At 38.1% G+C, this 63,028-nt stretch overlaps 2 protein-coding genes across 2 annotated transcripts; one reads left to right on the forward strand and one right to left on the reverse strand.

Annotated features, from left to right (window-relative positions):
- Positions 1 to 26,365: 26,365 nt before the first annotated feature.
- Positions 26,366 to 27,907, forward strand: LOC131688063 (uncharacterized). Its single transcript, XM_058972214.1, has one exon. It carries the CDS (start codon positions 26,366 to 26,368, stop codon positions 27,905 to 27,907), a length of 1,542 nt encoding a protein of 513 aa, XP_058828197.1.
- Positions 27,908 to 42,251: 14,344 nt separating this feature from the next.
- Positions 42,252 to 43,106, reverse strand: LOC131690979 (uncharacterized). Its single transcript, XM_058977093.1, has 4 exons — positions 42,945 to 43,106; positions 42,766 to 42,868; positions 42,573 to 42,699; positions 42,252 to 42,509 (listed from the first exon to the last, which is right to left on the reverse strand). The coding sequence occupies exons 1-4, from the start codon at positions 42,997 to 42,999 to the stop codon at positions 42,423 to 42,425; spliced, it is 372 nt and encodes a 123-aa protein (XP_058833076.1). The 5' UTR covers positions 43,000 to 43,106; the 3' UTR covers positions 42,252 to 42,422.
- Between the last annotated feature and the right edge of the window lie 19,922 nt (positions 43,107 to 63,028).

The raw sequence follows: 63,028 nt of genomic DNA on the forward strand, positions 1-63,028 counted from the left end.
TTTTCGATCAAATTTTTGATTTTAGCTTTGTATGTTTACATTCGTATTGATTTACATGTCGTTTAAATTTCATTATTTTTTGGGATCCTAATCCCACCAGGAGTGTCTGCTTCCAATATGAACCAAATCGAACAAGTCTAGTTACCGGACCATCAGGCTTGCAGCTTGTATGCGATTTTTCAATAATTTACACGGAGAAAACACACTACACTGAAAGAATTTATTCGCAAATCGCTAAAAATTAGTTTTGTACAGACAGCTTTCATAAAACATACGAATTTTTCGTACATATGATGAATTTTGTAGTTCTATTGAATCGCTTTTATTTTTATTACGAGTTTTTCGTAAAAGCAACGAAACCACTTTCGTTGGCTTATTACGAATCGGATTCATTAGGCAAACCAATTGTTCGGTAATATATAACGGGAAGTGGGCCAATTCGAACCGCTGGCCAATTCGGACCCCCGATGTTTCTCACCTATGGCAATATTATGAAAAGCGTATACATAAGCTGACCAACCGTACGGAATTTGGGAGGACAGTACGGATTTTCGGTCGCGTGTCCGGAAAAAATACTTGTACGGATTTGTCCGGAATTCGCACGGAATTTTCAACCTCAGTGGAAGTGGAAGTACCCCCGGGACAATCTTCCAAGTCATCGACAAATGGAATCAGACTAAATAACGTTGCAAACTAGGTTGCCCAGGTTTCAAAAATGCAATTTTGTTAGCAAAAGGAAACCAGTCAACAAGAGTAATAAAAAATCAATTTTTGTAAATTATTTTATGAGCTTTGAGACTACGTAAACTTTAAGATTTTTTTAAATATAAATTAAAAAATTGAACTGTTATGTGTCCCTCTGCCCGTCTCGACTAGTCGTTTAAACTGTTCTCTCGTGTTGAGTGGTATTTTTAAATTCAGTTTCTAGCAGCCGCCAAGTTAATATATCTAAGTCGAAACACAATTCTCAATTTGTCTCCTATGAAGCTATCTCAAAATGATCCGTATTGTATATTTTCTATCTTTAATTTTTAATGTAGAATACATTTAAGGTTTCAATATAGGGGTCCCGTTTCAAAATATCGGCTGCGGCGCCGCGTCAGATTTTGAACGTTAATAACTTTTATCATACTTAACAGAATGATTTGATTTTTAGGCCAATTTGTTGCAAATATGTTCCTCTATGCTGTATTAAAATTTGAAGTATGTATAACATGTACTAATAACAAAAAAAATGTGTTTTGAAAAATCTTTCGAAAACGACTCGGAAAAGTGAAAATTTTCAGCCCATCCCGCACAGAGCCGTCGTTATGGTAGACCAACCGAACAATAAAATAATGAAAAGTTTATATATAGGTCCACTACATGTTTGTTCGTATGGTTATTCGCATTGGGTTGCTTGACGAGAGCACTTGGTGGGGGAAAGACGGCATATTCCTTTGGTTAGGCCATTAGAAGCCGGACGGAAAGGAAAGGCTCATGCACGGCACGAGAACGAGGGAGAAAGCGATAGTAGTGCATATTAGCGCGATTATATAAATATCTGTCGGTCGGTTTTTCTCATCATTCGTATTCGTTCAAGCACTAGCAAGCAGCCAGTCCACCGAAGAAAAGCAGTCGGCGATGACGACGACGGAAAAAGTGCCCCAGCTACTGGTGACTCATCGCAACCCGATCAGAAACTGTCGCCCTGCAAGAATTTCGCCCCAACTAAAGGGCAACAGAGTAGGCTATCGTTCCAGCGTCTGGGTCGTGAGACTGTGCAGGACTGCAAAGTCGAGCTACGCTTACAAAGCTCAGTCGTAATGATGCCCCGAGAAGCCAACGATGCCTACTTGGTCGGTTTGTTCGAGAATGCAAAATAGTGCTTTCTAGCTCACCGTGTCCGCGGGGAGTGCGTCTGAATTATGCTCCCGCAATAAAACAATAAACGGTTCTTTACAGGACCAATTAATTGTGTTCTAATAAGAGTTAAACTGAAATTTACATTTTATGGTGTATAACAAATAATTTTCAGAAAGCAATATAAGAAATACGATGTGTGGAAAGAAAGAAAGAGAATTTAAATTATCCTCTCGCTCGTTTTCGTGCACTGCTTTTCCATTCCTTTCTGCTGCTACTACCATCATAACTAAAACGAATGTGCGTGTTCCCCCACCATCTCATGGCCAGTGTTGCCACAATTGCATGTCGCTATAACAATTTGAATTATTTTATTGATCCTCTCTAGTATTGATAAAATATAGAACATGCAAAGTACACTAGTCGCATGCTTTTATTCGAACTTTTTGGCAGCCTCCGTTGATTAACTGCATAAATCGATTTGTTTGTGCAGCTCCTTGCTAGTAGCAAACTAAATAGCCTTTATCAGCGCTAACAAATAAAACAAAAGAATTTAAATTTGTGAAAATCTTCTCCTTCCTTCTTTTCAAATCTGCAACATTCTTTGAAAATATTGTTGGAATGTTGTTATTGAAAAACTGAACATGCAAGTTTGCTAGCACTGGCCACTAGATTGAAGGCGATGGAAAGACAGAATATTCGTTTTGGTTATGCTAGTATTGGTAGCCGAACGGAAAGGAAAGGCACAGGAATGGCACGAAAACGAGCGGGAGAGCGATAGTAGTGCTTTCTCGTGTTTTCATATATGAATATTGGTCGGTCGGTTTTTCTCATCATTCGTATTCGTTCAAGCACTAGCAAGCAGCCAGTCCACCGAAGGAAAGCAGTTGGCGATGATGACGGTCCGCAAAAGTGCCCCAGCTACTGGTGGCCCATCGCAACCAACTACCGATCAGGAACTGTCGCCATGCTAGTATTTCGCCCCAACTAAAGGGCAACGGAGCAACTAATCCGCTGGCTAACATTCCAGCGTCTGGTTCGTAAGGTTGTGTATTACTTCAAAGTCGAGCTACGCTTACAAAACTCAGCCGTAATGAAGCCACTGATGCCTACTTGGTCGGTTTGTGGGAGTGGGCGTAAATTACAATAAAAGCAACGGTTCTTTTCAGGACCAATCAATTGTGTTCTAGTGAGAGTTAAACTGAAACTTTTATTTTAAGGTGTGTAGCAAATTTTCAACAAGCAACATAATACGTTGGGTGGAAAGAAGTAGCTTGCACACGGAACAAAAATTTAAATTATCCTCTCGCTCGTTTCGTGCACTGCTTTTCCATTCCTTTCTACTGTTATTATCAGTATTACCAAAACGAATGTGTTGTTGCATGTGTTTAAGAGAAACGTTGAAGTCGCATGCTTCTATTCAAGTTTTTTGGCAGCCCCCGTGAACTAACTGCATTAAATGATTTTTTGTGCAGCTCCGTGCTAGTAGCAAACAAAATGGCCCTACCAGTGTCTGATTCGTGAGATTGTGCAGGATTTCAAAGTCGAGCTAAGCTTATAAAGTTCAGCCGTAATGGTACCCGAAGAAGCCAGTCTTGTCGTTTTGTTCGAGGCTACAAAACAGTTCGCCAGGCACGTAACTATCATGCCAAAAATATCCAACGATCCAGCGCATCACCATCAACACCAACGCCGATACCAAAGGTTCTTTTCAGAACCACCATTATTACCATAGAGAATTATTTGAAAATTTCCCATTCAAACGTGATTCTGTTGAATATTATTAGATTTAAATTAACGTCTCGAATTGAAATCACGACGCTCCGGTTATGTGACAGACATTACCCACCCATCTTTTTTTATTGTGACCACGACACCCCATTTCAATATTTCTGAATGAACAGAAGGTCGAGTTTGGAAAGTTTGTAACTTTCATTGTACTTAATCAAATTACACAATGTTCGCACTAATGATTCAGAAATATGATCAGGAATCTTCTGTTAGATTTGTAAGTATGTATAATTTAGCTCAGTCGTAATGATGCCCCGAGAAGCCAACGATGCCTACTTGGTCGGTTTGTTCGAGAATGCAAAATAGTGCTTTCTAGCTCACCGTGTCCGCGGGGAGTGCGTCTGAATTATGCTCCCGCAATAAAACAATAAACGGTTCTTTACAGGACCAATTAATTGTGTTCTAATAAGAGTTAAACTGAAATTTACATTTTATGGTGTATAACAAATAATTTTCAGAAAGCAATATAAGAAATACGATGTGTGGAAAGAAAGAAAGAGAATTTAAATTATCCTCTCGCTCGTTTTCGTGCACTGCTTTTCCATTCCTTTCTGCTGCTACTACCATCATAACTAAAACGAATGTGCGTGTTCCCCCACCATCTCATGACCAGTGTTGCCACAATTGCATGTCGCTATTACAATTTGAATTATTTTATTGATCCTCTCTAGTATTGATAAAATATAGAACATGCAAAGTACACTAGTCGCATGCTTTTATTCGAACTTTTTGGCAGCCTCCGTTGATTAACTGCATAAATCGATTTGTTTGTGCAGCTCCTTGCTAGTAGCAAACTAAATAGCCTTTATCAGCGCTAACAAATAACACGAAAGAATTTAAATTTGTGAAAATCTTTTCCTTCCTTCTTTTCAAATCTGCAACATTCTTTGAAAATATTGTTTGAATGTTGTTATTGAAAAACTGAACATGCAAGTTTGCTAGCATTGGCCACTAGATTGAAGGCGATGGAAAGACAGAATATTCGTTTTGGTTATGCTAGTATTGGTAGCCGAACTTTGCAGTCCTGCACAATCTCACGACCCAGACGCTGGAACGATAGCCTACTCTGTTGCCCTTTAGTTGGGGCGAAATTCTTGCAGGGCGACAGTTCCTGATCGGGTTGCGATGAGTCACCAGTAGCTGGGGCACTTTTTCCGCCGTCGTCATCGCCGACTGCTTTTCTTCGGTGGACTGGCTGCTTGCTAGTGCTTGAACGAATACGAATGATGAGAAAAACCGACCGACAGATATTTATATAATCGCGCTAATATGCACTACTATCGCTTTCTCGCTCGTTCTCGTGCCGTGCATGAGCCTTTCCCTTCCGTCCGGCTTCTAATGGCCTAACCAAAGGAATATGCCGTCTTTCCCCCACCAAGTGCTCTCGTCAAGCAACCCAATGCGAATAACCATACGAACAAACATGTAATGGACCTATATATAAACTTTTCATTATTTTATTGTTCGGTTGGTCTACCATAACGACGGCTCTGTGCGGGATGGGCTGAAAATTTTCACTTTTCCGAGTCGTTTTCGAAAGATTTTTCAAAACACATTTTTTTTGTTATTAGTACATGTTATACATACTTCAAATTTTAATACAGCATAGAGGAACATATTTGCAACAAATTGGTCTAAAAATCAAATCATTCTGTTAAGTATGATAAAAGTTATTAACGTTCAAAATCTGACGCGGCGCCGCAGCCGATATTTTGAAACGGGACCCCTATATTGAAACCTTAAATGTATTCTACATTAAAATTGATTTTCAGGAATCAATTATTATCTGTTCTTCCATTGGCCAGTACTACGCGACTTCCTCATGCTAACAATTAATTTCATCGTTAGCCAAGCCATCTCCCTCACCAAGGCCAACAACGCCAACAAAACCGGTCCTTTTCAGGACCACCATCATTTTTGTAAAGAATAATTTGAAATATTCCTCGCCCAAATCAGCTTTTGTCCGAAAATCCTAATGAGTATCAACATATTTGAAGAACGTGTTCCTTATGTATTCTACATCGCTCCGGTTATGTCGCAGACATTACCCACCCATCTTTTTTTTTTCAGGACCAATGTAATACCGCTGCACTTTGAATGTATTCTGTAGTTCTGAGATATAATACAATTAAAATTTGCAGTGGCTTCTGGAACTCCTTCAAATTTTCCATTTACATAACTTAATAGGTTTACTCGAAGAACATTAGATACAGAAAGGAGGCTGTTAAGTACAATAGAGTATTTAATATTGTGTTAAATTTTCAGCTAGATAAACTGATCGGGCAGCTTTATACAGACAAAGAACCTGACAAACATAAGTGCAAAATGCGTGGACACGTGGCAACATAACCAGGAAGGAACTCTGGTGATATGGGAGAACTCACTCTCTGCTAGCATCTGAGCTAGACACTGCAAATAAAGTATCAGATACAGGGTACGCGCCATCATTCAAGAATACTTGCAAATATGCGAGTGAACACATGGTTATAATAAGCGAATTTATACGCGCGACGTTACATAAATGCGACACACACGTTAACATACAAACGCTCGAGCCCTTCGCTGTCATCCACGAACACCTACGCCATTGATCTTACAAACAGGATAACATCCCGGGGACTAAGTGAACGTTTTAGCACTTATAAATTTACAAACGCTATTTCTCATCAATGAATCTACAAACGCCCGCGCGATCATGAATTGGTTACGACCGGAAGTTCCTCTTCTCGGCCCTAGCAGCCTAGGCCCAAGCCTTCAGTTGATAAAAAATGATGCTCATATCCACTAGACAACACTTTCCATGGTGACATGACTTGGAACTCTAGTGATAGAGTTGATAGTGATAGAGAACTCACTCTCTTCAAGCATCTGAACTATACACTGAAAATGAAGTATCAAATTCACAGTCCGCGCGATCTTCCAAGAATACACGCGAATATGCGAATAGACACACGATTATAAAGTCGAATTCATACACGCGAAGTTACACACCAGCACACGCGACATGCAAATGTCCACGCGACAAGCTAACGACCACGTGACCGAACTCGTTAACATACAAACGCCCCAGCCCTTCGCGCTGATACACTTCTAATCCGATTAACGCGGTCTCAAGCGCACACAAATGAACGTTCATTCCCACGCGATCGTAAAGTCCATACGCCCGCACAACTGAACCGTGCACTCAATATCACAATCAGAATCACGGTCCGCTACAATTGACCTTAAGCAGTGTTTTAGTGTGTGACATTTCCCGTCGTCTGTCAGTAATTGTAATAAGCGATCTGACGGGAAGCCCTTCCGCGTACATAGCTCTACAGCTCCAGTAGGACAACTTTATAAAAAAGAAGCAAAATTAAATTTAAAATATCTTGATATCTTCGAGATTTTGGAAATTTTTGGTTACGAGCATTTTGTTTGTAAATGAGAATCGAATTATGTAATAATATTATGCCAAATTCCCAAATGGGAAAATTTTGGACAACGCCAATTTTTTGTGCATAAGGACACAATACCTTATATGAAGTATGGTTTTTCTGACGAGAAGAATCCAAAAAAAAAGATGGGTGGGTAATGTCTGCGACATAACCGGAGCGATGTAGAATACATAAGGAACACGTTCTTCAAATATGTTGATACTCATTAGGATTTTCGGACAAAAGCTGATTTGGGCGAGGAATATTTCAAATTATTCTTTACAAAAATGATGGTGGTCCTGAAAAGGACCGGTTTTGTTGGCGTTGTTGGCCTTGGTGAGGGAGATGGCTTGGCTAACGATGAAATTAATTGTTAGCATGAGGAAGTCGCGTAGTACTGGCCAATGGAAGAACAGATAATAATTGATTCCTGAAAATCAATTTTAATGTAGAATACATTTAAGGTTTCAATATAGGGGTCCCGTTTCAAAATATCGGCTGCGGCGCCGCGTCAGATTTTGAACGTTAATAACTTTTATCATACTTAACAGAATGATTTGATTTTTAGACCAATTTGTTGCAAATATGTTCCTCTATGCTGTATTAAAATTTGAAGTATGTATAACATGTACTAATAACAAAAAAAATGTGTTTTGAAAAATCTTTCGAAAACGACTCGGAAAAGTGAAAATTTTCAGCCCATCCCGCACAGAGCCGTCGTTATGGTAGACCAACCGAACAATAAAATAATGAAAAGTTTATATATAGGTCCATTACATGTTTGTTCGTATGGTTATTCGCATTGGGTTGCTTGACGAGAGCACTTGGTGGGGGAAAGACGGCATATTCCTTTGGTTAGGCCATTAGAAGCCGGACGGAAGGGAAAGGCTCATGCACGGCACGAGAACGAGCGAGAAAGCGATAGTAGTGCATATTAGCGCGATTATATAAATATCTGTCGGTCGGTTTTTCTCATCATTCGTATTCGTTCAAGCACTAGCAAGCAGCCAGTCCACCGAAGAAAAGCAGTCGGCGATGACGACGGCGGAAAAAGTGCCCCAGCTACTGGTGACTCATCGCAACCCGATCAGGAACTGTCGCCCTGCAAGAATTTCGCCCCAACTAAAGGGCAACAGAGTAGGCTATCGTTCCAGCGTCTGGGTCGTGAGATTGTGCAGGACTGCAAAGTTCGGCTACCAATACTAGCATAACCAAAACGAATATTCTGTCTTTCCATCGCCTTCAATCTAGTGGCCAATGCTAGCAAACTTGCATGTTCAGTTTTTCAATAACAACATTCAAACAATATTTTCAAAGAATGTTGCAGATTTGAAAAGAAGGAAGGAAAAGATTTTCACAAATTTAAATTCTTTCGTGTTATTTGTTAGCGCTGATAAAGGCTATTTAGTTTGCTACTAGCAAGGAGCTGCACAAACAAATCGATTTATGCAGTTAATCAACGGAGGCTGCCAAAAAGTTCGAATAAAAGCATGCGACTAGTGTACTTTGCATGTTCTATATTTTATCAATACTAGAGAGGATCAATAAAATAATTCAAATTGTAATAGCGACATGCAATTGTGGCAACACTGGTCATGAGATGGTGGGGGAACACGCACATTCGTTTTAGTTATGATGGTAGTAGCAGCAGAAAGGAATGGAAAAGCAGTGCACGAAAACGAGCGAGAGGATAATTTAAATTCTCTTTCTTTCTTTCCACACATCGTATTTCTTATATTGCTTTCTGAAAATTATTTGTTATACACCATAAAATGTAAATTTCAGTTTAACTCTTATTAGAACACAATTAATTGGTCCTGTAAAGAACCGTTTATTGTTTTATTGCGGGAGCATAATTCAGACGCACTCCCCGCGGACACGGTGAGCTAGAAAGCACTATTTTGCATTCTCGAACAAACCGACCAAGTAGGCATCGTTGGCTTCTCGGGGCATCATTACGACTGAGCTAAATTATACATACTTACAAATCTAACAGAAGATTCCTGATCATATTTCTGAATCATTAGTGCGAACATTGTGTAATTTGATTAAGTACAATGAAAGTTACAAACTTTCCAAACTCGACCTTCTGTTCATTCAGAAATATTGAAATGGGGTGTCGTGGTCACAATAAAAAAAGATGGGTGGGTAATGTCTGTCACATAACCGGAGCGTCGTGATTTCAATTCGAGACGTTAATTTAAATCTAATAATATTCAACAGAATCACGTTTGAATGGGAAATTTTCAAATAATTCTCTATGGTAATAATGGTGGTTCTGAAAAGAACCTTTGGTATCGGCGTTGGTGTTGATGGTGATGCGCTGGATCGTTGGATATTTTTGGCATGATAGTTACGTGCCTGGCGAACTGTTTTGTAGCCTCGAACAAAACGACAAGACTGGCTTCTTCGGGTACCATTACGGCTGAACTTTATAAGCTTAGCTCGACTTTGAAATCCTGCACAATCTCACGAATCAGACACTGGTAGGGCCATTTTGTTTGCTACTAGCACGGAGCTGCACAAAAAATCATTTAATGCAGTTAGTTCACGGGGGCTGCCAAAAAACTTGAATAGAAGCATGCGACTTCAACGTTTCTCTTAAACACATGCAACAACACATTCGTTTTGGTAATACTGATAATAACAGTAGAAAGGAATGGAAAAGCAGTGCACGAAACGAGCGAGAGGATAATTTAAATTTTTGTTCCGTGTGCAAGCTACTTCTTTCCACCCAACGTATTATGTTGCTTGTTGAAAATTTGCTACACACCTTAAAATAAAAGTTTCAGTTTAACTCTCACTAGAACACAATTGATTGGTCCTGAAAAGAACCGTTGCTTTTATTGTAATTTACGCCCACTCCCACAAACCGACCAAGTAGGCATCAGTGGCTTCATTACGGCTGAGTTTTGTAAGCGTAGCTCGACTTTGAAGTAATACACAACCTTACGAACCAGACGCTGGAATGTTAGCCAGCGGATTAGTTGCTCCGTTGCCCTTTAGTTGGGGCGAAATACTAGCATGGCGACAGTTCCTGATCGGTAGTTGGTTGCGATGGGCCACCAGTAGCTGGGGCACTTTTGCGGACCGTCATCATCGCCAACTGCTTTCCTTCGGTGGACTGGCTGCTTGCTAGTGCTTGAACGAATACGAATGATGAGAAAAACCGACCGACCAATATTCATATATGAAAACACGAGAAAGCACTACTATCGCTCTCCCGCTCGTTTTCGTGCCATTCCTGTGCCTTTCCTTTCCGTTCGGCTACCAATACTAGCATAACCAAAACGAATATTCTGTCTTTCCATCGCCTTCAATCTAGTGGCCAGTGCTAGCAAACTTGCATGTTCAGTTTTTCAATAACAACATTCCAACAATATTTTCAAAGAATGTTGCAGATTTGAAAAGAAGGAAGGAGAAGATTTTCACAAATTTAAATTCTTTTGTTTTATTTGTTAGCGCTGATAAAGGCTATTTAGTTTGCTACTAGCAAGGAGCTGCACAAACAAATCGATTTATGCAGTTAATCAACGGAGGCTGCCAAAAAGTTCGAATAAAAGCATGCGACTAGTGTACTTTGCATGTTCTATATTTTATCAATACTAGAGAGGATCAATAAAATAATTCAAATTGTTATAGCGACATGCAATTGTGGCAACACTGGCCATGAGATGGTGGGGGAACACGCACATTCGTTTTAGTTATGATGGTAGTAGCAGCAGAAAGGAATGGAAAAGCAGTGCACGAAAACGAGCGAGAGAAGATAATTTAAATTCTCTTTCTTTCCACACATCGTATTTCTTATATTGCTTTCTGAAAATTATTTGTTATACACCATAAAATATAAATTTCAGTTTAACTCTTATTAGAACACAATTAATTGGTCCTGTAAAGAACCGTTTATTGTTTTATTGCGGGAGCATAATTCAGACGCACTCCCCGCGGACACGGTGAGCTAGAAAGCACTATTTTGCATTCTCGAACAAACCGACCAAGTAGGCATCGTTGGCTTCTCGGGGCATCATTACGACTGAGCTTTGTAAGCGTAGCTCGACTTTGCAGTCCTGCACAATCTCACGACCCAGACGCTGGAACGATAGCCTACTCTGTTGCCCTTTAGTTGGGGCGAAATTCTTGCAGGGCGACAGTTCCGATGAGTCACCAGTAGCTGGGGCACTTTTTCCGTCCGTCGCTATTGCCAACTGCTTTCCTTCGGTGGACTGGCTGCTTGCTAGTGCTTGAACGAATACGAATGATGAGAAAAACCGAACGACCAATATTCATATACGAGAAAGCACTACTATCGCTCTCTCGCTCGTTTTCGTGCCATTCCTGCGCCTTTCCTTTCCGTTCGGCTACCAATACTAGCATAACCAAAACGAATATTCTGTCTTTCCATCGCCTTCAATCTAGTGGCCAGTGCTAGCAAACTTGCATGTTCAGTTTTTCAATAAAAACATTCAAACAATATTTTCAAAGAATGTTGCAGATTTGAAAAGAAGGAAGGAAAAGATTTTCACAAATTTAAATTCTTTCGTGTTATTTGTTAGCGCTGATAAAGGCTATTTAGTTTGCTACTAGCAAGGAGCTGCACAAACAAATCGATTTATGCAGTTAATCAACGGAGGCTGCCAAAAAGTTCGAATAAAAGCATGCGACTAGTGTACTTTGCACGTTCTATATTTTATCAATACTAGAGAGGATCAATAAAATAATTCAAATTGTAATAGCGACATGCAATTGTGGCAACACTGGTCATGAGATGGTGGGGGAACACGCACATTCGTTTTAGTTATGATGGTAGTAGCAGCAGAAAGGAATGGAAAAGCAGTGCACGAAAACGAGCGAGAGGATAATTTAAATTCTCTTTCTTTCTTTCCACACATCGTATTTCTTATATTGCTTTCTGAAAATTATTTGTTATACACCATAAAATGTAAATTTCAGTTTAACTCTTATTAGAACACAATTAATTGGTCCTGTAAAGAACCGTTTATTGTTTTATTGCGGGAGCATAATTCAGACGCACTCCCCGCGGACACGGTGAGCTAGAAAGCACTATTTTGCATTCTCGAACAAACCGACCAAGTAGGCATCGTTGGCTTCTCGGGGCATCATTACGACTGAGCTTTGTAAGCGTAGCTCGACTTTGCAGTCCTGCACAGTCTCACGACCCAGACGCTGGAACGATAGCCTACTCTGTTGCCCTTTAGTTGGGGCGAAATTCTTGCAGGGCGACAGTTTCTGATCGGGTTGCGATGAGTCACCAGTAGCTGGGGCACTTTTTCCGTCGTCGTCATCGCCGACTGCTTTTCTTCGGTGGACTGGCTGCTTGCTAGTGCTTGAACGAATACGAATGATGAGAAAAACCGACCGACAGATATTTATATAATCGCGCTAATATGCACTACTATCGCTTTCTCCCTCGTTCTCGTGCCGTGCATGAGCCTTTCCTTTCCGTCCGGCTTCTAATGGCCTAACCAAAGGAATATGCCGTCTTTCCCCCACCAAGTGCTCTCGTCAAGCAACCCAATGCGAATAACCATACGAACAAACATGTAGTGGACCTATATATAAACTTTTCATTATTTTATTGTTCGGTTGGTCTACCATAACGACGGCTCTGTGCGGGATGGGCTGAAAATTTTCACTTTTCCGAGTCGTTTTCGAAAGATTTTTCAAAACACATTTTTTTTGTTATTAGTACATGTTATACATACTTCAAATTTTAATACAGCATAGAGGAACATATTTGCAACAAATTGGCCTAAAAATCAAATCATTCTGTTAAGTATGATAAAAGTTATTAACGTTCAAAATCTGACGCGGCGCCGCAGCCGATATTTTGAAACGGGACCCCTATATTGAAACCTTAAATGTATTCTACATTAAAACTAAAACAATGAAATTATGCTTTTGTCTGTCAGTTAGTATGAAATTTAGAAACATGCTTTAAAAGCTTTAAAAGCTGTTACAAAAAAAATATTGTTGCCAATTACTTTTCCGCGATGCAACCGCATTAAATATGTTTCCATTCTCTCTACACTTTCGTTGACAAAAATAAAAGTTTTCAAAAATCAGTTTCTTTTTGTAGTTTTAGTTTTCAATATAAATTTGATTTTTTTTTAAAAAATGCACAACTTTTTATTCAGTTGTTTTTTGCGAAGAAAAGATTATTCCCTGCAACTTTTTCTCGGAGTGTTTTGCTGCACAAAATACAGATTTAGATTTTTTTTAAACTCTTAGGGCCTTTTAAAATATTGCTCTAAAATCAAAATGCTTTGCTGTGCAAAATGCTCAGAACCCATGCTGGTAAAACGTCGTGATTTTAAAGATTTTTGGATGAATCTTGGAGGAATTACTGTATTGTAGAATCTATCGGGAAGTGCCGATTTGAACACCAGTCGCTGTATCCAGTGCATTTTCTACTTCAGTTCGAATCAACGAAAAAGTTATCTTACTTCAGTTCTTGCCGAAGTGATCGTTTAGAGATATGTCAATATGAAGAACAAAAGTGAAATGCTGGTCAAATAACCTGACTTCAAGTCTTTTCGTATTAGCCCGAGTTTTTGGAATATTCACTTACAGGTTTCAGAGCTTAGGCTCTATCCAATCCCGTCATATCAGGTATTCAATAATGATAATTTTCGATAGATTGCGCCAGGCAAATAAAATCATTTTGCAGAATAATCTACATGTCGCTGATTGTGACCGAGTTAGAATCAAATTCAATATTCTCGTGTTTATCGATAATGGCAAAATCGAGATTTGACTACACGATATGGCACCTCGAACTTGCGATACGGCCTTTAAAAGTGTCGCTGTATCGAAAAATGAAATCGGTTACAAAGGATGCATGCAAAAACTAATTATTCCTAGATACTTCAATGGCGATTATGCGGTAAGTTTGCGACCTGATCCGACAATACAAAGCACAATACAGTACCATGCTTTGCAGTTATCAATGACAGATTCCTACCTCCTCATTCTATGATGAAACGGCTCACTATCATGAACCGTAGACAGCAGTCGCTAAGAAAACTTATCTTCGACAATCAATACCAATGTACGGTCTTGCCGCCGGATCCCCAAATGGTTGCCAACTTTGTGACAGTTGATCAAGCAATAACGGCAACTACAAAGCGGCAAAAACTGTGTGCAATAACTCCAAATTAAAAACCAGAGTTTTCAGTGAGGACGAAAATTCCAAAGAGGACGAATCCACATCTGTAATTTGTAATGGCCAGAAGTAAGAAAGAAGACCCTCCCGCGATCTTAATGTATTGTAGAACATCCTTAGAGAAAAAATAATACTTCCAAGATGGAGTCCCGCTACGGAAAATGATTTCCATGTACCATAGCAAGTTACGTGCACTTTTTTACCAGTAAAACAGAAATTCTGTGCTACCTCACTTACGGTTTTTCGGACTTGGGGTCTAACCAGTGCTGATACGGTGGCATTTACTGATGAGATGAATTCGAAACGCAAAATCTCCCATTTTTCATTTTATTATTAATTCATCGATTTGTGAGTACTCTGTTAACACGTACAGCTGTTTTTGTACATTTGAAGTAATGAATACATACTCTTTATGCCAAGATTCAAATTTGAAAAAAATCAGCGAAGGTTTCAGGTCTTTGGTTTCTGCATTCAGATCGTAATCAAATTTCATAATTTCGGGATTGGATGATCGTCGATATTTAAATTCGAAACCTGAACATTTTGAATTCAATGTTCTAAGTAACATAACAGTCTATTATAATTTCGTAAGTTCATTTCGATAGTAGTATCTACTTTTCTAAAGAAACCCATATAATTTCTAAGACCTTCCTGCATGACAAGAAACTTCAGTTCGGTTTTGAACTTGACAAGAAAAATGTAAATTTTTTGTAAATTAACCCAATGGTGGTTGCTTAAACTAATTACATTTTAGTATTGACAACATTTTCACTTTTATCGCATTCCGCGTCCTGTTGAAGTCAAAGGCCGTCGCCACACTGTTAAAAATTCGTTGGAGTCCGGTAACAGCGCTCTGGCAACCATAGTTGGTTCTCCTGAACGGAACTCGCAGAAGGGAGTTATTGCGTAGAGCTCTAACGCGAGCTTGAAGATCCAGACGTCCGAGGATTGTAGGGCAATCCACTCTGGCAGAGAGTAAGTCCGAGACGAACAGGGCTCGAGAGCAGTCCCTCCGAATGCTGAGTTTATCGAGGTGTATTAGCTGGCAACGGTTTTCATAGCTCGGCAGCTGAAATCTGTTTCGCCATGGGAGATGACGAAGGGCGAAGCGTATGAACCTGCGTTGGACAGCCTCGATTCTGTCAATCCCGTTCTGGTAGTATGGATTCCAAACAGCTGAACAATATTCTAACGTTGAACGGACCAACGCGCAGTAAAGCGATTTAAGACAATATACGTCCCTGAAGTTTTTCGCTATTCGGAAGATGAACCCAAGCTGTCGTGATGCCTTATCCACGATGTATGACGTATGTGGTTTGAATGTTAATGCCGAATCCATGATGACTCCGAGATCTTTCATGTGAGAGTGTCTTGGAATGCTCGAGCCGAAGAAATGGTAGTTAAACTGAGTCGGTTGGCGTTTCCGCGTGAACGTAACGATTCAGCATTTGCTCGGATTTAAAACCATTCTGTTTAGATCACACCACGTACTAAAGCTGTTCAGTTCCCTCTGAAGAAGCTCGGCATCGGTTTTATCCCGTATTTGTTGAAAAATTTTCATGTCGTCGGCGAAAGAAAGGCGGGGTCCTTGTAATGTGAAATTGACGTCATTAAAGTAGAGGAGGAATATTACTGGACCGAGATGGCTTCCTTGTGGTATGCCGGATGTAGCGAAGAATGGTGCAGATAGACAGTCCTTAATGCTGATTTGGAGTTGCCTTCCATCGAGGTAGGAACGAAACCAGCGCAGAAGTTGTCCATGAATGCCGAGTTTGTCCAACTTCGCTATTGCGATATCATGGTTGATTTTGTCGAAGGCCGCAGATAGATCCATATAAATAGCATCGGTTTGCAATCCGTCAGCGAATCCATCCATTACATATGTTGTGAACGAGAGCAGGTTTGTCGTTGTCGATCGTTTAGGCATGAAACCATGTTGGTCATCTGCAATGTAGTGTTTGCAGTGAAAGAAAAAAGGATCTAACACAACCAACTCGAACAGTTTTGATACAGCACTTAAGCGCGAAATTCCCCGATAATTGTCAATGTTCGATTTGTTTCCTCCTCTTTTTTCGGATTAGAAAAAATTATATTGAAAAAGATCTAACCCTGTGTGCGGGGTTGGGAATCGAACCAAACTACACTATACTAACCCCTTAATTCATTGTTGAAATCCCACCGCCTGTAGTAAAATATAGTAAACATGAGAAATACTAAACAGTCTAAGAAATTAACTTTTGTGTTTTTGATTTTGAGATAAAATGTGTACGGATTTTTCCTAACCCACAGTTAGTCAGCTAACGTATACATCATTTTCATGGCTGTCATGTAGCTCTATTCTATCTCACAACATTTTGCGGTTCTCAGTTTTCGTGTGCGTGCGCTAGGGGTGAATGCTGTTTTTTTGAAAAATGTGTAAGCCAAAAAACGGGATTTTCATTGACAACAACAATAATTTAAATCAAGTCCATTATCGTGATTTTGAATCTACCGGAAAATACCTTTTATTTAATATCTGATTTTGGGCGAAACTATCAACTGTTTTCGTTTGATCGGTGTGTGATTAACAGAATATTGGTTGGTTCAATTTGGACTTTTTGCGATATAAAAGATCTAAAACGCGATCGTGAAAACCCGTTTGAGAGAATAGTGTGCCCAGTCGGTTGAGCTTTCAGGAAAATTTAAGTTCTCTCAAATCGGGTGGCAGATTTCGTAGTTATAGCTCATATCCTATTTTTAGGTAATTTGGCCCAGCTCCTATTTTTTATTGTATATTTACTACAAAATTTTATATATCAAAGAGAACTTTTCATTTTACAATTCATAGATTAGTGAAAATGAAGCAGGAATAACAGGCCAAAATAGGAATTCATTTCTATTGCGAAAAATCGATAAGAAATGGGTGGAACAAGGTTGGGGTAATTCGGACCCTTCAGGTACTTTTACGCAGAACTGTTTATACACAATACGGTAAAAGACCGGAAAAAGTCACTTTAGAAAGAAATATGCGCAATTGATCAGGCTTTCTGGAAAACATATTTTTTGTGAATCGGTTGACACATTTCACTTCTATAGCTCATAAAACCTTACTAGGTCCGAATTGGCCCAGCTCCCCCTACGAATTGTCTTTATAATATTTACGAGCACCATTCGTCAAACCATCTACGTCAAAAGGGCTTCAATAGAGGGAGCATAAGGACTTGTTTTAAAAAGTTTTGTTTCACTATGGTCGGTATTAAGTCAGTATGCCGTGTGGTGTCCGGCGGGCTGAAATCTTTTTGCACTATTTCAGCCAAGAATAGAACATCTGGGAACTGCTCCCATGTCGTAAGAGGCGACTAACAACATGCTAGGGCTGGTTCCTAGGACGAGGTATTGCTCCGTACCGAAGACTTAAGGAGTTCCTAGGTCGAGGTATTGCTCCGTACCGAAGACTTAACCTGGACGGCCTTAAGGTTTTACATCATAACCTTTATCCATTCTGTATTTAGTGAATCACTGACATATAGTCACCTTTTCTGATTCGCTAGTCTCGATTGTGTACCAACGTTTTAAGTTTGTATATTAGCCGTAAAGGACGAAATCCAATTCTACACTAAGTAACAGCATATATTAATATACCTGCTCTTCCACGCCAAAGTTTAACTTTGGTTTGGTTTAAAAACCGTTTTTAAAAAAAGTAAACTTTCGTGTAGGAAATTTATTGATTTAGCCTAAGATGGAGCTATCAAATTGCACAAAAAGTTTTTTATGTTGCAAGCAATCTGAAGATGTGTTAAATTAGGTTTTTTTTATTAAATCTGGAACCGTTTACCGACAAATCTATATTTACGAATACCTCCAAAAGTGACTTCTTGAGGTCTCATGAAGGCCTGACACTAGCTTTATAATACTTTTGCTTTCCTAAACAGTGATAAAAATCTCAACATTCCAGAACTTCACTTTGTCAGAAAATGTAGGGCCATCGGAAGCTAAAACTTCGTAATCGCCCTCCTGGATCTTTCTTTAAAATCATCCACTGCAGTACTCTACGTCACTCGTTCGAATTTACGCCGCTCATATGGTAGTCGGTAGATGCTAGTATTGCTGTTCTCCCATCCATTCTTCTTCTGGATCATCGTGGGACCCCCTGTCATAGTTTTTATTATACTTGTTACGCATAATAAACCTGTCGTTTGCAATTGGTTTTTAACCCAATTATGGGAACGTGTCTGATAGGGAGAGTGGAGATGCCAACTTGTCATTAACATTTGGCAGTGAATTTTTTCACATTCATTTGGGATATATTTTATACATTTGTACGCTTTCTTTGTACTGCAAACTTTGAAAATGATTATTGAAGTTGTAACGACGAGCTGAACACCCCTCGGTTAGATGTTAACGGTAGCCGCCGGTCTTCATAGTAGTGAAAAGGGTCGTCTTTTGGTAGCGGTTAGCAATCGATCATTGTTAGGTAGATAATACGATCAGATGAAACGTTTCCATGTGCTACCCACATTTGTCGCGTTGCTAAAGCTATTTAGTTCGAATTTAGTTAGAAATTTACGAAGTTTTTTTTCAATACGACTACGTGGTACATGTAAGTCACCTTTCGACTGAATTAGTAGCTGGAATTAATTGAATTCTCTATTTAGCTATTATTCACATCACACCTTGGCATTCTAACCTAATTTATCGCCCTCACAATCGTGCCTTTCAATAGCAGTGGGTAATATTAATGCCAATCTAACGTGATTAGAATGCCATACTAATGCTATTAACTAAATTACAGTTAAAATATTTAAAATTAATAGTTTTCGCTAGAGCGCAGAAGGGAACAGCTAGAGAACTGCAAAGTTGCTACCGAATTTGTAAGTAGTGTTAAGAGTTACACAGTAACCAATATTGAACTCAATAAAATTTACATTCTAGCTTAAAGCTATACGCACCAACCCGCCTGCGTTTGCTGTTAGAATCGGTATCACAACAATTCTTTAAGAAATTCGTACCCTAGCGATCACCAGCCATGAGCGAGAAGGAGGGCGCCTCGTAGGCAATTAAATCCAGCTGTGGGTTATGTCAACGCCCTGACGAATATGATCAAATGGTAGCGTGTGACACTTGTCACATCTGGTATCATTTCAAATGCGTAAACGAGGATTTTTCCGTAGAAACACGTCATTGGGACTGCCCAGCCTGTGTGAAGGTTGCAAATATCCTAAGTCGTATGGAACAGGTCGACATAAATAAGAAGAAAAAGGTTCCGGTTCTGAAAATAACTAAATCCACTACAGACAACTCCTCTAAAGTCGGCTCTAAGCGCTCAAAAAACCAAAGCAAAATCCGCCTGGAGCATGAGCTCATGATCATCCGAGAACAACAGAAATTACAAGAACAACAACTGTTGATAGAACGCGAGGCTCAGCAGAAGCAACTGGAAATAGAAAACGATTTTCGTAGGAAATAACTGCAGCTGAAACAACAAGCCCTGGAGCAAGAGAAACGGATTATTCATGAAATGTCAGTGCAGGGCAGCAGTCGTGCCAGTAGTATTACGTCGGTGAGTGGCACGAAAGACAGAGTTCAGAAATGGTTGGTAGAAACAGAGGAGCGTACTATCAATTCTACAGCCCCCGAACACGTCCGCCCAATTCCAATCATTCCCTCAGAACCACAACCGCAAATCGAGAAGCGTCGTCCCATTTCCCAAGCTGAGTCTTCGACGATCCAATCGGTGTTCGATGACCGTCGGCATTTACTACCCTCACTAGAAGGGGCAAGCATCCAAAACGCGAGTCTCCAACCACAGATGTCGCTAGAATCAACAGTCGGTCCCACAAATCGCCAACTTGCGGCGCGTCATGTTATGGGCAAAGAACTGCCCCTTTTCTCAGGAAATCCGGAGGAGTGGCCAATATGGATAAGTAATTTTGAACAATCAACAACTACCTGTGGGTTTTCAAATGACGAAAATTTAATGCGACTGCAAAGATGTCTAAGAGGATATGCATTGGAAAGTGTACGCGGTCATCTATTGCTTCCGGAAAGCGTTCCCCACGCCATATCGATTTTACGGAGACGTTACGGACGCCCCGAACAATTGATTCGCACAATGACGGACAAGATTAGACAACTACCACCGATCAAATCAGATAACCTGGACAATCTAATTGATTTCGGCACAGCGGTCGAGAATCTAGTGGAGCATATTAAAAGGGCTAAGCAATATGCTCACCTAACAAACCCGATGCTATTACAAGAAATGGTTGCAAAATTAATGACTTCCCTTAAACTCGAATGGTCAGTGTATAAAAGTAAGCTACCGGAATTTTCGTTATGCAACTTCGGTGAGTTTATGTCGTCGTTTGTTGATATGGCTTGTGAGGTTGTAGACGATACACCACAGTACAAAACGGAGTCCAAATGCGATAGAATGAAGTCTAAAGAAAAGGGATTCGTGCAAGCACATACACACGAACAAGTTACTGATCAACCAGTATTCACAGAGGTTGAAGCTAACCCGAAATCATCAAAAGTGTGTGTGTGTTGCAATAAACTGGGCCATCGTGTTGCTGATTGCGACAATTTCAAATCCTTTGTATATGAAGAGAGAATCCGTGTTGTTCAACAGCATTCGTTATGCAGAACTTGTTTAAACTACCACGGCAAATGGGCCTGCAAATCTTGGAGAGGTTGTGCGATACAAGGATGTCGTTTACGCCACCACACGTTGCTACATCCGCCCGCTACTATGGGTGCCAGTCTCACTACTAGACAGTTGGGACAATCCTCGAATGGATCGCTTTTTCGAATACTGCCTGTCACTCTCATAACTCCCAATCAAAAACTGGACATTTTCGCTTTTATTGATGAAGGATTAGGTATTAGCGGTCCAAATGAACCACTCAACCTTCAGTGGACCGGCAACGTAAAGCGAAAAGAATCAAACTCACAACGTATAAACGTTACAATTTCAGGAGATAATAAAAACGTTCATTTTCACTTAAAGAATGTACGAACAGTGAAAAATCTTCTTTTACCGAGACAAACACTGGCATACCCTGCTTTGGCAGAGCAGCATCCCCATCTTCGCGGTCTGCCCATTGAAGGTTATCAGAATGTCGAACCCAAACTACTTCTTGGGTTACAAAACCTGCACCTAACAGTTCCGTTGAAGGTCAGGGAGTGTGGTAGAAAAGGTCTGATTGCTACAAAGTGTCGGCTTGGATGGAGCATTTATGGTGGTAGTTCTGAAACACAGGTGTCTCGAGCTGTATGCAATTTTCATTTTACCGTTGCCACCGATCTGGAACGCGAGTTGAATGAAATAGTTCGAGAGTACTTCATGTTGGATGGGGCTAGGGTTGTGGTACCGGTAATACCGGTACCGAAAATCCCGGGAATACCGACCCATTTTTGGTACCGCAATACCGGTACTGAACAAAAGCCAATACCGGTATTTTCGGTACTATACAATTTTTGACGTAGGACTACGTCTTTGTTTTCGATATAGGGGTGCACGTTGCAAATTCTACAAAAATGGTATGTAACGAAAAGTGGTCCAATTTTAAACGCATATAATTCAGCCATCTCACGATAAATTTTCAATTTTTTTGTGCAAATCGCCCCGAAATATTTCTAAGAATAGATTCCAATAGATAAACCCAAAGATTTTTCATATCATAGCATAAAAAATTAAATAATGTACAACCTTGTCAAAATATCGCGCATTTACACACAGAAGATAGCGCTTGCCAAGCCCTGTACGACGGATTGGTGTACCTAGCGCGCAACGCTTCTATGAATGACGTCATCATCGACTATTTAAAGAACGGACTTGGCCAGACACGCTCAGTTCCATGTTGAACGGCTGGTGAAGCAAATCACTGCGCTGTGTTTTTTACAGCCAGTGTAGCTGAGCTAGAAGTCCGTTACACCGGCTGTGGAGGGACGCTACCTTGTATCGTCCAACAGGCGACCGCTCCAACTGCTTCCTAAATGCCGCTGTAATGTTGCCAGTAAATTTTTGGTTTAACTAGCACATGTATTTGCTATTTGCGCTTGAAATTAAGTAATGTAGTGGTAGTAATAAGCTTCCCATTTTGGTTTAAACGCAAGGACAGTTTTTAAAACAGGATTTGATTAATTAGTTTAGATCATCTAAGCAATTTTATCAATTCTGTAATTTAAAAGGAATTTTACGGAACTTGGTGAATTTGGCCCCACCTGCAACTGGTATAATCAACCTGCACAAAGTGTTACATAACGCAGGGCTATTTTTTGGAACAAAATGTGTTATCATTCAGCCCTTTGCTATGCAAAATCACGATATTATGGCAGATGGGCTAAGCGCGGTCGTTCCGTTCAATTGGGGAAGGCCGCGTGGAATTTTGGTGAAATGCGCTAATAGTGTCGTGGTGGTACTAGTTGTCTCTTTCGCTCTACCCATCATCATCAGCGTTGACTCATTTTGCATTGTACGCTTGGGTTCAATGTGTGGGGCGAATGTGTTGGTAGGTAGGGGAACTGGCGGTAAAATGAACACGTTAAGCAAAGTCATTATTTTCTAACTAATAAGTGAATGAGATATTACAATCACCTTATGTTTCTTGTTAGACATGTTTTGTACATATCTGGTAAAAATACTTCGTCATAAACACATTTTTTCAAACATGATTCTTGATTTCTAAACATGTCCAAAAATGAGACATGGTTATAGCGAGTGGGTAAAATGAACATGTGGCGGTGGTAAAATGAACAGCTTCTGGTGACCTGCAAAATGTCCTGTATGTATGCAATCCCGATCAGAATGAAATAACAAGATTATAACAGAACTCAATTTTCGTAACGTATTGTGCTATGAATTTGGTCTCGTTAGTAGTTAAAATAACAGAAAATTATAACAAGAAACAACGGGAGATATAGTTGTGAAATATTTTTGTTATGTGTTTCTGATCGGGATGCGCAGCGTTGGAAAGAATTTTCCGATCAATGCTAATATCCCAACAAATCATGAGCTTTGCATACACACAGGGCATTTTACAGACAAAAAAAATTGTAACGGAAGAATTGAATTTTCATGACATAATATTAACCATTTTACAATCCTGTGGCATCGAAACACATCTACAAACTTGGGGTTATCCATGGGTGTTTGAACTTTTAGGATCTGTTTGAGAGCAACTAGAAAGCTTGTTCTATACATGAGATGTGATTATATTGTCTAAAATTTGATTTTTATTCACCGATCCGGGTGTTTTTCCCACACACTAAGTACTAAGAAAATAAATATTTTACATTAAATAGTATAGTCCTTCGTCTACAGTTCGTGCAACCCCATAGGGCTGCCCCTTGTAGTTTTTATGACAAATATGTTAACTCTGCAGGGGGATCTGTTTCAAAATATCTTGCAGACCGATAACGTTTAATTATATTAATTTGCCTTCTAGATAAATCGTTGAGATAACACCTTTGTGTGGGAATGAGGTGGGGTCATCATCATAGTAATTCTAGAAGTTAAAGTTTTATTAGCGACATTCTGATTGGTTTCCATTATTCACTGGGTGGCGCGTAATAAGACTATGGTCTAAGTCATGTCTGTATTTGGTTTGCTCTTAAACCTTTATCTATAATATAACGAACAGTGATTTAGTAGCTAACAGTTTTAGACTTAGTGAACTGATTCAAATGGGGCGATTTGTAATTATTGGTGATCGGAAAATTCAGCAAAACTCCATAATTTAACAGGAAAGCAAAGAGCCTGGATATGCGCTAGAGAATAGTAGGCAAACGACATAAAGTTCGAAACCAATTTTCAGAAAAGCAAGAGAGGAAATGCGATTAACCTGCTCGGATTTACTGCCATTCTCGCTTTGATTTACTGTTGTTAATAGGGTTTCATACATTTACCATCTGTTCAAGTCGACGAAAGTCACACCACTTAGCAGTTATTGATTTCAAAGTGGCCTAGATTTCGAAATAAAAGAAGGTGCCCTATACGAAAAATATCTTCTGTGAAATGAGTCTTGCCATTCCGAAGCAATTAAAAATAATAAATATGTTTTTTGATCAGAAAAAATCAATCATCTGAGAATAAGATCATCAGTTTGGGCATTCAATTTCAGTTTGAAGCTTTTTTCGAATTTTTAAAAACAATATTCGAGTACCGGTACTTTACCGGTACTACCGGTACTGAGGGCTTCAGTACCGTAGTACCGGTTCTCGCCAAAAAGGGTCGGTACTGCGAACCCTAGATGGGGCAGGTATATCTTCGCCATTTCCGAAACCAGAATCAGAGGACAATAAACGGGCTAAGGCAATTCTCGAGGACACTACTCGACGTATACCTGGAGGCTTCGAAACCGGTCTCCTTTGGCGTAGCGACGGTATCAAATTCCCAGAGAGCTATCCCATGGCATACAGACGCCTTCAAACTTTAGAGAAGCGATTGGTCAAAGAGCCGGAACTATACGAAGGTGTACGCAAGCTGATACACGAATACCAGGAAAAGGGCTACTCTCGACTGGTGACAGCAGAGGAGATGCGTATATCCACACCCGAGCAAACGTGGTACCTCCCGATAGGTGTTGTCACAAATCCAAAAAAACCTGGCAAACTGCGGCTGATATGGGACGCCGCCGCCAAAGTTAATGGCATATCATTGAATTCAGCCTTGCTGAAGGGACCTGATATGGTCACAGCCTTACCAGCGGTGCTTGCTCGATTCCGTCAATATCCTATCGCCTTAAGTGGCGACATTAAGGAAATGTTTCACCGCATTAAAATAAAAGAAACTGATCAGCCCTATCAGCGATTCCTTTGGAGGAACAACCCTAAAGAAAATCCACAAATATTCGTAATGCAGGTGGCAACTTTTGGGTTCCCTCTGGCACCTTGCTCAGCACAGCATGTAAAAAATCGAAATGCCGAGGAATTTGCCGATCAATATCCCAGAGCAGTTACAGCCATCGTAGAAAACCACTAGGTCGACGACTTTTTAGATAGCTTTGAAACAGTAGATCAAGCCATTCAAGTTGGCAACCAAGTAAAGTTGATACACAAAATGGGTGGATTCGAAATAAGGAACTTCTTATCCAATTCAGATGTAGTACTTCGTGATATACGCGAAGAAACGGTGATGGATTCTAAATCTATGAATCTCGAATCGATTGAAGGGGTCGAGTCTGTGTTGGGCATGAAATGGTTGACTAAGGAGGATTGTTTCACTTATTCACTTGCATTTCGTAATAATTTGCGAGAAGTACTTCAAGAGACTCGTGTACCTACAAAACGAGAGGTGCTAAGAATAGTTATGAGCCTGTTTGACCCATTGGGTCTTATTGCATATGTTCTAATACACGGCAGAATTTTGATGCAGAATATTTGGGCATCGGGTGTGGACTGGGATGGATCAATAAACGACAACCTTTTCTATCAATGGCGACAATGGATTGACCTGCTTCCCTCTTTGCAGACCCTGAGAATCCCCCGCTGCTACTTAACTTCGGTAGCAACCGATGGGGTGGGAACCTTACAGCTGCACGTTTTTGTTGACGCTAGTGCTAGCGCCTACTCGGCGGTGGCATATATTCGCATGGATACTAAGAACGAACCGCAAGTTGGCTTGGTGGGATCCAAAACAAAAGTTGCACCTCTAAAAATGATATCGATACCAAAACTAGAATTGCTCGCTGCGGTTCTAGGATGCCGTCTACTATCTAATATTTGTTCCACACATACAATCCCAATATCGAAACGATATCTATGGACTGATTCCAGCACAGTGATAGCGTGGATACAATCGAAGCATCGTTAATACAGCCAATATGTGGCCTTCCGTGTAGGGGAGATTTTAGCAACAACAGAAATCGACGAATGGCGATGGATTTCTACCAAATACAACGTGGCAGATGACGCGACTAAATGGGGAAAAGGTCCCAACATTACAATGAACAGCCGTTGGTTTCGTGGTCCGGAATTCCTCTACCAAAACGAAGAGATGTGGCCACAACCTTCCACACATACAACAACCACAGAAGAGCTAGCAACAATCTATCATCATGTATTGGCACAGCAGCTTGTCGACTTCAAGCGATTTAGTCGTTGGGAAAGACTTCTTCGCACTTTGGCATACGTGCATAGATTCATAGAGAATATGGGAAGGAAGCAACGGGGTGAAACATTAGAGCTGGGAGTACTTCAACAGAATGAATTGATTTGTGCAGAGCGAGTACTCTGGAAGCAAGCTCAATCTGAAAGCTTCCCAGGAGAAGTAACTACGCTGTGGCAATCCAGAGGTTCACCTGAAGCCCGTCACCCCACGGTAGCAAAATCCAGCTCTATTTTAAAGCGTTGGCCTTTTATGGACCAGAACGGTATCCTACGAATGCGCGGAAGAATAGGAGCAGCTAGTTGGGCGACTTTCGATACTAAGTTTCCGATCATTTTACATCGAGAGCATCAGGTAACATTTCTTATTTCCGATTGGTATCATCGACACTTTCGACATGCTAACCGAGAAACAATAATCAATGAGATCAGGCAACGCTTCGAAATCCCGAAGCTGAGAGTTTTGATGGCAACTGTAGGGAGAAATTGTATGGTTTGTAGAATTCGGGGAGCGAAACCTCAGCCACCACCCCTGAGCCTGTTGCCGGATGCACGTTTAGCGGCCTTCATTAGACCATTCACCTACGTGGGCTTGGATTACTTTGGACCCTTATATGTTCGGCTTGGCAGAAGCAACGTGAAACGCTGGATTGCTTTGTTCACGTGTTTAACTATTCGTGCAATTCATCTTGAGGTAGTGCACAGCCTCTCTACAGAATCGTGTGTGATGGCCGTTCGAAGGTTTGTCGCTCGTCGAGGCGCACCAGCGGAGATTTTTACGGATAATGGGACAAATTTTCAAGGTGCAAGTAGGCAGCTAAAAGAGGAAATTGAGCAAAGGAACGAGAAACTAACTGCAATATTCACAAACGCAAACACCCGTTGGAATTTTAATCCTCCGGCAGCCCCCCACATGGGAGGAGTGTGGGAACGTTTGGTGCGGTCTGTAAAGGTAGCTATAGATGGGATCAGTGAAGCTAAACGAAAACCCGATGATGAATGTCTGGAAACCGTTATACTGGAGACAGAAGCGATGATTAATACACGACCTTTAACGTATATTCCACTGGAATCTGCCGACCAAGAATCGCTAACACCGAATCATTTTCTGCTGGGAAGTTCAACGGGAATCAAACAACGTCTTACAAGCCTGATCGACTGTCGCAGTACACTACGAAGTAGCTGGAAGCTGGTTCAATTACTAACAGATGAGATGTGGCGTAGATGGATTAAGGAGTACACCCCGGTGATTACTAGGCGTAGCAAGTGGTTTGAAGAAGCAAAAGAAATTAAAAGAGGTGATTTGGTGCTGGTGGTGGATGAAACCGTAAGGAACCAATGGATCAGAGGGAGAATTGAACAAGTGATCCTGGGAAAGGACGGGCGCGTACGACAGGCGGTAGTAAGAACATCTTCAGGATCAGTGAAGCGACCGGTGGTGAAGCTGGCCTTGCTCGATGTTGCAGAGAATGGTGATCCTAATCGCACGAGAACTGGAGGCGATAATCACGGTCCACGGGTGGGGGGATGTAACGACGAGCTGAACACCCCTCGGTTAGATGTTAACGGTAGCCGCCGGTCTTCATAGTAGTGAAAAGGGTCGTCTTTTGGTAGCGGTTAGCAATCGATCATTGTTAGGTAGATAATACGATCAGATGAAACGTTTCCATGTGCTACCCACATTTGTCGCGTTGCTAAAGCTATTTAGTTCGAATTTAGTTAGAAATTTACGAAGTTTTTTTTCAATACGACTACGTGGTACATGTAAGTCACCTTTCGACTGAATTAGTAGCTGGAATTAATTGAATTCTCTATTTAGCTATTATTCACATCACACCTTGGCATTCTAACCTAATTTATCGCCCTCACAATCGTGCCTTTCAATAGCAGTGGGTAATATTAATGCCAATCTAACGTGATTAGAATGCCATACTAATGCTATTAACTAAATTACAGTTAAAATATTTAAAATTAATAGTTTTCGCTAGAGCGCAGAAGGGAACAGCTAGAGAACTGCAAAGTTGCTACCGAATTTGTAAGTAGTGTTAAGAGTTACACAGTAACCAATATTGAACTCAATAAAATTTACATTCTAGCTTAAAGCTATACGCACCAACCCGCCTGCGTTTGCTGTTAGAATCGGTATCACAACAGAAGTGTTAATAAGAAGCATTACTCCCGATGGCCGGCTGTTCGAAGTTCAAATTGTTCGTTTCGAATTCTCGGAAATTGATCGCGAGCGACTTCGTACATATTGCTAAGATCATATTGTTTATAGATGAATAGACCTCTATCATATTCCACGCGGCTTTATCCTTTCATTACGGCATTTTTAAAATGCCTATTTGAATGGATTCATATTTCTACTGGAGGTCGCACACCTGAAAACTTTGATCGAAAATGAAAAGACAAAGCGCGTGAGTACTTAGCTAAATCACAATACCTACCAAGATATATCCTGATTCATCTCCCTACCTACTAACACCAATCGTATCCTGTGACACTTGTGGACGATGCAGAGAATTCCTCGGTCATAATAGTCACAAGTGTTAAACTAACATTCCTTCCCATCCCAAAATTGACCTGCATGGGCGTAGCCATCTACGTTATTGATCATACTATAATCTTAGTCTCTTTAGGTTGCACGTTGAGTATGAAGAACTACTCGCAAGTATCATACAATTGGTTCAATATGCAATTTCATCAGGCTTTGATCAATCACGGGAAACTCACGGGCGGTCAACTAAGCTAAGTTAAGCTAAGCTAAGCTAACTATGGTCGGTATTAAATCAGACCGGACTAAGCTGCAAAACCTTAAAAAATGAGATGATCATAACGCTGGATAAAGAATTTCTTCAGCTACATTCGACTTTTAAGCTGATTTGAAATATGTTACAATAAGCAAGAATTATAGTAAAAATGAATCTCAAATTATAATATAAAGGATGCTGCGATTCAAACTTTAAATTCGTTTTTCTCAAAATCAATACAATGTCACTTAGTCCGATCTGACTTAACACCGACCATATATATCTCGATATTCTGAACACACGGAGTATTTATGTCTTCTTCAAAATTAATTATAGAATATCTTCAATAAAGTTTTTTTACATTTTGATTGTAAAAGCGTTAACCTTAGGGTCTTTCGGCTCTTTTTTCAGGTTAGAAAAATTTCTAACCTTATGTGCAGATATTGAGAATCGAATCTAGGTGAAATGCGTACAGGCAATTGACTTACCAACTTCAACAAAGTATTTTGAAATAGCATTTTCGAAAACTTTGCTGAAGACATTAACTCTCGAACTAAATTTGTTTGAAGAATATATACTTCATAACTACTTCTAGGAGTGTTAACCTCCAAAATTATTTTATTAGTAGATAAACGTGTGCTACTTTACGTTGTAATATACTTCAAAGATGCTAAACATCCAAAGTTGACAGTTCCGAAATAATGTGAGCGTGACCGCAAACAATTCTTTTCGGGCAGTATTTTTACTTTTATTCACAATTAAAGCTCGCAAATCCAAAACGAGTCCTCGTATACAACATTTTATTATACCATTCAATTGAACACTCAAATATGCCTCTAACTTCAAATATTTTGATTTTTTTATTATTTCTAGTCCTGCTTAAGGGCTATTTATAAAATTGATCATACAACAAAAAATTAAATGCTCATAAAAACCAACCCTGACCAAAGGGAAAAAAAATATTTTTTATCATTTTCTTTCCATTTTCCAAAATATTATTATCGTTGTCAAACACATTGAGTTTTTGTGTCAACTCTACGCATTCTCAAAAAGATACATTTTAGCAAAAAAAAAATTAAATCATCCAATTTTTCAGTAAAGAAGTTTGTGTTTATAGATAATCAACCTAATCAAGCTTCGCTTCCCATTCGAAGCATTGTCCCTAATCCACATTTCGGAAAATCCCTACAAAAGAACTCATGATAATTTGACAACTATAGAACCTCGGCTAAGAATTCAGTTATAAGATCCAATTCCAACTATTTTCCAAAAGTCGTTATGATACCTAAAACAATAGATTCTTAATGTAGTGATCAGACAATATACTTCCAAAATTATCATTGTACCATATTTAATTAAATTAGTCAGCATTAAGTTTTTTTCCGATCCAAATATTTTGATTTGAGGGGGGGGGGGGGGGGTTTGAATCCCCAAACCCCCTGGCTACACCACTGGATCTGTTGGTACTCTATATTGATGGTTTCGATTTACCGTGTCACCAAACCCAACCAAATTTGATGCAGTTTTTTGGAAACGATCACAAAATTTGTCCAGTTTCAGAAACCGAGGCTACCTTTTCGAAACTGATATTAGTTCCGGATACATTGTTGGGAGAACTGGGGTTACCCCCTTTCCGAAAAGCGAAAAAGTTTCAAAGCGGTTTTCAAACCAGTCTTGTGACATATAAAACTTTATGGTTTTGTGAAACAAACGCATTGACCAACATTCTGAGCGTTTCTGGTCGAATTGGCAACCTCCCGGGGTTTTCCGGGAACATGGTTCCTCCGGCAAAGAGGACACTTTTCGACCGATTTTAAAACCCGTCTAGCGGGGTATCAAACTTTATAATTTTGCAAAACAAGTGCACTGAACATTTTGCGGGTTTTCGGTCAAATTGGACACACCCTGGGATCTTCCGGGAACCTAGTTCCTCTGGTAAAAAGAGACGGTTTTCGACTGGTTGTAAAATCCATCTTGCGTCAAATGTCAAATTGCATAAGTTTGCGAAACAAGTACGCTAAAATACATTTTGTGGGTTTTTGGTCTAGTTGGTCACACTCCGGGATATTCTGGAAACCTGGTCACTCCAGCGAAGAGGACAATTTTCGACTGTTTCCAAAACCCGCGGCTCGTCAAATTTCAAGTCAAATGCTAAGCAAGCTCACTGAAGGACATTTTCGTATAATTGACCACACTCCGGAGAATTTAGGGAACTTGGCTCCTCCGACAAAGGGGACAAACCGTTCTACCGGCATGCGAAACAAGTACACTAGAGGTCGCTTTGAGAGTTTTTAGGCGAATTGGCCCGGGGTATTCCGGAAACCTGGTACCATATATAGGAACGATGAGAAAATCGAGGGTCAGTTACGTGATCTGACAATACTTGCCCACCACGTTACCATTAAAAAAAACCATATCGTAGATAGGAAAAGTGGAATCTATTACGGAGGACACATAGAGGGACTACTTTCCAGGTATTTCGATTGGATTTTTGTGGTAAGAGTGCGAATGGTTCGCCCTCGTACCATTACACAGAGAACTGCTTGTGCATATCAAGGACTAATTAATTTGTTCTGTTCTGTGAACGAACGGCGCATAACTCATTTGGAAATAAATTTCAACACATAGTCTCCAATTCCATTGCCTGAACCACAGGCTGTTGTCAAATCTGCTGTTGCTATTCAAGGAATAAAGACGACTTGATCAGCTGCGTCAAGCATCTCGAAATCAACATCCAGCACTAAAAGTGAGGAAGCTACTATCAAGCATACGGGGTTCACATTCGTGATCCGACAAAAAGCCAGCAAGAACATCTGATCGCGAAAATCAAAGCAGTAATCACGATATTGACACAAACGTATGCAATAACGAGATAGAAGACTTAGTTGACGAGAAAACAAATGTTTCTCAGCCGTGTAAAAACGTTTTCGCCCACCATGGTCACCATGACCGCGAGCATGATTCTTTAGATTACTGTTCTTAATGTAGATATACAAAATACCCACGGCTCCGTCGAACTAACGCATTGAGCAGTGTCAAAAAAATGAATTGGAAAAAGAGTAAAATATAAAAAACTTTACAATGAAACTTAAGAAGTTAGAAAGTAAATAAAAAGCTTGAATTGATGATAATAAAATAATAAAAATTAAAGGGTGTTTTTGTCCTTTTAGTAGCAACTTTTATGATTACTAAGTTGACATATCAACGTAATTCTTCCTTTCCTGGTTGACTGGTTGCATCCAAATGTTCTTACACAAGACTTGGAAGACCTTGTGTCTAAATAAGTTAGAGCAACAAGTCACATGGCCGTTGCAACCATCGATTCATTGAAGACAATATTCGATAGACAAATCTTATTAAAAAATGGTAATGTCGATTGGCTGCCTCGTTCTTGCGATTTGTTGTCCTTGGATTTTTTTCATGGTGTTACGTTAATTCTTTCGAGGTATTTTTAAAACAGTCACGGTGGACGTTCATCCGAAATTATGTCAAAACGTTAAATTATAGACTACCAAAATACACATTCAACAATGGTTGTCAACGGTTTTTTGCGCATTTTATTTAAATTCAAAAGACACCGTTAATGTAATAAAGTGCAACCAGTCCTAGAAAAATATTATAAAATGTTATGTAAAAAATAATCCGTCGCAAGAATCAGATATCGTGCTTATAAGTGTTTAAAAAAACTATACAAGAAAGGTTTAATCTTTCTGATAGGTGAGTTTCTTTGAATAGACTGCTCGTGTCACAATTAAACTACGGAACAGATCAGAATAAATCAGTGGACGTGATTTACACGTAGATTTGAGATGAAATCGGTTCACGATATATATCAAGATTCACTTAACTCATTGGCAAAAACGAATTCTGGCGTGTGTCATTATATCCTGTAGCAGCGGCGCGGTCGTAATTTATTCCACCCGAGTGAGCATTACATTGGCCTACCCGGCTTTTTTATGGCACACACACTCAATTGAACAGCAAAAACCGACACACCGAGCGGGAGGTTCTCATACATTTCGTGGTGATTTCGCGTTCGAACACTTGATGAGCCTTTACTCAATCGGTTGAGTGTCCCCACCACCCACAGCCGCATGCATCCTGCAAAAGCCTGGTAGCTAAATGGCACGAATATAAAACCTGCCCAAGGAAAATGTCGCTTCAACACATTTATGTGCGGATGTAATTTGTGTCTTGTCTGTAATGGAAAAACCATTATCTAGCGTGACATTTTGGTTTGTCCTTTTCTTTTGTGTGCGGTTCACTTTGGGGTGTGGTACAATGAATTCAGTTTAGCTGTAGCAGGGAATAGGTTATTCTGCAAAACGTTTTTGTCGTTGCTTTTTTGTGAATTTGTCGAATGTTAGTATTAGTCAGCTCGTACGGGCAAGTTTACTCAATCTCGTTGGTAAATCTTGGGTTGGGTAAATACTTAAAACGTCATTATGGAAAGTAAACAAAGAGCTCACTTATTCAGGATTGAAGGAGTGGTCAGGTGGTATCGCAGCAGGCCTTACCTGTCGGTTGCTGTACATATTTGCGAGGTGAAACGGAGGTGTTTAGGAACGGCTATAAAATTCACGCTATGTATCGCCAGCAAAGTCCCAACAGAAGGTGAAATTTCAAAAAAAAAAGTTGTATTGTTGCACTATTTAAGGTTGGACAGAGAATGGCCAAAAATCGAAAACGAAAAAAGCAGTTTTTTTTAAATACCGTGTGTTAGATCTTCATAAAAATCAATCAGCTTATGTAGAATGTTGTTACAGTACTACTGATTGATTTTTATGAAGATCTAACACACGGTATTTAAAAAAACTGCTTTTTTCGTTTTCGATTTTTGCTCATCAAACCATTCGACAATCTTAAACAAATAATAGTATTCGGTATGCTTCGGTAAAATTCACTTGAAAAGAACATCGCATGAAGGCCTAGCTTTAAAGACTCCGAAGGAACGCACAAGTTAGCGAAAAATTCAAATAAATATCATAACAATAGAAGGACACTTTTCCCTTTGGAACCGCTACCGCTGATCCCGGGAGTGGTTTCAACTTTTCGGAACAAACTAAACAGACGAAATAGCTACCAGTAATAAATAGACCATTTAAAAAAAATCAAAACAAAAACCATATTTCATTTTATTAGGTTCAAGCTCTTCTTTTAACTCTATACTGGCATTAGGGGTGCTCATCGTAGCTCAATAGTCTTTGATGCAAATTTGACAGAAATTTGTAATTTCTTTATTCAATAGGCATAAGAATTAAAAGTTGATGCTTTAAAATGTTTATTTGGCATGTCGCGATTACGTAATTAATGTTTGTACCGAGAAAAATTTCGAGGGAAAATGACTAACAACATTTCCACAACGTAGATTCCGGCTTGGTGCCATCTCGCTAAATATAATCAGGACAGGCAACCGTTCTATTGGATTAGAATATGATCGTTGACATGGATCCACAATAGTGCCTTCACTCGTCTCTTTCCAGTATCAACTTTACAACCATAAGTTTATAAGGTGAAAACTAAAGCGCTCGCAGGATTTTTCAATTGATTCGTGACATTTGATAATTTGCTCGCATACATTTTACATTAACAGTACATCCCTAAAGAACGATTGCCTACTCCAGTAACGATGGCTGACAAAACTGAGACTACCGGGATAATTCCCCCAGCCCGCTGCAACTCGCGCTTGGCTCACAGCAACGTAGGTCCATTGTTTTCTACGAGAACAAACGAAAGTTGGCAACTACAATACGCCTGGATGTGACTGGGAAAGCGTCGTAAATCTAATTAGTGTTCAACAATAAAAGAACCCAATTTAAAGCCCGAAAAGACTAAATCATTATTAACAAACAATCTCTTAGTTGAGCATCACTTTACAAAACATTTTTTGTATTTGGCTATCTAATATGTCAGATACCACATGACCAGAAACTAGCCACGACAATAATTGCAATGTGCTATGCCAAAAAACCAGATCACCAGGTCAGTCACGTGGCTCAATTTTCCAGACACGATATCAATTGAAACCTATTATCTCTGATAACACGAAATTCATTGTCGAAGTGATACAATTTGAACATTTGTAGAAATTTAATCAGTTTCATTCGCAAGGGACAAACCGAAAATAAATAGAAAGTGGGAAGACTTCATTCGATTCCCTGGTGCTCTCGTAGCACAGATGCCGAAGCGGAACATGCTAAATGTAATTAGAGAACCATTTTCTGTACCGGAGTTATGATTTGCATTCGATCCGGCACGGGGACGACCGTAATTTTCGTAATTGCAATGGAAAAATATTAAGTGGTCTGCTCTGTGGTGCTCTAAATTGAATCCGAACGGACGTAGTGTCTGTTTCTGGAACAATTTTTTATTTGAATTATTTCGGTCTCGATACTTGCGTAGCGATCACTTGTCTTGAAATAAATAGTGTAATACATTTAGTTTTTTTTAGAACTAAAACTGAAATGATAATTTATTTTGCTGGCAACACACATAATGATCAACGTAATGAACAGTCGCGTTTCAGCGATCACGAGGAAACAAATGAGCAATCATCGTAATCTTCGCTCTTATGTGTGGATGGTACATACAAAAACCGTGAGATCTGCGTGAATTGGCGCCAACCCAATTAACAGCGCGGTCATTATTCCAGTCTAACGCAGTGAGCCGATCAAAATAATTATCGTCATAGCAACGGAGTGTTCATTCGAACGAGCTCGAAATATCAGCCACAAACCGCACACTACACGATGAATTCAAGCAGATCGCATCACGTAGCGCCACAGTCTGACCTTCAAAATGTTTCACACGGAAAGCCGTTCAAGGAAAAAAAAATCAATTTTTGATTTAGTATTTTTTGACGTAGAACTACGTCTTTGTTTTCGATATGGGGGTGCACTTTGCAAATTCTACAAAAATGGTATGTAACGAAAAGTGGTCCGATTTTAAACGCATATAATTCAGCCATCTCACGACAAATTTTCAAATTTTTTGCGCATATCGCCCCGAAATACTTCCAAGAATAGATTTTAATACATAAACCCAAAGATTTTTATGTATTCATGTATTTAAAAATGTACGTCCACCTGACAATGAGTCTTAATGAACTAAATTACAAATAATTAACCTAAAGTGATAACAAACGATTTCTAAACTGTGCAGATTTTTGATATCATGACACTAAAAATTTAAATAATGTACAACCTAGTCAAAATATCACGCATTTACAAACAGAAGATAGCGCTTCCCAAGTCCGACACGACAGATTTGTGTACCTAGCGCGCAACGCTTCTATGAATGATGTCATCATCGACTATTTAAAGAACAGATTTGGCCGGACAATCTCAGTTGCCTGTTGAACGGCAGGCGAAGCAGATCACTGCGCTGTGTTGTTTCACAGCTGTGTAGCTGAGTTTTCACAGCCAGTGTAGCTGATGTTAGAAGTCCGTTACACTGGCTGTGGACGTACGCTAACCAAGGCGGTCCAACATGCGGCTGAGCTTATCCGTTCAAACACTATGTTTTGTTTTGTGTTGACCTCGTTTCCAGCACGCTTTTATGTTTAATATCGAACACAATTATTCGTACGCAAAATCGCATGTACATTCGAGCTCCATTTGCAAACACGGTTAACATAGTGTCATGGTACTAGTTCTCTCTTTCGCTCTATCCATCATCATCAGCGTTATCTCATTTTACTTTGTGCGCTTGGATTCAATGTTTGAGGCGAATGTATAGGTAGGTATATCTAATTTATTAGCAGGGTTACCATATTCACAGATGTTTCTGTAATGTCACAGATTGTTTTCACAATTTTTAATCACAGATTCATTTTCACAGATGGCAGATCGCGGCATCACCGAAAGCAACTGTATTTTTGAATCCCAAAACTCTAGCGAAAATTTAGCTCTTTTGCAAGATTTAGGTTATTTAGACTGGTCATGGCGTAAAAATTACTACTTACATTATTTATATTAACGATGTAAGGAATCAATAAATCGCATAATATACCTTTAAATATAAGGTCACGGCACTAAACATCATGTTCCATTTCTCACACGCGCCCTCTCCCTTTCACACTCTCACTCACTCTCTCTCCCTTCCTTCGTGTTCCTGGTAATTGTCACGACTCACATATTTCTTGCTATTTCTCAATCCATTTCTAAGTTGTGTGATAAGATCTTCTGATAACCTGAAACATTTATTAATGTCCAATCATGTGTGCGATGTAATTGTGGAGGTTTGAGAGGACAATACCATTTTTCTGCCGTTACTCTGTAAATAGATTTTTGCATTTTAGCGTATGAAAAAAGCTAATTATTACATCCTACTTGGTAAGTAAATTATTTTATAGTCCTGAGAAAATTTGCAAAATGTTTGTATTATGAGAAAACTATAACTATTTTCAAATGCTCACACCCTCAAGATGAAAGGTGTATACCTCCGAAACGTTCAACTATGGGTTGGTAGGCGACCAAAAATCTACATCAACTCCAATTTAATTCAGTTCTATTCAGAGCTTTTATATACACTATAATTAAGGAAATTCATGGCTCTCTAAAAAATATTTCATTTAAGTAGGTAATATGGATGTTTGAAGATGAAAATTTTAATAAGAGACATTCCACATGCGTTATGTAAACTTTTCATATCTGAATTGAATTTTAAATGAATCATATGCTCAAATATGTCATGTGAAAAGTAAGAATATCTTTTTTGTGATGATATCATTGAAAATATATATTCATTGCATTGGTATGAACTATTATGAGGAATAACGGATCAAAGCCCAAAAATATCCACGAATTAGATCCGAGAAAATAAGTCTCCTAAAGACCCCATTCTCGATTGGGGATACAAGTACAATGTTTCTTCTAACTTATCGTTGTCCATTTTTGCTCTATACTAAGTAAAATTCAATTGATGTTTCAATGGCAGTCACAATTAGTAGAGAGGCGTTGGATATACTGTGTGCTGAAACGTTTGATCTACATTTTTGTCATACACATTACTGTGTAACAACAAATAAACACGAAGAAACGTATTTATTCGCAGAAAATTAAGACTTGTAATGTCAAGCATGCCTATCCATCTAGAACAGTTTTATATCAAGTGACACTTGCGTTTCCAACAAATTAAATACTTATCCCAAAAATTTGAACCATTTCTTTTTCGTAGTATTGGTTTGTATAGACCTCATTTATCCATATTTCCTGAAAGAGAATTCCGAACGAAACAATATTAACGCTATAAGGATGACTGGAAAGAGAGAACATTATTATCTACTGAATGCACGGCTTTTGTGCTATCGACACAACCAAGAAACTTCACACTATTCACTGTCTTGTTCACGAATCGCATTCTTTCTCTATCGCTCTCTGTTTAAGGAGTTTGAAAGCATGTGCTATCTTGTATTACTTTACTATTTCCAAATGCGCATATTTACGTATTCTGCAGAAAAATCTTTTTTTTTTTTTGGAAATATGTAACCAAAATGACAACTTTTAATTCCAAAACAAATTGAACGTTCGAGGTTCCTGATAACTAATTAAGGTCCATCAATAAAGTAGAAATACCAGAGAATCGTGGCCAAGAAAAGAACAACGAAAACAAAAGGTTTAAAACAAAAAAGAATGAAAACTTTAGAAAGTTGATTGCATATTAATTAGCCATTTTTCAGATGATAGGATTATCAAAAACAACTTTCCCATACAATAGTTCTCAAATTCGTACAATCCGGTTTATTCATTTACTTTATTCAAAAATGGTTTTTAATTTAATTCTAAATAGTAAATTTTTTCAGTTTTTTTCATTTCATGGATTTTATTCGTCTTGTTTATTTTATTCATTTTTAATATTTGACTAGTTTTAAGTATATGATTTTTATATTTTATTTATTTATTTCATTCAGCATTCTTTTTATTCATGTTGTTCATTTGGGTTCATTTAATCTATTTTAATCTATTTTATTCATTTCATTCTTCGGATTCACCCTGATCATTTTTTTTTTGTACATTTTATTCATATCATTCGTTCAACTTATTTTATTCATTGTTTTCCTTCTATGCATTCTCTTTGTTTTTTCCAGTTTTTAGTTTCTTCATTTCAATAATTTGACTATTTTTCAGATTTATTCATTTCATCCAAATTATTTATTTGACTCATTTTATTTTTTTCAATCAATTTATAACTTTTTAACATCGCCTTATTTTTCATTTTAATCAATTCATTTTTTTCTTCTTTTTATACATTTAATCAATATTATTCGTTTCGTTTATTTGATTCGTTTGTTTTAGTTATTTATTTTATTCAATTAATTTACTCTTTTATTAGTTATATTCTTTTCATTCATTCCAATCATTTTATTCATTTTATACATTTCATTCATTTGGTTCATTGCTTTCACTGGATTAATTAAATTCGTTCTATCCATTTGTTTAATTTGTTTCATTTGATTCATTTGATTCATTTCATTTAATAGATTCATTTGATTCATTTTGTTCATTTCTTTAATTTTAATAATTTCATAATCAGTCATTCCACTTATGTATTTCATTCAATTTGTTAGTTTGAGTCAATTTAATTTATTCAATCAATTTCATAACTATTTTTAAATATTGACTAATTTTTCATTTATTGAGCTAATCCAATTTGGTTTATGTATTTTATTAATTTGATTTATACAAATCGTTGTACTCATTTTATGAATTTGAAAACCTTTTGTTTCGCATTTTTTGCTTTATTTTTTATTTGGTTCGTTTTATTGATTTTCTATATTCTATTCAGTTTATTTGAGGTTTTATTCGTGCAAGATCAGAAACTGCAAATTAATGAAAGAGTTCTGCAAATTAATGCATGATCCAACAGTGACATGTGTAAGAAATGTCTCATCTCACTGCTAGGTGGATTAAGTTGGTTTTTACTGTAAAGTTCAAAATGTGCAAAATTAATCAAAAAGTCAGAAATAATTTGCTTCTGCTCGACATGACCTTGACTATGACCTTGAGACGGTCAAAAATGAATCGAAAGTTGCCCTCACAAACAATGGCTTTCTTCAGCGTTCCGAGGCTGGTGTATTTTTTACTTCAGACCTTGCTCTCCAAAAGGGCCCAGAGAGAATAATTCATTGGATTCGCATCTGGTGAATTCGAGAGCCATTGTGTGGTCGAAATGACTTTTGTTGATTCATGTTGGTTTAGTTTGACTGGCCAACTGATTTTCTCGATTCTGGTTGGGATTTTTGTTCGATTATAGAGGTTTTAACCTTAAGGTCATTCGCCTCTTCGGGTTAGAGAAATCTCTTATGAAAAATTCCCAACCCTATGTGCAGGGTCGGGATTCGAACCCAGGTGCGCTGCGTACAAGGCAGTTGATTTACCAACTACGCTACTCCCACCTCCTTTGGGATTTATTTGTTGTACCAACTCTCGATCGATTACATTAACATCGACGTCCTTTACGTATTTGTCGACATTGATTTCTCCTTAGACGTTTGGCTTGTCCCGGACTGCTTGAACTGCCTTCAGGCCATATTGATTGTGGGCTACTAAGGCGCTATTTTTATGCACACAGACCGGGTTTGACTGTACAGACTGTGACTTTTATTTTTGGTTTAGGCTGATCCATTTTTAGCCTTTGTTGTCTATACTCGGCTCTCAGCTTCATTGTATTTCTCGTTATACATAACCTGTCCTGCTTGTTCTCTTCCACCTCCGAGATCCCCTACATCTTCTTACCGTCACCACCTACAACCATCCTTCCCAAATCCATCATTGTCGAACGCGTTGGGTACTGCTCGTGACTATCTTCTCCACAGGGCACACACTATTCTGGACTTTTGCTTATACTTTATAAAAATTTTTCCTATAATTATTATTATCATCATTATACGTTATTTGCTTACATGTTCTACGGTTTTGACAAATTTATTGCTATATATTATTTTTGTACTATAACAAAGACTAATTTAATTTTTTTCTTTCGTGATCTTCATTTTCAATCTGCAATTTACTATATTTATTTAACTATTTCGATTTTCATTTGTTTACAATTATTTACTGATTTTTTTAAAATCTGTTGTCATGTGTGAAATTGCACTTCTGGGCACATTAATCGACTTGATCGTTACTTATGTTTGTAGTTTATTTTGAAATGAAAACCTACTCGCGTGGCAATCTTCCTAATCTTCTAATTTTCGTCGGTGATTCTTCACAAAAAAAGTGTTAGTGGTTTGTAAATTCCCCACCCTTAATTTCCAACTTTTTTTGTTTTTTGTTTGTACACATATCGAAGCGAGGTAAGTATTTTGCGGGAATACTTGACTGTCTTCCTTTATGTCTATTGTATAGTTTTGTGTGTATTGCTTCGACACTTGGTACTATTTTTGATTTTGTAACTCATTCCGTCAGTGTTTGGAATGAAACCTTCCGATAAAATAATGGCGTGAACGATTCCGCATCTGTCGTCAGAATCTGTTTACTTATGTTGATTTCGCTTTCGGATTCAAGTCGCCCTAGGTTCGTTCTAATGTTTACAAAATCCATATAAAAATGGCAGTTTCAAGCGAAACGAAATCAGCATAAGTTTACAGTTTTGTTCGTAATCAATTTGGTGAGGGTTTAGGTACCATGTAGTTGAGTACTGATGTAGGCTGAGGCTGATAGCAACATTAACAGTAAGGTGATTCTATTTCGTTGATAACTCGGCAGACTGTCACTGGATCTCGCCTAACCCTAAAAAGGCAAGGGGTCTCAGAGGCCCGGCTATTTACAGTTCCCTAGCTTCAATGATTTGAATTTTTGAATTACAGATCACAGCGTTTTCGGGCTTTCGATTCTCTCACTGACAAAAACGACAAAAATGAGGCTTTTGATTTCATTGGGAGCGATGCTTCTTGAAGCCACAATTTTAGCTTGCCTTTTTTGAGGATTAAATAGATTTATACATCTTTGCTTCGTTTCTAAAAAAAAAACTCCATAAAAAATATGGCCTGGAAATGTAAAACAGCGAAGTGAAAAGTCGAGCACAACGCACCCTTATTCATCCTACTATTTAAGCTAATGCGTTTAATAGAAATAGCAGACACTGCTCTAGCTCTGTTCAAATGGGTGAAACGAATAGAGGGACTAGAGTGAATTAGGGCACAGCTACCCTACCCTGGTAGAAAATTAAAAAAAATACCATATATTTGGTAGAAATTTCGTTGAAGCATCTTTCCGTGTAATTTTTTTTTATCCAAATACACGCCCTTTATTCATACCGCTATAATGTGTAGCTATATCACACTTGTTTGTTTCTCTTTGTACACAAGTTTCTCAAAAATATATGCAAATATTTAAAAATAACACTTATACTCTACAATCGGAAGAGATGCGTCACTGGCAACAAGGAAAAAACAACCAGTAAACAGCTAATGAAGGACGCCTTTATCGATGTCGTTCCCTAAAATACGTAATCCAATTAGTTCCGCTTACCATACTATGTTAAAATTCTAAGCATGCTTACTGATCTGGACACAGAAATCGAGGACGATCCGTACCCATTCTCGGACTTGTAAATCGTGGACTGAGCGAAGCTGTTCTTGTTCCTATCGGTGTCCTGGGAAACGATATGTGAACTATCGAAACCGGGACTGTGATGAAAAGTTATCAATCATTGATCGATTCATTAAAACCAACGCGGCCATAGTTTTACTTACGGCGCGAAATTCGGGAATCCAGGCATATTGTTCTGCTGGGGGTTTCGCCGAACTCGGCTCAATTCGGCAGCGACATTACCTTTGTTCAGTGGCACCTCGTTGGCTAGATGAAGGAATACAATGGAACTGTTGACAAATTTTCGTGAACGCTCTGGCTCAATTCGCACTAATTAACCTACCGAGTACACCTACACTGATAGCTGCCAGCAGCAAAAGACCTTGGATCATCGCCATTTCGATGCCGGGCAAAAAGCGAACGCGATGTTTCCTCTACAAAACACAAAACTGTAATGAACTACCGCGTCCAAAAAGTCTCAATGGAAACGCAAAAACAAGTTCACGGTTCCATTAGCATGAAGTTGTTAATGCTGCCTGCCGGTCCGCACCTTTGTTTGTTTCATGCTGGCTCTGCTGTAGCGCGTCGCGTCGGTGTGCGTATACATAGTAGGAAGGCAGGTTCGCTTGATCGAGTAGTGAGCGCCGTTGACTGGCAAAGTGAGTGAATCATTTGAACCAATTTTTGGCTTCCAAGTAGGACGCTCGTTGGTCGTAGTGATAGGGTCATAGGCATGGATTGTTTACGATGAAATGAATCATCTTAGCCGGCGGAAGCGAAAAGATAGTCGGTGGATTCATTTAAAACACAAGCGTGGATTGGGAGTAGAGGTGTGCGCCACGTCGCCGCCGCCGCGCCCCGCCGACGATTGCATGTAAAAGTAGTAAGCACATCGGCGTGACGCCGGCGTGACGCCGATTTTTACCTGAAATCGGCGGCGCGGCGCACACGTCTAATTGGGAGGTGTTTAAATATTTAGGAAGGACAGCGTATAGTTACGCAAACAGAATTTACAGACAGCACTTGTTTCAATCATGTATTTTATTGTTGCTCACACTTTGAATGGTTTCTCCGAAATTAATCATGGTTTTAATTTAACGCTAACAATTTCACCAATGTCCCAACAAACAATTGGGCTGGATAAATGCTAGATCAGTTCTTATTCAGCTTATTCCCTCGTAATAAAGGCTTGTTCAGCTTTCATTGTTTGTTGGGGTACCATGGGCGCATGCTGATTTTTCTAGACAAGTAGACGCGTTGACTGTTCGATAGGCATATTTGACTTGACTTCGAGTAATTGCACTGAAATGGTTTCGATGAAGAAAATAACAAAACAAATTCTTGTTTTCCTAATTAGTTCATTTCAATAGAAAAATGAAAAACGTAGCTAAATTATCCCTTAATTTTGCGAGTTTCTCAAATAATAGTTATTGAAAATTATTATTGATTTTGATTCAAGACGCACATCATACGAGATGACAGCAAAATAGCCAAGATGCACATCTTACTGAAATACATCAAGGTAGCAACAGCAACTACCCGGTCAAACCATTCGGAATTTGATTCGGAATCCTGAATGGAGTCAGTATGGATTCCAAATCAAATGCAACAACCGATTCTGAGTCGGAATCGGTTGTTGCATTTGATTTGGAATCCATAATGACTCCATTAAAAAATCCGAACCGGTTCCGGAATGAGTTTAACTGGGTATGTTCATACACGCTGGGCATAACGGTTATGGTGGTAGGTAGTTGTCTCAGCTTGGAAAGCTTGTTTAAGCCTGGACGCAACTACCTGAACCAGTACACAAAAAACCAGAAATTCAACTGACCTCATTTTGGTTTTACCTAGTTTTTCTTTTAAAACATTTCAATAAAAGGATGATTTTGATTGACATTTTTTCACTACCTGTATACTGAAAGTTGAAAGTACTGTCGAAAATTGTCAAAATCATTCCATTTCGGATTAAGTCCATTATATAGTCAAATTTCAATTATTAACAAATTTAGTAAAATGCAATATGATAATTAGTTTTCATCTTTTGAGATTCCAAACCGCTGGCTAACTAAATAGAAAAGAAATAAAAATAATACCTTTCATCTGAAATTGAAATCATCAATCAATTACCAATAATTCTCAAATGCCTTTGGCTATTTCGTATCATTTAAGAGTGCAGTTCATAAAAAGATAACATTATGAGAAATATAACTCTAAATTATATTTACGTGTGAATTACTGGCATACGGAGTATTTCCACAATCTAATTCCCTACCTTCATCCATCGGTCAGTGAAACAAAGCGTTTGAAATATCCTATGTTGTATTTTACGATGAAGCAGTTTAATTCAACAATGAGACTAGTTGAATCCAAGTCGTTTGTGTCTTGGCTGAAATGGTAGTATAACGGCATATGCAATTGTGTCTGGACTAAAACAAGCGTTACAAGCTGAAACAAGCATTTCATGCTTTAGCTCAGGTAAGCTATGCAAGTTTTTTGCTATGCTTAAACGTTCGTGTCCAGACTGAAACTGACAGTATCTAACCAATAGCGTTTTCAACAAAAATTTAGTTCGCCCAAATATTAACTAGACGAAACCAAAAACTCAACTATTTTTTTAGTTGAAATTGTGATGAATCGGTTTTCCGTGTGTCCTTTATAAAATGTTTGTAGAGTACGATTACTGCTTATTACAGGATATAGATAGTTACACTTGTCAAGTTTCATGAGCGGCTTAACGGAATATATTCACTTATACCTTGTAAGGGCTTTTTGTCACACTTTTTAATTCCACTATTACTTTTATCTACGTACGACAGATACGCGTATCCGCACACTGCACTATGGTTCAAAACAGCGTTTTGAGGTACTAAATTCATTGGAATTAAAACTGTCCACATTATCGACTTTACATATTCTATAATTCTCTTTTTTTTAAATTGATCATAGTAGTCTATAGAAAATGAAAACTTTTGAACTGAAAGAGATAGTCTTCAATAAAGTTGTAGAGGAGAGTATTTTATAAATTTTGCATTTGGTCTCTCTTTCTAGTCGAGTTATAAGACGTTTTGTATGATGATCAAATTCTTAAATTCTACATTTATTTTTACTTATAACTTTTTCGTTCCTGATTTTTCGCGTTAATAATGTTCGAACTTATTTTTATTATACAAATTATGAAACATTCACGAAGAGACCAAATAGTTTTGAATACTTTGTACAGAATTATGGCAATTTTAAATTATTTAGCATGTTTTTGAACCCATATAACTTCACTATGGACAAAAATTGTAATTGTGCTATAAATTATTTTGATGGGACTGAATTTCACCTACAAAACGAACTGTAACTGTTCTCTGTAAGCACCCGCTCAGAAGTTAGGCACAGTTGAAAGCTTTATGCTTTGCCCTCCTGAAGCCGTGTTATTCTTCAGGACCCTCTCTTTTATTTATTTTTCGTCAAGCATATGTAGACTACATAGAATGGTATAACAACATTTACTTATATACTATAAATTATTTCTACGATGAAGTTCAAATTTAATTTGTTTTCTGGACATGGAAAGGTCGATTATTGCACAATTTTCATTATATTGACGCATCATTCTATGGATGGGGCTATTTTTAGTTTGTCCTAAAAGATTGTTCTTGGAATAAATTACGAGTTCTTAGTTGACGGCTGGGTACATAAAATTTGATTTGCGAGAGTAATGATGCGGATTGTACACGTTGAGAAATAATGTCGTTGATAAAGCAAAGCATGACAAATTCGCGGCGTTCTTTGAGTGTTTGTATGTTAATGAGCATACAGCGTGCTTTATACGATGGAAGAGGAAATGTCGTCCAGTTTAGTTTACGAAGTGCGTACCAAAGAAATTGTTTTTGGACTGATTCGATGCGTTCTTCGTACAGGACAGTGTATGGGTTCCATACTGCGCTGCAATATTCCAAAATTGACCTGACATATGTATTGTATAATGATTTAATTGTGTAGGGGTCTTCAAAATTATAGCTGAAGCGTTTAATAAAGCCCAGCATACTATTTGCTTCATTTATTATTTTATTGTAATGTTCCACAAATGTGAGCTTCGAGTCTAAGATTACGCTTAAGTCACAAATAATTTTGCATTTTTCTACTATTTTGTTTCCTAAGTGTATTTCTATTGGAATATTTTAAGTTTTTCTGCTGAATGTTATTGTGTTACATTTCTTTACGTTAAGTTGGAGTAGACTTTTGCTACACCATGTGTGGAATAGGTTGATTTCGTTTTGGAATACTTCAGCGTCTTTGACATTTCCTATTTTCATGAAAAGTTTCATGTCATCTGCATATATAAGCACTTTTAGATATTTGAGTATAAAGGTAATGTCATTTACGTACAAAATAAAAAAGAGGGCCTAAGTGGGAACCCTGGAGTACGCCAAAGGTGACACGAATTGCGTTGCGTTGCGTTGCACACTGACTTCATCATGTTTGACTGCTAATATCTAATCTAATAAGAGTTGCTTAGGAAATGGTAAGTAGGAATTCATACTAATCCGACCCATATTAAAACCTCAACAGCGTGATAGCCATCATTGCCGGCCGCCCCATCTTCATCGTTCACGGGGAAGGATAAAGGATAAGGTAGACAGGAAGTGTTGATGCTCCACCTACTTAACGGAAGGACGACGATTCATCAGACTCTTCCATAGGTGTTACGCCAAAGGTGACACGAATTGGTTCAGAAAGTATATTCTGAAAGCGAACTGTTTGTTCGCGTTTCGTTAAATATGATTGGAGCCATTTCAAGAGTTTATTTTCTATGCCATTTTATTCAGTTTGAAGAGTAATAAAGGTATGTCGATACGGTCGAATGCTTTACTAAAGTCTGTGTAGAGAGTTTCCACATGGTTGCCATTGTCCATTGCATTTATAGTGAATATTAAAATTCTAAAAGGTTTGATGTTGTTGAGCGGCCTTTATAAAAGCCATGCTGTTTGCTTGTTATTTGATTTTTGATTTGCTGGAATATTTTGTCATTTACTAGTTTTTCAAATAATTTGGGAATGCATGAGATAATGGCAATCCCTCGATGGTTTCGAATGTCTGATTTAGTGCCTGATTTAAAAATTGGCACTAAAAAGGGTGATTTCCATATTTGTGGGAATGTTCCATTTTTCATTGGCATGTTGAAAATACGGTGCAATGGTAGAGTAAGTTATTCTGCTAGATTTTTTAAAAATATTGGGGCAATTCCGTAACGTCCTTTTGATGCGTCTGGGTTTTTTAGTGCAGTGATAATTTCGTGTTCAGATAGTTCGTGGACGGAAATGTCATTTGAAAATTCAGGTATAGATGAAAAGTAGTCGCGGTCGCGGTCTGTTTCGAAATGTGAAGAATACACTTCTTGAAAGAATTTTCCAAATAAATTGCGAATTTCTGTACTGTTATTTCCTACATGTCCGTCAAAATGCATTTGGGATGGAAAGTTGCTACTTTTCAATTTCGTTTTCACGTAATTGAAGAAATTTTTTGGACAAGTTTCATTCTCGATTTTATGATTATATTCTTCATGTGCAGTGTTAATGGCTATGTCGAGTTGGGAGCAAATGTCCAAATAATTTTGTCGATTTTCTGTGCTATTTTCTTTCTTATAAATTTTATGCGCCTTTTGTTTTCTATTTTTTAGGTTTTTCAGATGTTGTTTGAACCACACAGGCTGTTGACCGCCATGAGTTCTTCTTCTTCTCTTTACAGGTACTGTTCCAGAGATTAAATTCGTTACAGTTAAATAGAATTTAGTCACTGTTTCGTTGGTATTTCCTTCTACACTCAATACAGATTGCCAATTTATTCTACATAGTCTACGATTGACTTCTTCGAAGTCGGTTTTATGGTATTCCGGCACTTCTTCATACTCCAAGTCGTTTGGGGAAGAGTTTTGATGAATAAAAATTGAATATTCGATTGCTGTGTGAAATGCTACTTCATTTTTCCATAATGGAGTTAAAGATGCATTAACACAGAAGTCTTCAGTGCAGTTCGTGAATAAGAGGTCTAAATATGAATTTTGTTTATTTTTCACATGGTTGGTTTGGTGCAGGCCAAATTCTGATATTTTGTCAAATAAGTATTGAAGTGTTTCATTTTCGCCTACGACTGGGAGTAAGATAGATTCGTTTTCAATGTCTACGATGAAGTTAGTGTTACGTTGATTGAACTCGCCATAAATATGCAGTTTTACTTCAGGTTCCATATTTGACATAATAGATTCTACAGTTTGAAAAAATAGCTCAAATGATTTTTCGTGAGCATTTTCAGGTGGAAAATACACAGTGGAGAATATGTGTAGTACACATTGTGTACTTCTCCTGATATTGCTGCTTTTGCCCATATATGTTCAAATTCTATGTGTTTGGTGGTTTCTATTGCTTCTGAAGGAAAGTTTGCATTTATGGCTATGAGGACACCTCCTCCAGACTTTTTCTAATAAAGAGACAAATTACGATCATGCCGGAATACATTAAATTGTGTGGATGGTTCGCTGGACGAATAGGCGCTGGTGTTCAAAGTCGCTTGTGTTTGTTTTTCTGAGTGGCACGCACTCTGTCTACTAGCACGTCTGCGAGAATGTTAACATCAATATTGAACAATTTTTTTTAACAGGTGGATGTTAGCTTCAGGATAAACTATCGAATCATAGTTTAGAGAAATGAAAAAGGTACATGCATTTATGGGCTATTTGGCGTTGGAGTTACGGGTCGATTTTTGATATTTTTTGGTGGATTTTAGCGGATGGTAGCTTTTGGACTTTGACTGCTAGAACATTAACGGTCCCAAGTGGCTTCCTTGAGGTATTCCTGACGTAGAAGTGAAGGTAGGGGCGTGACAATCTCCTATGACAACTGATATCTCTCGATCTGTGAGGTAGAATTGAAACCACTGCAAAACACTACCATTTATTCCCAATCTCTCCAAGCTGCAGATAAGTCGGTGCAAACAACGTCGATTTCAGCGCGACGTTCCATACTTTCTGTTATGTAGGATGTTAAACGCAGGTGACCGTCCGGACCTGAAGCCGTATTGATCGCTGCCTGAAGAGGTTCCATAATCACCAGCCCAAACAACTTCGAAACAGCAATTAATGAAGTTATTCCACGATAATTATTAACGACTCGCTTATTACCCTTTTTATGGACTGGCACCATGTTTGCATATTTCTAGCAAGATGGAAAAATTCACCTATTCTGAGCAACAGATGCTCGAAAGATGTGAAGAAGCGGAGTAATCGAAACGTCGGATAACGGAGGGGAACCCTCTTGAACACCCCTAGTTCTCCATACAAACTTTGGTTTTAAACTGTGAAGCCCGATTCCATTTTTTTCAAAAATTTCTTCACCAGAGGTTTCCTGGGACCCAAAATTTTTGCCATTTTTTTTTTCGTTCTGCTCCTCGATCGTGTGTTGAACAGTGTTATCCCGTCAATTTGAAATTTGTTATTTGTTATCCTCTATGACCAAATTCTTCCGTGCGCTCTCATACTTGTTTGGCATATTGCGTTCCATTCCATATCTTTGAACTCTGTGCTGAAATTGTTGATTTATCCTTAGATAGTTTATCCATTGAAAGATGTAATAAAAACTCGATTATTTTGCGATATTATAAGGTAGGCCTTCCCCTTAATGGCGTAACCCTCTCTCTCTTTCCACCCCTTAGGTCACTCATACCATTGAATGGCTGCGCTATTTCTGAAATAGGTTGCTTATAACTTTTATGTCTATATATTGATCTGTAGGCTCCCAAAGTATCTCTGCAGAAGGATTTACCGTACTGTAACGGAAAGCGTTAGGGGACAACACTTCAGTGCACCCCTATGAAAGAATGATTTCAAAGTTTGTTACATGCAAATAGCACATTTTTAGAAAGGTATTGATGAGTACTAATAGCTTCTGAAAATATTTCATAGATATCGTGCATTGTTTTCGTAAAAAATTGAAAAAAACATGATTTTTGCGTTAGGGGACAACGCAAAAATGGTCAATATTTGCCCCCCTTTTATCCGGCAATACATTCACTCAAAAAATCTACGTTCAAAGATGAAATCTTTTTACAATATGTATACAATAAAATGGCATTTAAGATTACCTCAAATTAATTTTATTACGAACGTACCGGTGTGGTACGGGAAAATACATTCACTTATTAAAAACGAGTCTTAAATGTATTACTGGTTTTTATTGACGAGCGTCATAAAATTCTTTTAAAAAATTTCTATATATCTATGATTTGGGAGCCTTAAACCTATACCAACATATTTCAGAACAACTTTTACTTATATTAGTAGATTTATTTTCATGAGGTAAACGATACAAGTGCGTGGAATGTGTCTAATAAGGAAAAGTGTCTACAGTAGTGAAGATCTGTTCAGAGACGAGATTTCATAGAATGGTATAAGAAGACTAATATCGATTTTATTGAAAAGTATCCAGCCATCAAATTATCCCGAATTTCAAGCATGACTGTGACAAAACAATCGATTTTGAAAATTTGGTATCCATTGCGATCATTCTTCCCCATCCCGCTGTTGGTCTAATAGACGGATGCATTCAGTTGAATGGTTTTATATAAACTTTATCGGTTTCAAATGACCTTTTTGTATCCTACCGCATAAAAATTCAATGTCACCTGAAGCATTTCCCTTTGCTGCCTCAAAGTTATCAACCACTAACTTCCACAGTATCATCACACTACTGTGCGTCTAATTCAATTTCAACTTTTGTGGTCGTTGGATCGTGCCGCGCCGTGTCGTTTACTCCCGAGTGGAAAATTATGCAAATTTCGTTGGATCCTCGAATCGCCGACAATGACCGAACCCAGCTCACCCCGGTCGGTCTTTCGGGGTAGTGGGCTTTTATTACTAGCGAACTTCAATACACAGTGCTTTTCACCCACGATTAAGTCGATTATTTGACGGGATAAATTTCATTTGCACGCAGTTGAAGAGCCCGCCTTCGGCCGACCATCAAGGGGGAAGCGGAAAAAAACATCACTGTGTGCACTGAAAGTGAAAGCAGCGCTGTGTAAAAATGTCATTCCGGAAAGATTATCCAAGATAATACGATTTTTTGCCTTTTGCCATGCTTTTTTACGTGTTTTCTAGGGTGGTAAAATTCGCTTTGGATGTAGGGCGCTATTTTTTTTACTGTGAAGCTGCAACAGCCAGTGTGCATGTTTCCCATCCGAGCAGATTTTTCTTCTCATGGATCTTCTTTGCCATCGCCGTTTAATGAGGGTTATTTCGCGTTCCGTGGCTGACAAAGGACAAACGCAAGAAAACAGACCTTCGGCGAATGGAAGGGAGTCTTTGGTTTCGCCAGCTATTCATCGTTTACTGTCCGCGGTCTGCATGAGGGGGAAAGAAGGTGGATTCGTTGATAACTCACGACTCTTCACAGCCCGGGAATTTGCATTTAGATTACAGCTTGAATGGTGTCTTGGGATTAAATAATAAGCTGCGTATTATTAAATTATTCGGTTGGACGGGAAGATAATTTTGAGAAAGAGTATTTGACTTCACAAAATCTAACCCAAAACAAAAACAATGTGTTAGAATTAAGAATTCCTACATCATTTAAATCGTATACAAAACACGCACTGCTTTGATTAACGATAAACGTAACATGTAACATAATCCGATCTACACGACAATCCAATCGACTAAGGGTCAACAGGGAAAATTGGTTGCCCACATACTACATTCTATAACAACCGCAAGAAGTGTTCTGTCGAAGTGTGAGAAGTACCCGCAGAGAGGGAGATAACAACATTTCCGGTTGACTCACGTGCCTGCTATATCATGTATGGAAAGTGTGAATTTCTTACATGAGCGAACGGTGCTAGCATACTGAATAGTTGTTTTCCTATGGGCAAGATTAGTTTATATTCTTTCAACGAATGCCGCAGCGAAAAGGATATGGGATTTTTTCTTATATTAACCAAGACAATATTTTTCAAGTCTTTTCTTCGGCTACAATGGGCTTCGTTTGTCGCAAATATATTAACGTTTCACCCTATAACTATGGCATCTACCCTCAAATTAGCATATTTTAACATAACCTCATTGAAAAATTTAATTTAACATGACTGAAAAAAATCTCATTTTTTATTGAACACCCGTTATACACAAAAGTTTGAATGAGTGTAACATCTACTACACCGGTGGTGTAATGCAATTGCAAAAATGAAAATTCTTCAAGATTAGTACAAAACTATCAAGCAACAAATTATCCAATTCCACTCTCACCGATCGCCTCACGACGTAGCAGCCCAGTTTAACATCACCCGGCATTCAGACCCCTTTCGTAACTCCGCAGCGCAGGTAAACAAATAATTGAGACATCAATTGACAAAATTATTAAAACCCACTAACCTGCACGACACCCTTCGGACGAGGAATTTAAATTAAAATTAAACATTTATCATACTCCGAGTAGGATCCAGCAGACCGGTTCAACAGTTTCCACCGGAAGAGCTACGTGGTCATAATACGATTTATTTTCCACCCTTTCTCATCGTATCAACCGTTCCCAGTCCGGTCCCGGTTCCCCCTTTCCAGAATCCTTGAATGCTTCCCTTGCCTCAGTTTCCCTTCCAGTTCGGTGTCTTGCTCGACGACGCCTCTCTCTGGCTGGTGATGGTGGTCGGCTGCTTACTCTTGTGGTCTCGTCCAGCCGGCCATAATCTGTGAAGTTTCAGAAGCCATAAACATAAACCATATCATAAACCGATGAGCCACTCTTTGCCAGACAAACTATTACTAGGTACCTAGTAGAAGTAGAATATAGGACCTGGCAACCATCGGCTGACCGAGTGAAAAGTGTGAAGAAGATTCACGTTTTCCTCGTGATTAAATATGCAACTTGTGCAGGAGAAGATATTTCAGTCGGAAACTGGTCACATCATTCGATGTGTGGTGGAGAGGGCGGGACGGTTGTGGCATCGACCAGCGCAATATAACAAAAGGCTTAAAATTATATTAAACTGTTGTAAATGTTTCTTATTAAACCTGCGATAACCGACACTTTACGGTGTCTGTTTTCCCAATTTTGGTTTGTCGGTTTGTATTGCAAGACACTATGTAGGTACGATGGGGACAGCGATGGCTGGACCGGTGCTATTTTTGACGCCAGGCATGCTACGTGTTTTCAATTAATAACTGCTGACCGTGAATGAGGTTCTGCTGCACTTCTGTAGTTTTTATGCGATGGAAGATGTGTTTTTACATATGAATTGTGTGCTAGGGTAAAGTGCCTATTTTCACCATGCTAAGGAGGGAGCCTCACTAATTCATTAAATACTCGGACTACAATCAACGAAATACGTACAAATTAGCATCAACAGCTTTGCTTCCTTGATAAGAACCAAGATAATAACACAAATGCGCTGAAAACAGTGAAATTCTCGTGTTTGAACGCAACGAAAACTCGAATCGAGGCCCCTATTGTTGAGCTACCATTTGACTCAATGAGATGAACAAAGATGGCAGACGCTGCTCTAACCAACGGCTTCAAATGGGTAGAGTAATAATAGAAACATGGCAAAAATAGGCTCAACACCCTATATGGTGTAGTCACTCGAGTTATACCATTCATTATTGTCCTTCAGTACATGTGATCAACATGATGTGCGTTGAACGGAGCCGTTTGGTTCGCACGTATTTTTACTTTTAGGAGGTGTAAGGTATATCCGGAGAAAAAAAAATATTGTCCCTAATTTTTTTTGCGATGCAGAGTGTTAGTCTATTCAGTCATTTTCCATACAAGGATGCAACATTTGAACGATGATATTCTGAATTTTGACTGCAAAATATTGGGCAATTGACAATGAATCTCCAGAAGGCACCTCGAAAAAATGCGGTCTACACCATATCTCCAAATCTACTGGATCAATTGTTCAGTTCTTTTCATATCATTGGCCAGGTAAATACTATTTTTTTTTTTTTTTCAAATTTTTGGCATTTTTATTTTTTTAATAAGAAGTTAACCGATTTATTTTAGCAAAAATCATACTTTTGACTTCAAAGTGCTACCGAAAACTCAAAAATCGATCAAAAATAAAAACTCCTGCAGTTACGTAGAGAATGATAAGAAGAAGAACTAAAGAATTTTTTTAAATCGAATGGTACCGTTGATTTCGATTTATGATGCACACCGCACAATATGTTTTCGACTAGGCGCCTCTGGAAATTCCCTGTCACTTACTCAGTTTTCAGTATTTTGCCATGAAAATTTTCAAAAATATTGTTCAATTGGGTCATTATTATATTGAAATTGAACGAATATACTAACACTCTGCATCGCAACTGCAAATTTTTAAACATCATGCTCTCTGCTATACTTTTAAACTAATCTATTCTTTCAATTAATCAATTATCTAACTAGTTGATTGGCATTATTTAGCTGATCCATCTAACAAAAGTAGGTGGGTCCAAAAAATATATGTAAAACGGGTAGCTCCATATTGAGAACGGTGATGAGGAATCCCACGCTCGTCAAAGGAAATATTCAGTTCTTCCACGACATAGAAAATTTCTTTTCCAATTAAATTCCCAATAATGTCCTAATAAACTTAGGTAAAAAAATATTTAGGTTAAATATTCTTTAATCGATTAATGACCAAACCAATCAAATTATTTAATACATTACAGTGTTATTAAACCGGTTCCAGTTTAAAACTAAAACCATGAACCTAGTGCATGTTCTGCTGGGTTTTATTTTTTTGGGTATGCGAATGTGGAACTAAAATTAAAACAACTACATCCCCAATATACCAGTTTGTTTTATAATTTAAAATAGGTTTCAAAATATTAAATTGGTATATACCACAGTTCTATTTGTGACAAAATTTAAAACGCGTTTAGAGCAGGACAGATATTCAGACTGGATAAACATAAAACATAATTTGAAAATCAGTAACGCTTAAGACATGGCATGATCTACTCCGTACGTATACTAGAAACTAATAGGTTAGCACTATTTTCGACTGCGGAAAATAGGTACGTCCCGTCGTTTAGCATTCACATCACCTTCCAAGGAACAGTACTCCCAGAATCCACAAAACCGATGTTTTGTTGCAAATGCAACAAAGTTGGACATACAGCCAAACACTGTAACAAATTAGCCTGTAACAAATCTGTGTTGGAAACTCCAGAGGGTTTTCACGTTTTCTCCGTCTGCTCTAAATGTGAAATTGCACATTTACGTCCAGAGCAATGCATAATCTTCAAGCAGAAAGTTGAAACTCTTAAAATGAAAATGAAAAAAGCCACAAGCAAAACTACGCAGAAGCAGAAAAGTCGGTCCGAATGAAACATCAGACAAATTACCAAACGCATGGTGCAATGAACCCCACATCTTAGAGTTCTTCCGCCAACAACTGCACCACAAAGGACTCCCAAAACAACAGAGATACCCATACCCATACATCTCAAAACGGATTTGATCGATCTTCCTTACTTACAATAGCTCAAGTAATCGACCTGATTTGCGATACTATGAACATTGAACCCACTTGGAAAGAAAACCTCAAAAATTTCATACCGTTGATCAGCTAGTTTTGGAAGAAAACCATTAAAATTTTCCCTACACTTGGATTGATCATAGCATCTTGAAATACTATAGAAGATATTATTTAGACATATTGATTAATATATTTATTCATTGTATTTAGAATTGGAATTCGGCCCCGTATGGCCAACGCGGCTGGGCCTTAACAAATAAACTTCAAGAAAAAAAACAATGCAAACTTGTGCTAAAAACCAATCAGTACTTTCTCTTCGTAAGATGGCATTACCTTTTGGTTGACTACCAAGAATCGCTATAGATTATCTCGCAACTTTTTGAAAACAAACGAAAAGTAGAACTGCTCTAACATAACTGAGTCTCCTCGCCCTGCAAAATTCTCCGCCTTTCTGTAGACGCAAATCCAGTTGAGTTCGACCGTGCTTTAGAAATAAATACAGAAGCAGAAGTGATAAAAGTGATAAAAAATCTGTTTTAATCCACCTAGTGGTGCAATTGACAATAGATTGACGATTTTTAGAGTGATTGCATAACCTTTCTATATGAGAAAGGCAAAAATATGCCAAAGTCCAAAAAAGTCAATCTTCGTCAAATTTTTTTCTAGATTACATCAAATCTCAACGTTTCATGTATTTTAAAGTCATTTAGCATCAAAAATACATATTCAATTTTGAAATTTTCCCTTACTACCCCCCCCCCCCCCCCTCCCTTCGAGAAATTTGTTTTTCAGTTTATATGGGAATTTGATGTGTGGTCGCACTCTTCAACCCGTAACTCCGGAACCAGAAGCCCAGTCAATAAAAAATTCAATAGCAGCCGATGGGAATGTTGTACCTTTCATTTGAGACTAAGTTTGTGTAAATCGGTCCAGCCATCTCTGAGAAACAGAGGTGACATTTTTTTCCGTATACACACATGCATACACAGACATTTACTGATCTCGACGAACTGAGTCTAATGGCATATGACACTCTGCCCTCCGCGCCGGGATTAGATTAACGATTTTCAGAGTGATTGCATAACCTTCGCATAACGTACATTCGCATTACAATCGTACTTATATGGTGTTTTGCGTAAAGTTTACTCGCTCAATCTCAAAACCCAGAATTTGAGCGGAGCTACTGATTAATTCCTGACAGAGTTTCGGCTTCCAAGTCTGGGACAACTCAAGGACCAATTTTTCAGAATTCGTTTCGTTATTTTTTTAAAACTCTAAGCTGATGCTGTCATTTTGCCGAGAAGTGAATTTCCAAAATGGTTTAAATCCTTCGTAAAGCTTATTGCCCTGACTTCCACTTCGTGGTTGATATAGGGCTTTTAACTACAAGACCCCCTCGACTTCTACGTGTTCAAATTTCAAGTGGTTGTATTTTCCTCAATTTAAGGGGAAGGGGTGGCAATGCTTTCAGCGCAAAAAATGCGAATTGATTAAAACTTTTGTACATTATAATGTATTATTTCAATAACATTCTGTAATTTTTCTATGCAAAAATATCGACAAGCGACTCGGAGACGAAGGTTTTTAGTAAAATGTCTCTGGAAAAAACCCGATTTGCGGTGTTAACTGCCATTTAAAAACTAATAAACCGATTCATTTCAAACTTTGCATACATATTCTATGTTTAAAATATCTAACCTCTACGTTGAGTTTTCGAAAAAGCTTTTTAAATAAGAGGGTTTTTTACTCATAAAATGGCAGAATTGAAAAATTCCGCCATTTTATGAAGAAAAAACCCCTTAATTGAAAAATTATTTCGAAAACTCAATGTAGGGGTTAGGTAATTTATATATAGCGTGTTTATGCACCGTAAATCATGTTTTTACAGAGACGTTCTACAAAAATCTTCGTCTCCGAGTCGCTTTGTCGATATTTTTGCGTAGTAAAATAACAGAATGAAATTGAAATGATATATTATAATGTACAAAAGTTTTGATCAATGCGCTTCACCGAAGTTTTTTTTTTTTAAAATGGTGTCTTTTTCACGCTGAAACCCTTACCCACCCCTCCTTCCCATCAAAAAACGAAATCTTTTCAAACTTTATTAAGTTTAGTATTACTTCAAAATGAAAATACAATCGTGAGTTTTTGTTTTAAATATTAAAAATTAAAAAATGCGATCATTTTATATGATTTGAATAAAACCCTTCGACTGTTCGTTACGAGGAAGGTTCCTATTCCGACCGGTGAGTTTTTCCAAATCCAAAGGAAACCTACAAGATGTCTTGCCAATATAATAAAATTGTAAGTTATTTTGTCGCAATGATGGTTATTAACACTATTTCGAGTACATCTATCCTTCCTACATAAATTGAAAAGTTTAATGGTTGAATTATTCAAACTGCTCGAAAGTTTTTCACTAGCAGAGCTTTTTTGTAGCTTTGCTGAATAGAGATCTCTAAGGAAATGCGCAAGCGATAGTATTAACCCTCTCGCGGTAAACGAATTTCTATTAAAAAAACAAAAATCATTGCAACGATATTCTCGATTTTCTCGTCGTTTTTCATCCCAAGACTACTCAGACGAAATCCCCCGTAAGCGTTTATCGAATATACTTGATATTTCGTTCCAATAGTGTAGCTGCGCGTACAATACACGTTAATTTTGTCAGCCTCATATGAAAATTGATAGTTGGAAGTTTGATGGGCTCTAGCAGACGAACCAAGTTGAATTCCAGTATATCCTTTCTTTGGTATATTTTTCCTATCTTAGAGATCCGAAATACGCAAAAATAAAAATTTAATTTTTTTTTATTTTGCGCTGTCATTCCCCTTTAATGGAAATTTAAGCTAAATTATTAGAAAGGGTTATGAGGCTGTATCTAAAGGCTAAAGAAGAATATTTTAAGATCTTCGGTTTATTAAAAAGAAAGGATAATATATGCCTCATTTTTGCCAATTTCAGCCTAAAATTCACCAAGGGGCTGATAAAAATGGGTTGTCACTGTACTACAATCCAATCCAAATGTTCACCATCTTTCAACGAACTTTTCAGTCAATTGCACAGAAACGTTAACGCAACGATCTTTTCTGATAGTAATAACCCTCCCTAGTAGTGATTCCAACTTACGAAGACAGTGCATCATCCTTTAGTCTCAGCCCTAAGTTCAGTCCGAACTAAATCTTATAAGTGAAAATGTCAAAGCTATAAATATATGGGCCTTTAGTATTGGTGTCCATTAAAATTGGCTTCGGCCACTCTTACCAGCTATGCATTCCCAAAAAATTGTTAACTAGACAAATAAGTAATTAATGTTATATACAATGTATACATTATATATTATATACATTGTATATACAATGCCTGTGTTCTGAGCAAGGAGCCGTTCATTAATGAGAAGAACAAGAATTGACAACAGTTTTTTTGGAATTTAATTAGCAAGGGTCTGGAAGGTGAAGTATATTTTTCAATATTTAGAGCCATAGTACTCAAGGGAGAGCAAGGTGTTGAAAGGAGAAAGTTTAGAAAAGCGTGGAAGGATCATATATGCAAGCTTAGAGCTCACCGGCGACTTAGCCTTTTGCCTGCTAGCGTAGGAGTCAGGGTCTTTTGGCATTAGAAATGCGAATCACCTGAGTCTACGGCATGTCCGAACAAGCGTAAAGTAACTTGTTACTTCATGCTGTCGGTTCCGAATAATAAAAAAAATAAATGGGAGTATTTGGATAAAAAGTGCGAAACTATCCAGATTATAACGATAATGATCTTAGAAATGCCTATTAGGGAGAATGGGATAAAATTTAAGTTAAGTTTGCACACAAAAACTAGTGGTCAGCATTCCAATACGATTGAAAACTGTAAATTACAAACAAAAGCTACCAAAAAATTCAATCGATTTTTAATAAAAATATGTGTACTATACGAATAGAAGATTGAGTGTATATTTGACTATCTTTAGAATTATGATTATTTTTGAAAAAATGAGCATTTGTAGTACAAAGATAATTATTGTATCTTTCCTATGCTTTCTGGTAAACTATTTCTACATAAAAACGTTTCGCAAGTTAAAGCTAAAAAAATTGTAAAATGGATATAAGCATACCGCATAGCGGTGTACGAAAATGAGATTGTGTCACTGTATCTCTCACCAATGCATCGCACAGTGGTCCCCCCATAGGCCAATAATACAAAAAAAATATTTCGGCGAAGGCGTGTTTTTATCTTGCGGTTACTTCGTTCTGGATGTATATTTTATAGTTTCATTATTAATTTTGTCAATACTGAACTGGTTTTCTTAGTATATAGAAGAATGCATAGGGTGGCTCAATGTAAATAATATCGATAATCGATTGCTCGCCAGAAAAATGTTTTTGTCGATCTGTAATTTTTAATATTCAATTTTTTTTCAGATAACACTACTATTAGCTTTGTACTAAATGATAATTTTCAGTTTTTGGAGTGTAAGGAGAGCAGAAATATGGGTTTATTTGTATATGTAATAGAAAAATTAACCTAAAATTTTCAATATGACTTTAACTAACTTTGTCCCTCGGTGAGGTCAAGAAACTCGAAAAACCTTTCCTTGCAGTGCTAGAAGCTGCTGAATTTTTACCTTCCAATGCTCACTACAATTCTCCTAGAATATTTACAATAGTCCAGCTGCGTGGAAAACGTAGCCAAAAATAGTCTAAATTGATAATTTTTATCAGTTTTTACTAATATTGCAACATAACGAAGTTATATGAAAAATTCATTTTCCGTCGTTAACGTAAACGGTCCCTGGCAGCACTGCTCCATCGGAGTTCAATCAGATTAATTGCAATAACTTCACTTCAAGAGCTGATCCTTGTAACTTTTAATACTCAATTGAAAGCCAATAGTCACATTTATTAGCCTTACTTGTTTTGTGAGCAAAACTTGCCTCAATCAAAAGTTATAGCTGTTTAAAAACGTTGTTGTCCACAAACAATATGGGCATGAATGGGTTAAAAAAATTCTGGAACAATAAAAAGTAAATGTGAATCTTAATGTAATAAGAAAAGCCGTATTACACTGTTAGGTGGATATAACCGATTTTTTATTGCGAAATTTGAATTATGCGACCCAAATTTACTATAGAAATGCAGTTTTGTATCAAAATTTGCATTAAATATATTTATGACCGCCTCTCTTAAGGAATGGAACCACTGTGCATCGGTTCAAATGGTGGAACGGAAAATGTGAGCTGAGTTTTAAGCGAGGCATGCTGACTAATTGAATCAATCAATTTGTATGATATTTTTTTACAATCTAAAATAATCAAACTTAAAAATTAATTGTACACATACTCCACTGGCTCATAATACTGTTTTTTTTAAACCAATAAAGTGTGAAAATTGAGCAAAAATCTACTATTCTCAATTTGTAATTTGTAATTTGCAATTTGTAATTTTTAAACGTACGGTAATCTGTTACATGTATTTAATTTAGGTCAAGGAAGTACTTTACAAAATATTTTGCATTGAATTTGAATATAAAAATATAGCAAACTGTGTAATCGTGACAATAAAAATTAAAAATTCCATTATATTGCACTTATGTTTCGCATAACTAGATCAATTTCAATTGTAACAGAAAACAACAAAATGTACTTTTCTGAGACTTCGAAACGCTGAATATGAAGCACAAAATAACGCATGCGCGTGATATATGCCCCATAGATGGCATAGCTACAAAAAACTTACCCGTACGGTAAAAGCTCAAATATTTTCCAATAGATAACGTATTCGATACTTGTTTTTTTACATGGAGCCGAAGAGTGCGAATTATGCGAAAAACAATCATTGTTTTGAAGATATACCAAATGTTTTCCGCGATATTACGCATCGAATCAGAAAATTAATTTTTAAATTATATGTTTTAGCATCAATATTTGAATAAGCTATCAAAAAGTAACATTTATCAGTGAATACATCCTGATACATATGGTTTTATTATTGTTGGAACCGTAGTACCGATACTGCATAAAAGTAAATCCATCAAGATCGTTACTAAGCAAAACTTTTGATGGAGCATGGCTAATCTTGCCAGAATTATTTGATCAAACATAATTATAACGATCTTGTTTATTTAAATTCGTTTTTTTTTGACACGGTGCCGTGCAGATTTTATATTTTAACAAAATATGAAACTAAAATGTACATTACTAGCAGTGCGTGACACTCACGTGCTTGTGTCTTGTGTATTTTTACGTGAAGGAGGCTTTGTTGTGGCGGGAAATATTCATTGCCTTGCCAACAGCGTCTCGGGGCCATTAATTCTATCTCGTCGTTGTACACGTCCGTGTCAACATCGATTATGCGACCTTGATGCTCGCGATTAGAGTTATTTGTTGCTTCTTGCTCTAAAAAAGAACGAGTGTGCACCCACCGTTGTTGGTATACTATTAGAGACATCTGGGAAGTAGTTGATTCAAGCATCCGGTTCTAACTTCTCCAATTTACTACAGAACCGTTTATTGGCCACATCGCAAGTACGAAAAACTCAGTGGCGGATCGAAAGGGAGGGTCCTGGGGGCCGGATCACCTCTGAAAATTTTCAACCTGTTTAGAAATTTTTAATTAGTTTCAATTTAATATTAGTTTCAAACTTAAGATCATTCCAAACCACATTTGGACACCAACACTGATTTTCATTAAATGAAGTTTTGACGCATAACGTATTGTGCAATGTTCATTCCAAAATCGAAATTTCGGACCCTCCCGAAATTTTTTTCAGTATCCGCTCCTGGCGAAACTAGATGCTCGTTCATATATACGAAAAAAAAGTCTCACTCCACTATCTGGGATTAGATTTCAGTCTAAAATCTAAGAGATTTTCTATGTAACGAAATTATGTAAGATTTGTACAAATATAGCTGTCAGTCGATTGATTTTAATCATTTCTTCGCCA

The sequence above is a fragment of the Topomyia yanbarensis genome, chromosome 3 (genome assembly GCF_030247195.1).
Source record: "Topomyia yanbarensis strain Yona2022 chromosome 3, ASM3024719v1, whole genome shotgun sequence".
Lineage (NCBI taxonomy): Eukaryota > Metazoa > Arthropoda > Insecta > Diptera > Culicidae > Topomyia > Topomyia yanbarensis.

What these genes read in the sequence shown, in the direction of transcription:
- LOC131688063 (XM_058972214.1), top strand. Translation starts at nt 26,366, where the DNA reads ATGGGAAGGAAGCAACGGGGTGAAACATTAGAGCTGGGAGTACTTCAA.
- LOC131690979 (XM_058977093.1), bottom strand. Translation starts at nt 42,999, where the DNA reads ATGGCGATGATCCAAGGTCTTTTGCTGCTGGCAGCTATCAGTGTAGGT. An exon ending in TATCAGTGTAGGTGTACTCG is followed by an intron (nt 42,869 to 42,944) that starts GTAGGTTAATTA and finishes TCCTTCATCTAG; the next exon opens with CCAACGAGGTGCCACTGAAC. An exon ending in CGATTTCTGTGTCCAGATCA is followed by an intron (nt 42,510 to 42,572) that starts GTAAGCATGCTT and finishes TACGTATTTTAG; the next exon opens with GGAACGACATCGATAAAGGC.